The following is a 72,089-nucleotide window of genomic DNA, read 5'->3' as shown; positions in this document are numbered from 1 at the left end:
GTTCATCCTTCTTCTTCACATCCTCACGCAGGCTGTGGATGTCTTAGAAGACCGACTTCTCTAGAGCGCTGAGTCTGTTGATCAGGCGAAAACAGTTCCCACAATCCGTGGAAGTAGGCATCGATGCCGGCATAGTTAGCAAATTGCTAGGCTAACAGGCTAGCTAGCATTAGCGGAAAGCTAGCCAAGCCCTAGCCAAGCCGGAGTCCACGTTCCAAAATCCTAAAAGACAGTTCAGGCGAGGGTCAAAGCCAGGAAAGAGTAGAGGTATCACAGTGTAAATAATCCGAGATCCGTAATCCAAAATCAGGTAGTTTGGGAAGCTATTCAAAGAAGTAGCACAAACACAAAAGCCGTTACTGGAACTGGATGTGGTAGCTTTCACCAGAACCGGAAGTGCATAAGTTCCCGGGTGTTGTGAGCCAATAAGGTTTGAGCATCACTTCTGGGTTCCGTAGTCTGTAAACCTTCACTGGATTTCACCTTATTAGTCCATCAAAATCATTTCCTGAACAAATTTGAAGAAAGAAATAACCAATCCAGTTGCTGAATTTTCACTCATATTTGATCTACAAGGCTTAACTTAAAAGTTTGTTCCGACTTTCGTTGTCAATTGTGAGAAAAAATATATACAGTATATATAAATATACTATAACTATAACATACTACATATAACTATACTACTATAACTATAACTATAACATTACAGATTGAACTAATCATCGATAGCAAAACTCTATATGTGTATACTACAGTATACATTACATTAATGTATTTATGGACATTACTATCATTCATATTGTGAGTAATTATGAAATACAGTTTCATTGATCAGTCAGAGCCAAAATTAAAACATGTATACAGACACTGGGTGTAACTACGCAACCAGTTAGAAACCGGCACTGAAACGGTTAATCTGGCGATGAAAAGGGACGAGGAAAAAAAAGTTTTAGCGGACTCCTGGGTGAAATGTCTGCTAGATGAGACACGCAGATTAGGACTCACTACATCAACGTATAAAATGTATTTTCCTTTGGTAGATTCTCAAACCGTCCAATAAACTCTCCGTAGCTCAAAGTTCCAGTTTCATCGCATCATTCCGGATTTGGAAATTTTGAACACGACAAATTGGTGACCCCGACGTGATCCCATTACATCCCAAGACTGCAGAGAAGTTCCGAAAGCCTGAACGGTTGTGATACTTCTATGGGTACCCGCTAAAAGGTGAGCAGAGTCATTTCATGAAGTCTGCATAGATTAGATAGGAATATTTTAGGTGGAAGTGTTGTACTGTTTAAGGCTGGACGAACAACTTTGTGGTTTTAGGGATGTATTGTTGAATGATGCATGAATAATAATTGTTAAATATTGTGGAGAGGAGAAATTGGAAGGTTTGATGAGAATGGTAGTAAAGTAAGTTAAGAGAACGGGTTAGGAACCCCCTCTTCGAAGCGGCTGTGTGTTAACTTGCGTAGTAATTCCAGTGATGAGTGATGTCCGGCGATGAAAATGTTAAACTCCGGCTTCAGAAGGGTGGTCGATAGTCTGTAATTTCATTTAAGGGTGAAAGATTTATTTTGTTTTAGTAAAGAAAACCAAGCATTGAAGGGTGAAAGGCCCGGCATTCTTTTAATAGTAAAGAAGCCAAGCATTTAAGGGTGAAACGCCCGGCATTATTTTAATAGCAAAGAAGCTAGGCGTTTAAGGGTGAAAGGCCCGGCATTCTTTTAATAGTAAAGAAGCCAAGCATTCAAGGGTGAAAGGCCAGGCATTCTTTTTATAGTAAAGAGGCCAAGCATTTAATGGTGAAAGGCCCGACATTGTTTTCATAGTAAAGAAGCCAAGCATTTAGAGGTGGAAGGCCCGGTTCTTAGAGAAACCAAATATTAAAGAGTTAAAGGCCCAATTCACGTGACTAAGCATAAAATTGTATTGCCGGCTGTGTGAGTGAGAGTGTGCGTAACGAGAGGTACCACGTGTGGGTGTGAAGAGAGGTACCGCATGTGTGTGTAAAAGTACCGCATGTTTTATAAAAGTGGAATTATTTTGGAGTTTAAAAGTACGGACAACACAACAATATGTAGAGTCTATCAATTATGAGTCTCGGAAAATCTGAAATCTGAAAATCTGCCACCAACCTCAACGTATATCATCCCGTCATCAACTTCTTCTGTTGTAACAACAATGGACGTATCGTCGGTCTCCTCTGGTGGTTTTGAAAAATATTCTGTTTAATTGTCACATTAAGTTTGAAATCCGCTGTTTGAAATGCTGTCGAAGTCCGTATAATATCAGATTCAGCATCGCTGTCGTTCTCTGCGTCGCCATGGGAGAACTGACTATCATCGCGGAAAAATGAAGTCCAGTACGCGCTGCTAACACTGACTTGGATCTATCGCACTGGACAGGTTAAGGTCCAAAGTAAGATTCAGAGCTTCCGCCATCCACTTCGCCTCATCCATAACAATACTGAGAAGAAAGTTTTCACAGACATGTGAGACTGAAACACCCCCATGCTGCGCTTTAACCGTCTGTTTACAGAAGTGACGTAGGTGCGTGATGCAAAGGGTTTTTCTTCTTCGCGGTGTCACAACAATGGCTCTGTGTGTGTAAAAGTAGTACGATTTTAAGGTTGAATTCTATCAAAAAGGTTTCACATTGTGGCTTCACATCACATGGAATATGGAGGAATGATCTTCACCTGGAACCTCGCTTTAAAGGAAACGATGGATTGGCGTTATTCAGCGATGTTCCGTGTCCGGGTAAGTGAGCTGCGTTTCCCCATGTAATCTAACGGGAATATTTAACTCCACAAAATTTTTTTATACTATCCATAAATTAAACTCAGTTTTGAAAATACGTAGAGAGATTAAAAAAAACCACAATGGAACACAAATCTGGAAAAATCAAATTTTCCTTCAAGAAAGGTTTTTTCCAACATATTTGGCTGCTCCTGGCCATTTTCGAAATGCTCGAGATGACACGTTTTGCTGTGGTGGGACACATTTACCAAATACCTTTTTTCATAGAAAAAAACAATAAGAAATATTTTTTTAAATACTCACATTTCCCTCATCTACAGTTTTGGCTGACGGGTTTGTCATTTATTGTCTTTGTCTTTTTGACAATTCGTATTAATTTCTCTTTCTTTTAAAAGATTTGTGCTGGTCTTCCCAGTGGCGCTTGTTATTCTCTGTGTTATTTCTCTAGCCGTGGGTGGAGATACTCTCAAATGGAGGGCAGTTGTAATTCTTCTAAGGCCCCATGTGACGTAGGAAAGGGCTGCAAATCTGGATTGCGTGTTTCACCACATTTTCTGAAATACACAGCTCTCAAAAAACGGACTGAATTATCATATTTCACAGTTTGTGTGTCAGTAGGCCCATCAGAGACCCACATGTATGTGCACAAGCACATAGCACAAGTGAGTTTTGCATAATAGGTCCCGTTTAAATTGACTTTCATTTTGTACCTAAATGCTTCTTGAAGAGTTTTCCGTGGCAATGAGCATTGTAGTTTTTATACGTTTTTAAACGAGGAAATGTAACTTGAATGTAAATTAATTTCTTCCCCTCAAAATGCAAACGGTAGTTAAGAATTATTGCGCTACTGTGCGATATTTTTTAGAGCTTGGAGCTTATGTTGGAATGAATAAAACCAAAATATTTCAGGCCATAACAGCACAAGTTTTTTCCTACATATTCCTGTTCTGTTTGGAGGCTGGAATGTAGAGTAATTTGAGTTTTTCTGTATTGAGGAATGCAGCCTTTTGTTTTTATATGTTGCTGAATTATTCCTCTGACATTCACTACAGTCCCTTCTTTCGTTTCCAGTTTTGTGATTGATGAATAGGATCATAGAGTTAAAAGAAGACATGGAAAGGGAAGGTTTGGGAGTAGTGAGGAAGAGGTGAAAGTGAGAGAGAGAGGGAGGGGGCAGTAGAGAGACAAATGAAGACAGAGTTAAGACAGTGACAGAGAGAAGGGGAGGACGGACATTTGGTATGAGAAATAAATAAGACAAGCACCTGAGGCTCGTTGCTGTCTTCTGCTCTACCTCCCACCTCTTCACCTCGCCTCTCCTTCCCCATCAGTCTCTATGCTCTCTGCACAATGGAAACTTCTGAGGCGACCGAACTCTGCTTCCCGCAACTCTTCAACACCTCCTGCAGGAGGGCCCTGCGTTCCCCAGCTGAGGCCATGCTGCTCTGCACGGTTCTGTTATTGGTGGCACTGCTCACTGTGGCCCTCAACATGCTCGTCATCATCTCCATCACCCACTTCAGGCAACTCTACACCCCAACCAACCTGGTGCTGCTCTCCCTGGCCTGCTCTGACTTCTTTATAGGCCTGCTGATAATGCCCATCGAAGGCCTCCACTCCATCAGGGCTTGCTGGTTCTTTGGTTACCATGCATGCACCCTCTACTACAGTGTGAGCTTCATCCTGACCTCTGCCTCTGTGGGGAACATGTTGTTAATATCTGTCGACCGTTACGTTGCCATCTGCAACCCTATGCGCTACCCTGCCACAGTTACCCTCGGCAGGGTTAAAATCTCTGTCTGCCTCTGCTGGGTGTGCTCGATTCTTTTCAACTGCCTGGTTCTGAAAGAGAATCTCATAGCGCCGTGGAAGAACAGTTTGTGTCAGGGAGACTGTATTATAGTCATTGGGTACATTTCAGGGGCTGTTGACCTGACGATCACCTTTTTAATCCCTGTGACAGTCGTGGTTGTTCTCTACACAAGGGTGTTTGTGGTGGCTATTTCCCAGGCGCGCCACATTCTTTCTCAAACTGTGTCTACCCAGGGCACCGGGGGGACTGTGGTGGCAAGGAAATCAGAAAGGAAAGCTGCTAGAACCCTGGGCGTGGTTGTTGTTGTGTTTCTCATCTGTTTTTGTCCGTACTATTACCCAGCATTCTCGGGACAGAATACATCCAGCAATTCGTCAGCATCAGCATTTGTGGCCTGGTTGTTATACATTAACTCCTGTCTGAACCCACTGATCTATGCTTTCTTCTACCCCTGGTTTAGAAAAGCAATGAAACTCATCGTCACTCTACAGATATTAAAACCTGACTCCTGTGAGGCCAAGGTGCTTTAAGATATATTCAGATATTTTATTTCATTATCATTTGTGGTAATGCTGGGTGATGGGGTTGCTGGGTGAAGGGGTTTACATTTCTTCTTTCCAGAGATATCATTGAAATCATATACATTTCTGTTTCTGTCACAATGCCTCATCATAAATGTTGTTTATATATCAGATCATTTAGAATGGGGGCTGTTGTATTGCTGTTATACATACACAAATGTCATTTTCTCATTTCAATAAAGACACATACTGTAATAAAGTTTTGTATGACTTTCAAGGAATTTAACTAAATGGATTTTAGAAAGAAAAGTTAATGACATGCATTCAGCATGTCATGTTTGCACATATGATTTCTGAGAGATGGGCATATATTTAGAAACTAACAAAATAGTAAATTATAATGCTGAGACATTTCTACATGTGGTAAAAAACTTTCCGTGTCTTTGTCCTTAAATTTGATAGATCAGACCACTCTGTGTGGAGATAATGATGAATATAATCTGACCTCACCTGATTTAACAAAGCTGTGCTCCTAAGTTACTTCAAGCTCAGCGACCAGTTGCATCCAGTTTTCTACGAAAAACATATCCATGTTGTTGAAGTAGTGGTCATTTACAGGCACTATAGTCCTTCAGCAGAATATTATAAAACCCATTTGAGGTGAATATCGAGTGAGAGACAATAACATTGGAGAGTTGCTGTCGTGTTATTGTTTTCTCTCCATGCATGTATCAATTAAAATATAAAATCACTAACCCTCAAAGTGAACCTGAGAGTAACTGAGTTTTCTTCAACAATATGCTTTCTTGGACTATTCTCCCTCCAATATTACACAAATTTATTGTAAAATGTATAAATTATACAGCCATAGAGAGTAGGGAAAGTGGCATTTATATTCACTATATTGACATTTTTTCATGTGATATTAACAGGAGCATGGCAATAATATTGACAACAATTTGGTGATGTCTTTCACTTTATATACAAAAATCACATGTAAAGAACAGAACTCTGGAAGCAGAATAATGACTGAAATTAGAAAGTTTGACCGCACCACTCCAAATGGTTCCACTTTAAACTGGCTTCCAGTTCATTTCAGATGTCAAAAAAATATTTTGTGAAAAAACAAACCCCTAAAACATTTTAAATTTAAAACCTTTTTAACTGGGACATTTAAGGAAGCAGCAGTGTTTCCAATTAATGAATTACACTGTGGCATGCCTATGGTGGTCATTTCCATAACACCAAAAAGGAGGACACTGGGGGGGTGTAAGAGAGTGAGTGGCCCCGTTTGGTGCTTTTTTTTTTCTTTCGTTCCACAGATGGAAAGAGTTACTATGTAAATAAAACATAAAAAGAAGTGACCATACTGAACAGTCCTGTGTTGTCATGGAGACAAGGCTGCTCCACAGAAAGGAGCAGAGTTAGTGTCAATGACAATGTTGTATATGCAGAGACTTCAGATCAATCTGTAACTTGTCCTTACGTGACTTCAGACCTCAACCTTGACAAAAGTGACTTGTGAACAGTAGCCTTGAAAACAGCGTAGGAGGGAGGACCATCAAAGATGTTATTTCAATTTCATCAATTTCGGTTTTTGATTTTCATTATTTTATGAAATCTTTCAGAACCAGGGTTCATTCAAGCATTGCAAAATGAAATTCGAGAACTGTCAAGAACTTTTTAAAAACAATTTTTTTTCATTTTCAAGGAGTTCAAGCAAAACAAATACAGTATAATACACACAAATATCTATACACGATATATAAACACGACATATATATATATATATAAATGAATACATACACACCTATCCACCCACCTACCCACACACATACATACCTAAATATATATATATATATATATATATATATATATACACACACTGTCTCAATGTTTTTCTGAGCCATTTTCAGATAATAGTGCTTGCCATCCAATCATTAAATTGTCTGAATCACACAAATCTCCAATTTTCAAAATGTATTGATACTGCATCACAGCATCCTAAAGTGTTTTTTTGTTTATTCCTTAAGGTCTTAGCTTTCTGAAGGCGCTTGTATGTGGCACCAACTGTTGACCCCCGCCCCCATAAAACTCACGCCAACCCCTCCACCTCACTCGGAGCCCAAGAAAGGGGCTCGGGGCTTAAGACGTTAAGCGTCTTCAGAGATCTAGCCTATTTTCCTCTTAAAGTGCACCACATTGCATGTAAAGGTTAAATGCATGCCCCTGGAACACCTTAGGGGTTTGGAATCCCTCCACCATAGTTTCACAAAATAGGGGCCTACAAACAACCTTTTGCATAGGGCCCCTAAAAAGCTAGAGACGGCCATGTTTGAGAGGGCTTTGTGAGTTGGACGCTTGCTTTTTGTGACAAAAGCGCAGGTTCAGTGGCCAAAATGCAGCGCAATCCTTTTGGGAATCAGCCCATGAATGTTAGTGAATTGCAATCCAACATATCGCTCTCTTCAATGTTTACACAGAATGTTTTTTATCTTGGACTTAATTTCCAATGGGAACAAGGAGATCAAGGTTGTTCCTGTACACTATCTTGGGTCCATAACAGAATCCACTCATGCCCCCCCGATGGTTCCATGGAACAGTGCACAAAGGCAGTTGAGAGAGGAGAGATTCCTCAAGCCACATGGACCTCATGAAGTTCATGTCAGGAATAAGGCAGGTACAGTAAGGTGACCTTATCAACTGTCAGTTGTGTTATGTTTTCTATCCTTTTTTTCTGGCATCAATCTCAAAGGGGGCCTATTCTGCTCCGTTTTACAGCAGTTAACAAAGGTCTCTGAGGTCCCCAAAACAGGTCTTTGAAGTTTTTAACTGAAAACACCACTTAGATTATACATTCTAGCCATTCTAACATGCCTCTATATCCATCGTGTTCCTGACGCCGTTTAAGTGGGAGGAACCACCCTCCTGAGGACCCAGGTTCTGTGAGCTAAAAGAGTTTGAGCATAAGTTCCCGGGTGTTGTGAGCCAATAAGGTTTGAGCTTCACTTCCGGGTTCCGTAGTCTGTAAACCTTCACTGGATTTCACCTTATTAGTCCACTAAAATCATTTTCTGAACTAATTTGAAAAGAGAAATAACGAATCCAGTTGCTGAATCTTCTCTCATATTTGATCTACAGGGCTCAATTTAAGAGTTTGTTCCGACTTCCGTTGTCATGCTCCAAGCTTATAGGGGACAGGGACACTGCACCGCGACTCACCAGGACACCACACACAGGGATTTTTTTGTTTCCTGTAAAGGTCGCAAAATAAAATCAATAAAATAAATGCATCCACAATGAAATCTCAATTTTATTAGTTTTGTTTGGAGAAACGCACAGCGAATCGTGCGCCATAGCCTACCAACTATTTGTGACCCGCTGCGTACTTCAGGGTCATTTAGTGGTTTTCAAGATCTTTTTTTTTTCCGCATCATTTGAAAGTGGAGAATCAGAGCTTCCAAACAACGTGTCACTTGTGCAAATCAAGGAAATATTTTTAGAGCTATGACTTGTTAATGACAAGGTGTGGCAAACTGTGATTCTGAGATAATCACCTCCAAAGTTTTACCCAAACCAGGTTCATTCAGCCAGCTCCCAGGATGCAAATGGTGTTGGCGGACAAACAAAGCCACATGGCTACTTAACATACTGCTGAATGGGCCAATCACGAACAGCTCAACAACACAACTAATTTTGCTTTTTAAAAAAAAGTTGTTTTTTTTAAGAGTAAGAATATACATGTTTTATAAAAGTGGAATTATTTTGAGTTTAAAAGTAAGGACAACAGAACAATATGTAAAGTCTATTAAAATTATGAGTCTCAGAAAATCTGAAATCTGAAAATTCTGTCACCAACCTCAACGGACTTCATCACGTCATCAACTTCTTCCGTTGTAACAACAACGGACGTATCGTCCGGTCTCCTCCAGTGATTCTTGAAAATATTCAGTTTCATCGTCACATTAAGTTTGAAATCCGCTGTTTGAAATGTTCTCCAAGCCCGGAGTAACATGAGATTCAGCATCGCTGTCGTTCTCCGCGTCGCCGTGGGAGAACTGACTATCATCGCGGAAAATGAAGTAGAGTATGCGCTGCTAACACTGATTTGGATCTATCGCACTGGTCAGATTAAGATCCGAAATATGATTCAGAGCTTCCGCCACCCGCTTCGCCTCATCCATAATGATACGGAGAAGAAAGTTTTCACAGACAAGTGAGACCGAAACACCCCCATGCTGCGCTTTAACCGCCTGTTTACGGAAGTGACGTAGGTGGGTGACGTGAAGGGTTTTTCTTCTTCGCGGTTTCACAACAATGGCTCCGTGTGTGTAAAAGTAGTACGATTTAAAGGTTGAATTCTATCAAAACGGTTTCAAATTGTGACTTCATATCACATGGAATATGGATGAATGATATTCAACTGGACGCTCGCTTTAAAGGAAATGATCGATTAGAAATGCTCGAGATGACACGTTTTGCTGTGGTGGGACACATTTACCAAATACCCTTTTTCTTAGAAAAAAACAATAAGAAATATTTTTTTAAATACTCACATTTCCCTCATCTGCAGTTTTGTCTGACGGTTCTGTCATTTTTTGTCTTTGTCTTTTTGACAATTTGTATTAATTTCTCTTTTTTTTTTAAAGATTTGTGCTGGTCTTCCCAGTGGCGCTTGTTACTCTCTGTGTTATTTCTCTCGCGCTGGGTGGAGTTACTCCCAGATGGAGGGCAGTTGTAAGTCTTCTGAGGCCCCATGTGACATAGGAAAGGGCTGCAAATCTGGATGGCGTGTTTCACCACATTTTCTAAAATAGACAGCTCTCAAAAAACTGACTGAGTTGTCATATTTCACTGTTTGTGTGTCAGTAGGCCCATCAGAGACCCACATGTATGTGCACAAGCACATAGCACAAGTGACTTTTGACATAGCACAAGTGACCTCATTCGAACACTGTGAGCACCCGGTCTACCTAGGGGTAACCCTGGACAGATGCCTCTCTTTTAAGACCCACATTGAGAAGACCAAGTGTAAAGTGAGTGCAAGGAACAACATCATCCGCAAGCTCACTGGAACAACCTGGGGTGCTAACTCACAGACTCTGAAAGCAACCACAGTGGCTCTCTGCTACTCAGCTGCCGAGTATGCCTGCCCAGTATGGGAGCGAGCTGCCCATGCCAAGAAGTTGGACCCCGCCCTCAATGCTAGCTGCCGCCTTATCACTGGCTGCCTGAAACCAAAACCTACAGACCGGCTATACATCCTGGCAGGCATAGCCCCACCAGAGATACGACGAAATGCAGCAAGCAAGAAAGAGCGGCAACAACAGTCCAATGATCAAAGACATCCTCTCTTTGTCCATGTGCCAGCTAAAAGCCGCCTTAAATCCAGGAAAGGTTTCCTGAAGAGCGTCCCACCTCTCAGAACACCGAGCGCAAGCAGTGAAAGAGTCATTCGGTGGGAAGAAAGACTTGACAACCTCCCACCAGAAACAACAATGGAGCTAAAGGCGAGCGAGACACTGCCCCCTGGAGCAGACACCAACTACGCAGTGTGGAAATGCCTTAACAGACTAAGATCTGGTGTTGGACGTGCAAAAGCCACTCTTGCCAAATGGGGACACCTGAATGACGGGGACGCTGTGTGTGACTGTGGAGCTGGACCACAGGCCATGGAGCACCTCCTGATATGTCCGCTGCTGGAACAGCCCTGCACAGCATCGGACTTAGCAGAGTTTAATGAGAAGGGACAGCAATGTGTTAAACTGTGGCTGAACCACATCTAGCCAAGCCCTGTAACTGACTGTTTTGTGGACACGACAAGAAGAACTTTTGCATAATAGGTCCCCTTTAAATTGACTTTCATTTTGTACCTAAATGCTTCTTGAAGAGTTTTCCGTGGCAATGAGCATTGTAGTTTTTATACGTTTTTAAATGAGGAAATGTAACTTTAATGTAAATTAATTTCTTCCCCTCAAAATGCAAACGGTAGTTAAGAATTATTGCGCTACTGTGCAATATTTTTTAGAGCTTGGAGCTTATGTTTGAATTAATGAAACCAAAATATTTAAGGCCATAACAGCACAAGTTTTTTCCTACATATTCCTGTTCTGTTTGGAGGCTGGAATGTAGAGTAATTTGAGTTTTTCTGTATTGAGGAATGCAGCCTTTTGTTTTTATATGTTGCTGAATTATTCCTCTGACATTCACTACAGTCACTTCTTTCGTTTCCAGTTTTGTGATTACTGAATAGGATCATGGAGTTAAAAGAAGACATGGAAAGGGAAGGTTTGGGAGGAGTGAGGAAGAGGAGAAATCGTGAGAGAGAGGGAGGGGGCAGTAGAGGGACAAATGAAGACAGAGTTAAGACAGTCACAGAGAGAAGGGGAGGATGGACACTTGGCATGAGAAATAAATAAGACACTCACCTGAGGCTCGTTGCTGTCTTCTCCTCTACCTCCCACCTCTTCACCTCGCCTCTCCTTTCCCATCAGTCTCTGTGCTCTCTGCACAATGGAAACTTCTGAGGCGACCGAACTCTGCTTCCCGCAGCTCTTCAACACCTCCTGCAGGAGGGCCCTGCGTTCCCCAGCTGAGGCCATGCTGCTCTACACGGTTCTGTTATTGGTGGCACTGCTCACTGTGGCCCTCAACCTGCTCGTCATCATCTCCATCACCCACTTCAGGCAACTCTACACCCCAACCAACCTGGTGCTGCTCTCCCTGGCCTGCTCTGACTTCTTTATGGGCCTGCTGATAATGCCCATCGAAGGCCTCCAGTCTATCGGGGCTTGTTGGTTCCTAGGTTACCATGCGTGTGCCTTCTACCACAGTATGACCTTCATCCTGACCTCTGCCTCTGTGGGGAACATGTTGTTAATATCTGTTGACCGTTACGTGGCCATCTGCAACCCTCTGCGCTACCCTGCCACAGTTACCCCCGGCAGGGTTAAAATCTCCGTCTGCCTCTGCTGGGTGTGCTCGGTTATTTACAACTGTCTGATTCTGAAAGAGAAGCTCATAGCGCCGTGGAAGAACAGTTTGTGTCAGGGGGACTGTATAATAGTCATTGGGTACATTTCAGGGGCTGTTGACCTGACGATCACCTTTTTAATCCCTGTAACAGTGGTGGTTGTTCTCTACACGAGGGTGTTTGTGGTGGCTATTTCCCAGGCGCGCCACATTCTTTCTCAAACTGTGTCTACCCAGGGCACCGGGGGGACTGTGGTGGCAAGGAAATCAGAAAGGAAAGCTGCTAGAACCCTGGGCGTGGTTGTTGTTGTGTTTCTCATCTGTTTTTGTCCGTACTATTACCCAGCATTCTCGGGGCAGAATACATCCAGCAATACGTCAGCATCAGCATTTGTGGCCTGGTTGTTGTTCTTTAACTCCTGTCTGAATCCACTGATTTACGCTTTCTTCTACCCCTGGTTTAGAAAAGCAATGAAACTCATTGTCACTCTACAGATATTAAAACCTGACTCCTGTGAGGCCCAGATGTTTTAAGATATATTCAGATATTTCATTTCATTATCATTTGTGGTAATGCTGGGTGATGGGGTCGCTGGGTGAAGGGGTTAACATGAGTTCTTTCCAGGAATATCATTGAAATCATATACATTTCTGTTTCTGCCAAAAAGCCTCATCATAACTGTTGAAGTGCTTGTATATCAGGTCCTTTAGAATGGGAGCGGTTAATTGCTGTTATACATACACAAATGTCATGCTCTCATTTAAATAAAGACATCCTAAAATAACGTTTTGTATGATTTTCAAAGAATTCAACTAAATGGATTTCATATAGAAGAGTTTATGACATGCATTCAGCATGTCATGTTTGCAGATGAATTGTGAGAGATTTGCATATATTGAGTCACGTCTACATGTGGTGAAAAAAAACTTTCAGCATCTCTGTCCTTAAATTTGATAGATCAGACCACTGTGTGTGTAGATAATGACAAATATAATCTGACCTCACCTGATTTAACAAAGCTGTGCTCCTAAGTTACTTCAAGCTCAGGGACCAGCTGCATCCAGTTTTCTATGAAAAACATATCCATGTTGTTGAAGTAGTGGTCATTTACAGGCACTAAAGTCCTTCAGCAGAATATTATAAAACCCATTTGAGGTGAATATCTAGTGAGAGACAATTACATTGGAGAGTTGCTGTCGTGTTATTGTTTTCTCTCCATACATGTATCAATTAAAATATAAAATCACTAAACCTCAAAGTGAACCTGAGAGAAGACGGAGTTTTCTTCAACAATATGCTTTCTTGGATTATTCTCCCTCCAATATTACACAAATGTATTAGAAAATGTATAAATTATACAGCCATAGAGAGGAGGGAAAGTGGCATTTATATTCACTATATTGACATTTTTTCATGTGATATTAACAGGAGCATGGCAATAACATTGACAACAATTTGGTGATGTCCTTCACTTCATATACAAAAATCACATGTAAAGAACAGAACTCTGGAAGCAGAATAATGACTGAAACTAGAAAGTTTGACCGCACCACTCCGAATGGACCAGCCTCTTTAAACTGGCTTCCAGTTCATTCCAGATGTCAAGATGTCAAAAAAATATTTAGTGATAAGAAAATCCTGAAACGTTTTCAATAAAATACCTTTTTAACTGGGACTTTTAGAGAAGCAGCAGTGTTTCCAATTAATGAATTAGACTGTGGCGTGCCTACGGTGGTCCTTTCCATAACACCAAAAAGGAGGACACTGGGGGGGTGTAAGAGAGGGAGTGGCCCCGTTTGGTGCTGTTTTTTCTTTTGTTCAATAAGGAAATTGATTAAAATAAAACTTCAGTTTGATTTCAAATCATGATTTGATTCTAGCTCAGCTATGAATAACTATTCTTGTTTCTGTTGAGGTTGACTAGCCTTAAGTTGTTGTTTTGATGATGCACTGACAACACAGGAGTTGTTATGTTGACTAGCTGTTTAGTTGTTATTTGACATAATGCACTAATATGGAGAGAAAAAATACACTAATATAAAAAAATAATGACATTTTTTATTCTGATTAGTTACAGCATCTTGCACTTGTATCTGGTTGAATTTAGAAACAGGAGATCATGCACTGAAGTTTGATGTTGCTGCAATGGTTGATGTATATTTTTGATTGTTTCTAGCCTCTCATGCAAGTTGCTTTGGACAAGAGCGTCCGATAAATGAAGAAATTAAAATAAATGAATGAACAAATGAACCCAAAAACATTGCAGCGCCATTTTGCCAAAGGTGCTTGAAATTTTGTCTCGCCAAGGGAGGCAGCACTTCCAACCTTTCGAAGCATCAGTCCGACAACCACCCAGACCTTTTCAAAGACTTCAATTCATGACAAATGTGATAACAGATGACAAGTGTTATTTCAAAGAAGACAAAGGTTACTTTCAAAGTTATATACAATGGTTCAACAAATGATTTGATGTTCAAGAGACACTCAGTTATTATATAACTAGGTGACAAATCAATGTCACTATGTTCTAAGTTAGTTTGTTAATAAATATTTTTGAAAAGATATGTTAAGTTTTACATTTTAAATTTTTAATCTTTGGATATCAGTGATTTACCAAGGTTCCAAAGCTGGTTTCCGGTATATGTGCAAATTATTCATTAGTCATTAGTTGGAACAACTAATCAACATGAATTTGTTCATTTGTTTTTGTGGCGGCTGTTTATGAACAATAAAAAAACCTTGCGAACACACACACACACACACACACACACACACACACACACACACACACACACACACACACACACACACACACACACACACACACACACACACACACACACACACACACACACTACAAAAACCTATGAGACCATATTCCCCCATCCAAACGTTTCAAAACAAACACATCATTATGTCTAAAGACTGTGTTGTTTCTGTCCACCAGAGGAATCTGTTTACTCCTCCTTCAGTCGTCTGCTCACTGAGGTGTTAGAAAAACATGGTAATTAATTCATTAAACACATGATGTAGTCCTCTAAGCGCATGATGCAACCTTATCTGTGGCTGCATTAGTTGGCAGCGGTGAAATAATAATAAATTAATAGTTGGAAATAGTTACTTCAACTTACTGTACACAAAATGTAAAACAAGTGACCATACTGAACAGTCCTGTGTTGTCATGGAGACAAGGCTGCTCCTCAGAAAGAAGCACAGTTAGTGTCAATGACAATGTTGTATATGCAGAGAGTTCAGACCAATCTGTAACTTGTCCTTAGGTGACTTCAGACCTCAACCTTGACGAAAATGACCTGTGAACAATAGCATGGAAAACGGAGTACAGTGGTACCTCGACTTACGACTGTAATTCGTTCTATAAGAACGGTCGTATGTTAAAACAGTCGAATGTCGAAGCAATTTTTCCCATTTACGCCACACTCTTATTTTTCTATGATTTCCTTCTTAGTTTTAATGGGAGTCATTGCCTTTTTCTTTTTCCCACCATCATTCTTCTTAGGACTCATTATGAAGGGTGAAAATAAACAAAATACACAGCACAAACACAGTAAATATTTAAAAAATATCAATAAGCCACGAACTACTAGACACACGATGTAGGTCGCCCGCTGACTGACTGCTGACTGACTGCTGACTGACTGCTGACTGACTGCTGACTGGCCACCAATGCACCAACTGCAAATTTCCACCGTCGTATCTTGGAGCAGTCGGTCGCAAGTCAATACAAATTTTCGCAACTATTTCTACTCATATCTTGGAGTAGTTGTAAGTAGATGCAGTTGTAAGTCGAGGTACCACTGTAGATGGGAGAACCATCAAAGATGGTTTTTCAATTTCATCGATTTCGGTCTTTGATTTTTATTGTTTTCTTTATTTTTTCATAACTAGGGTTCACTCTAGCATTGTAAAATGAAATTCAAGTACTGTGAAGTACTTTTAAAAAACTTTTTTTTTTCATTTTCAAGGAGTTTAGGCAAAATAAATACGGTATAATACACACAAATATCTATACACAATATCAATACACAATATACAGTATACACACTATATAAATATAACCCCCCCCACCCCCCCTTGTTGTGTTTCTCATCTGTTTTTGTCCATCTGATTACCCAGCATTCTCGGGGCGGAATACATCCAACACTGCGTCAGCATCAGTATTTGTGGCCTGGTTGTTGTGCTTTAACTCCTGTCTGAACCCATTGATCTACGCTTTCTTCTACCCCTGGTTTAGAATGGCAACAAAACTCATAGTCACTCTACAGATATTAAAACCCGACTTCTGTGAGGCCAAGATGTTTTAAGATATATTCAGATATTTCATTTCATGAAATAATAATATATAAAATAATAATAATAAATAAAAATAAATAATAATAATAATTTCATTTTAATTTCTTGGTGATGGGGTCGCTGGGTGAAGGGGTTTACATTTCTTCTTTCCAGGGATATCATTGAAATCATATACATTTCTGTTTCTGCCAAATGCCTCATCATAACTGTTGCTCATGACATACACAAATGTCATTTTCTCATTTAAATAAAGACACATTCTGAAATAAAGTTTTGTATGACTTTCAAGGAATTTAACAAAATGGATTTCATAAAGAAAAGTTTATGACATGCATTCAGCATGTTATGTTTGCAGATGAATTGTTAGAGATTTGCATATATTGAGTCACGTCTACAAGTGGTAAAAAAAAAAAAACTTTCAGCATCTCGGTCCTTAAATTTGATAGATCAGACCACTCTGTGTGTAGATAATGACAAATATAATCCGACCCCACCTGATTTTACAAAGCTGTGATCAAAGCAATGAAAAGCAATGAAACTCATCCTCACTCTACAAATATTAAAACCTGACTCCTGTGAGGCCAAGGTGCTTTAAGATATATTCAGATATTTTATTTCATTATCATTTGTGGTCATGCTGGGTGATGGGGTTGCTGGGTGAAGGGGTTTACATTTCTTCTTTCCAGAGATATTGAAATCATAGACATTTCTGTTTCTGTCAAAATGCCTCATCATAAATGTTGTTTGTATATCAGATCATTTAGAATGGGGGCCGTTGTATTGCTGTTATACATAAACAAATGTCATTTTCTCATTTCAATAAAGACACATACTGTAATAAAGTTTTGTATGACTTTCAAGGAATTTAACTAAATGGATTTCAGAAAGAAAAGTTAATGACATGCATTCAGCATTTCATGTTTGCACATATGATTTCTGAGGGATGGGCATATATTTAGAAACTAACAAAATAGTAAATTATAATGCTGAGTGATTTCTACATGTGGTAAAAAAAACTTTCAGCGTCTTTGTCCTTAAATTTGATAGATCAGACCACTCTGTGTGGAGATAATGACGAATATAATCTGACCTCACCTGATTTAACAAAGCTGTGCTCCTAAGTTACTTCAAGCTCAGCGACCAGTTGCATCCATTTTTCTAGGAAAAACATATCCATGTTGTTGAAGTAGTGGTCATTTACATGCACTAAAGTCCTTCAGCAGAATATTATAAAACCCATTTGAGGTGAATATCGAGTGAGAGACAATTACATTGGAGAGTTGCTGTCGTGTTATTGTTTTCTCTCCATGCATGTATCAATTAAAATATAAAATCACTAAACCTCAAAGTGAACCTGAGAGTAGACTGAGTTTTCTTCAACAATATGCTTTCTTGGATTATTCTCCCTTCAACACTACACAAATTTATTGTAAAATGTATAAATAATACAACCATAGAGAGGAGGACTCGTATAGATGCCGCTCCCACCAAGCGCTATGAATAATTACATTATCGAAATAAAATGCTGCATGCGGACCCAGCACCAGGTCCATGAGTCTCTGAAAGGTCGCGAGGGCACCAAACAACCCAATCGGAAGCACTCGGAACTGGTAAAGGTCCTCACCGCCTTCACCTTGCAGGTAATCCATGCAGAACCGCACCGACCCATCAAGCTTACCCACGATGGGCTAGACCAGGGGTGGGCAAACTTTTTGGCTCGGGGGCCACATTGACTTTTAAAATTTGACAGACGGGCCGGGTCAGCACAAGATGCATACAAACTGTCTCAAACATAAACAGAAAAAAAGCATTACAGTGTTAATACACTTACCTTTTAGTGGGAACAGTGTTGTTGATCACACATTTTTGCCAGTGCGTCGAAGTCTGGTGTTAGTTTTGCTGTGGCAATTCTCAGAACAGATCTGAGGTGTTCATCACTCAACTGGGATCTGTGGGGTGCTTTGTTGGTGTTCATCACACTAAAAGTCTGTTCACACGCATACGTAGAGCCAAACAACACCCGCGTCCTCTGTGCCATCTTCTGGATGTTTGGAAATTTGGCTGCGCTTAATGAAGCATAAAACTCATCCAGTTAAAGAGAGTTGAACTTCTCCTTTAAGACGGTGTCACATAGGCGATCAATCAGTTCCAACTGCAACTCCTGTGGCGCCGTTTCAGGGTCTTGTGAGAAGGGACATGACACCAGCTGAAGCGACTTGTCGATTTTTCCAAAATCCAAGAACCAACGGCAAAATTCTTCATGCAGGTCGTCCAGTGATTTCTTGTATTTTTTCACATGTTGCGGGGCCTCTTTCAACGTAGCCAGTGTGGGGAAATGAGCGAATGACTTGTTTGGCATTTGCTTTGAGAATAAAGCTAGCTTGGTTTTGAAGGCTCTGACGTTTGTATGCATTTCATGCACAAACTGGTCTTTCCCTTGTAGCTTCACGTTCAGCTCATTCATGTGTGTCAGTACGTCCACAGCTAGAGCTAAATGACAAATCCAATCTGTGTCACTCAGCTCAGGAAACTTGTCAGCGTTCTCAAGTAGCTCCAAAAATGAGATCATCTCCTGTTTGAGCTCCCACACTCGTTGACATACTTTCCCCAAACTTAACCAGTGGACATTAGAACGGTAAAGCAAGTCCCTCTGATCAGCGTCAGTTTCTTTAAGAAACTTAATAAACTGACGATGGGGAAGTCTCCTCGCTCGAATAAAGTTAACAAGTTTTACAAATGGCTTCACCACGTGGTCAAGCTGCAATACGGATTTACACAGTGCTTCCTGGTGAATTATGCAGTCGAGGAAAATTACCTCCTGCTCAGGGTTTTCCTCTTTCACCCTCTCCTGGATTCTTTTGAGCAGTCCGACGTTTTTTCCCGTCAGATTTGGTGATCCATCTGTGGTAACGTTGACGAGCGTACTCCAAGGTAGCTTGTGCCTCCTGATGACCGCCGACACACTGTCGTACAAGTCCTCTCCCTGTGTTTTCCCTTTTAGGGATTCCATGGCCAAAAACTCCTCAGTTTTCTCAAAATTGTCATTAATCCCTCTGATAAAAATTAAAAGCTGAGCGGTGTCCTTTATGTCATAACTTTCGTCCAGTGCCAAAGAATATAATGTAAATGACTCCGCTTTTTTGTTTAGCTTGCTAGATAGGTCTTCGTCAATTAATTGAAGATGGCGAGTCACTGTCCTGCGTGATAAGCTAATTTTTTCAAATTTGTTCTTGCTCTCAGGACACAAGATACCTGCTGTCTCTACCATGCACTCTTTGAGAAACTCCCCTTCGGAGAAAGGCTTGCTGGCATTTGCTAATTTGAATGCCAGCAAATAACTTTCCTTTGTGCTTGATTCTTGGATGGCAGTTTGTCGGTAAAAGGTGTTTTGCTGAGCCTGCAAGCCAGCTGCCAACCTCTGAGCGGTAGCCGTCCGTTCTTGCGTTGATTGGTTGTTAGCGTGATTAGCATGCTTGGTAGAAAAGTGAGGGCTGATGTATTCCTTTAAAACCCCAATCGTTTCTTGGCAAATAAGACATACAGCCTTTGAACCAGACCTAGGTAAAAAAGTATTTAGTTGTCCATTCCTTATTAAACACTCGGCACTCACTGTCGACTTTTCTTTTCTTTGGCCCACTCATTGTTGCAGATGGGTTCAGAATAGTAGCAGAGTAATAACAGAGAGTAGCTCGGGCTCCGCAAAATCAAGTCACTGCGCCTAATGTGCCACCTGGTGAAACGCCAGGCATTACAGGTCAAGGTGAAATGAATGCAGTCATAATTAGGAATCTGTACCAATCTTCGACGAGCTGGATTAAAAAGACCAACGGGCCATAGTTTGCCCACCCCTGGGCTAGACCATTCGCTCATAGATTGCTCTATTACCCCCATGTCCAGCATGGCCTCTAATTCCGCCTGCACTATTTTCCGTTTGTTTTTGGGCAGGCGATACGGCCGAGAGGGCACTTTCACCACCGGGGACGTCTCCACATGTATGAGTATGAGGGGCTGGGCAGGAGGGAGAACATGTCGGCAAAGCGCTGCTGCAGCGCCGGGACGTCCGCACACTGGCCGGAAGACAAATGGTCACTTAAAAGGGCCGTGGTGCAATCTGCTGGCTTTTGGAACAGCCAAAAAGGTTTAGGTGGTCAATTTTGGCAGACCCCCCCCCCCCCCCCCACCCCACCGTGTGTAAATTCAACCTCATAATTGACCTCGCCCACACGTCATGTACGTAGGGAGTAGTACTAACACCTTGTCTCCCAGTGAGAATTGTCTTAACCGAGTCCCCCTGTCGTACAGATGGCGCTGACATCCCTGGGCCTGGAGCAAGTTCTTCCTCGAGTCCTGCCCTAACGCATGTAGTTTTGCTCCCAGGTCCAGGACGTACTGGACCTCGTTTTTACTGGTGCTGGGACCTTCCTGCCAGTTTTCCATAATCAGGTCAAGCACCCCCCGAGGTCTCCTGCCGAACAGTATCTCTAAGGGGGGAAAACCCAGTGGAGGACTGAGTAACCTCCCACACCGCGAACAAAATGTGGCGCCTGTGCCCCATTTTGGGCCGTAATACTGTGCAATAGCACTGCTTCAGGGTATCGGGTCATGTAGTTCACTAGGACTAACATGAATAAATAGCCCCGAGCACTGTGGTCTAATGGCATGATGAGATCCATAGCGATTCTCTCAAATAGAGTCTTGACTAAGGGGTTGGCGTGTTTATTGCGTAGTCTTTTAAAATCAAACGGTGGCTCGTGGGCCAAAAGGGAAAAACTCTGGGGCTCGCAGGCCAATACATAAAAAGTATATACGGATCACCGCTTTCTGATCTCCCGCTGTCTGTCCGGCAGCTTGCTTGTCGGGTTGAACTCGCCCTGTGCGATCGGTCTCGCAGATACGCCGATCCTCACTGGGGGGACAACTAAACAATTATTCCTTCTTGTTTTGTGATCAGACGAATCAGCGGAACCCCTCCGTTGATTCGCCTAATCCACAACAGATGAGCGGCCCCGGGATGGGAGCCTGCACCGCCTGTCTGCAGCGGCGGCTTGACCACGCCCCCTTGGTCCACCACAATGGGCAATAACATTTTGAACACCTCTAAAGTCTAGCCCCAAAAGACTCTAAACAGAGAGCATAAATTCACAGAGTAACTTCACTTTGAAGGGCAGAGACTGCTCCTGCCCAGATATAGGCTCAGTGACACCAACCTGGCAGTAGAAACAGGAAGACACAACCATGGCTGCCCAGAGAGGAGCAAATGTGTGGTCACTGCTGGACAGGAGAGGTAGAGACAGAGATGCGCTTGCTCCTCCACTGTAAGAAGTTCTCTTTGGTATGTTCTTTAGTTCAGAGACTTCCACTGCGGGGAAATAACCAATAAAATATCACATTCCCTAATGAGTGAAGGGAGGGCAGCTCCTCTGGCAGCATATGGATATGCCGGCCTAGGCCTAAGGGACACACAAGCACTATAAGGCTTTTTTAAACTGTATTAAAATGTATAACATGGCATTGTACTGACACCTATGTATTTAATATGTATATGCAATATGTCAGTTACATTAATTCTTTGTAAACTGCTTTGGCAATAACATGGTCTTTGTTCATACCAATAAAGCTTTTAGAATTCTAATAATGTTCTCTATTAATCAGTACCAACATTTTTACTGAGCTTTGTCTAAACCAAATTGACCTTCAAACACTGGACACTTTAATTTGCTACATTATTTTTCATATACTGTAAATCCTATTAATATGTTCAATAAATGTGCCAGCTTTTCACTTTTCTACTTTAGTCATTACTTTTTATTCTCCTTGACAAACTTATCCTATAAATACTGGTCCAGTTACTCCCTTACTGGAGCTATATCACCCAGCATACCAAAACTACTCCTCTCAGTATACTTTTAATTATTTGAAAATAATGGGAATATGAGAAAAATAATGAGATGATGTCTTTGAGCATCCTCAACAGGAGTTAAAAATAAACCACCCACCCAGGCAAAGTATTTCTGCTTAAATTTCTTTATTAAAAAAGGAGGCAGCTGAATAATGGTCATGAGCATATTACAAAGGATTTCAGGTGTGCGTGTGTGTGTGTGGTGGGGCCTTGAGGAGTTCATCATGCAAATCACAACACCCAAAAACTATGGCATCATGACATGCTGACCTTCACAAAACAAAAACCTGGGCTGGTATTTAACAGAATGAGTGTATTTGGCAATGAAAAAATGATATCTCCAGTAAAGTGAGCCAATCAAGGCAGTGTCTTGATTAAAACCATATAAACTTAAACCCCCTCATTTTAAATATGTTGTAGCTGTTATGAAATGCATCACATACGATATACTGTACACACATGCACACACATACACACACACACGCTTTGACTGTCACTCCTCTCACTCACACGCACACACACACACACATACATACACACACACAGAAGAGAGTACTTCTTCAGAAATAAACAGTTTTGGTTTGCACAGTCGATATACATTTTATTAAAACAAAACAAAAGTCTATCACTTTGGGATTGCCAAACAACACAAAGCTGCGATGTATATTAAAATCTTCTCTTCCCTTGTGAAGTGTGTGTGTGGAGTTGCTGTTCATTCTAGGATTACTTAATGCTAACTTTGCCTCATTAGTATCACTCTGTTATATTTCCTAAATGTTTTTCTATATCTCATACACAGATGCTAAAATGGCAAATAAGTGGGAAAAGTGCAAGACGGAACGGAAACGGCAGTTTGATTCGCTGGACGGACGGGACGTGACTTGCAAGGAGAATGCGGGGGGTTCGCGCTCAACGAGCACAAATGCACAAATTCTCCTCCTGCAGGGAATGTAGCAGACGCATCGCTGTGACACGTTATTTTTATATTTGCACGAAGCGTTAGGGCGAACGTGTAACTCGCGTCCAGTTGCGTCTTTCGCTGGGCGCATACACGCCACTGGCGCCCTCTGTTGGCCAAATAAGAACGCGTGCACATCTTTAAAAGAGACTCCCCGGAGATTTATATTTTCACCACTGCTCAAAAAACAAACAAACAAACAAACAAACAAACAAAAAGAGAATGTGAAAGACATGCAAACGCAAGTGCCACTATTTTCCCCTTTCGACTCCCTGTAATGCCGTATGAGCTGAACATGTGCCTGAGATAAGAATGACGGCTGCCAATGGACCAAGTTACAATGGCAGCGGCCATAGTCGCTTCTTTACTCCTTGTTGACAGGGACATTCTCCACCCAGTGCTGCCTGTCGTATAACACCTCCACCAAGTGTGAGCACTATTTACATCCCTGGCTAAACAGGAACTCTGAAACCCAAGTGGGGGTGAGTGGGGGCTGAGCGAGGGGTGATGAATGAGGGAAGTCGGCGCAAACGCAACGGTGGACTTTTTACAACCCCAAAAGAATTGCCGGGTTAGAATTGTAATACTGTAGTGGTCATTTTCTGTTCATGGAGTCAAGGCAGAAGCCGGCAGGGAAGAACTTTCAACTGCCCTTCTGCCGTTGTAAACCAAGCCGATTGAAAGTGAATCTTCGATTAAAAAAATAATAATAATAATTTAACCTTGTGCTATAGTCTCTCGTGACCACGAATTAGCTAGCTGTCCATTTAGGACAAGCCCTTGAAGCAGAAACACTCTGGATGCTTAATCTTTCTACCTTTTCTCTCTACCGTTCATCATCCTCTCTACACATGACCTACCTGGATCCTGCTTTTGAATTCACAACCATCTTAAACTCATCACCTTCAAAATCCTTAGATCCACCTGCGTTAAAGCCTTTTATTCTCCTCTACCTCTTGAATTTGAGCACCCAGAGTGTCACACTAGAAAAAAAATTAAACAAAAAGCAAAACAGAAAAAGAGGAGCAGGTTTCTCGGCAGGCTAAGGCCTCTTACGATCAGCATCACCGCGTACAAAAAGGCAGTTTGACAACATTGTGCTTTAAAAAATCAACCAATAAAGGAAAAAGAGGGATTGTTCTGGATCAGTCTCTCCTCCTTCTGTTTGGTTTGATGAGACTGGGAGGAGGAAGAAGAGGGGGAGTCTATGCCGGGGGAGTGGGGGCGTCTCCCACGGACCGCGTTAGTGTTTCCCGGAGCTGGACGACGGCTGGGAGAGGGAGGCGAGCCTCCCCCGGTGCCGCTGCTCCTTGGGGTCCCCCCATGGGGGTGGGGAGAGTGCGAGAGAGGTAGGGTGAGGAGGGGGAGGATGACAGGGATGAAGATGAGGAAGCAGTGGGGGGCGCGGCTGAGCGCCGATCATGGCGGGGAGGCTTTGGTTGCGCCGCAGGCCATCCAGCAGGCTACCGCTGCCGGCCCCCACGAACGTGGAGGAGTCCTGGCGCCGGGGCCCCTGAAGAACCTTGGCGAAGCCCAGTCGCCGCAGCCTCTCCACTAAGCCCTCGCTGAAGGGGTTGGCAGTGGGGGCCGCCGGCTTGGGCTCGGAGGGGCTGGGCAGGTCGGGGTGCACGGCACGGCCCACCGTCAGCCCATACATGTCCTGCAGGAAGAGCTCGGCCGGACGTGACGCCAGGAAGTTGTCTGCGGGTGCCGGGGGGCGGGACAGGAAGGGGACAGGAGAGGGGGTGGGGGAGTGTGAGGGGGAGTTGGGGGGAGTGCCAGGGAGCAGGCAGAGCAGAGGCTGTTTGGTGGTGGTGGGGTGGGGCACGACTGTGGGTCCGTCAGGGGAGACCTGCGTCGCCGAAATGCCCTTCTCTAGTACAAGCTTGGTGAGGCCACTGGGGGGCACCATAGGGCGGCGCGGGGGGAAAGAGTCCCCCAGACTGAGCCTGCAGGGGGTCACCGGGGTGCTGGGGCCAGTCCGCATGGAGCTGGGGGTGTTGGCCATGACCGATGACTGGAAGCTGCATCCAAGGAGAGCACAGGTCACCATGACAACATGATAACAGCCGTGATGTTAGCACTATGGTGCTGCCTGGTTAACCAATAGGATCATTTGTATCTTATTCAGAATGTGACCCACCGCAGCAAAACTAGCTATTCTTGCGCATTTCTAAAATCGCCAGGAGCAGCCAAATGAGTCGAAAAAATCTTTTAAGAAGGAAAATTTGATTTTTCCAGATTCGTGTTGCTTTGTGTTTTTTTGTTTGTTTTTTTTTATCTCTCAACGTATTTAAAAAACCGGGTTTGATTTATAAATAGAACAATGTTAAACCGTAGAGTTAAATATTCCTGGTAGATTACATGGAGAAACACAATTCACTTATCGAGACGCTGATCGATCGTTTCCGTTAAAGGACCATCCAGGTGACGATCATTCCTTCATAAACCATGTGATGTTAAGTCACAATGTGAAACCGTTTTGATAAGAGTGCAACCTTTAAAATCATACTACCTTTACACACACACATGGAGACATTATTCTGGAGGGGGCGTATACCAACATGTTCCAACGAAGAAGTCATGCTGACGTCGCTTCCGTAAACAAGAGGATCCAGTTTCACTTGTCTGAAAACTTTCATCTCCGTGTTATTGATTACGAGAAGTGGGTGGCGGAAGATCTAAATCATATCCCGGACCTTAATCTGACCAGTGCGATAGATCCAAGTCAGTGTAAGCAGTTTGACTAGAATTTATTTTCCGCGATGATAGTCAGTTCTCCGACAGCGATGATGAATCTGAAACCGGCGTTATCCCGGACTTGGGGAACATTTCCAACAGCGGATTTCAACCCGATTGTGGTTTTGAAACAAAATATTTTCAAGAACCACCGGAGCGAACTGACGATACGCCCGTTGTTGTTACGACGGAAGAAGTTGATGACGTGATGAAGTCCGTTGAGGTTGGTGATGCAGATTATGAACAAAAAGCAATGGACAAGATTCTCAAGTTTACCTGCAAATGCAGCCAGGGGCGAAAAGAAAATGAAAAGAGGCCCCAAACAGGCTTTCAGAGTGTAGCTGGGGTAGGGTTGGGGTTAGCCCACATAATAACTCCAACAACTTACAATATTCCACACTTTTATGCATCTAAATAATTCCACTTTTATAAAACATGTATATTCTTACTGTTAAATAAAAGCTTTTTTTTTTTTTTTAATAAAATATGTTTTGTGTCGATGACGCTGTTCAACATTCCCACAAAACACTAGAACTAGATTGCCCCATTCATCAGGGTGTCAAGTGGCCATGTGACCAGTGGCCATGCGGCTGTGTTGGTCCTCCAACCATTTGCATTCTGGAAGCTGGCTGAATGAAGCCAAGTTTTGGGAAAACTTTTAAAGGTGATTATCTCAGAAACACAGTTTAACACACCCTTGTCATTAACAAGTCATAGCTTTAAAAATATCTGCTTGATTTGAACAATTGACACCTTGTTTTGAAGCTCTGATTATTCACGTTCAAATGATGTGGAAAAAAAAGTCAAAAGCCACCAAATGTACCTTAAGTCTGCAGTGGGTCACATATATATAATATATAGCTGGAAAAGACCAGACCAGATTAAGAAGACAAATTATTTTCTAGATCAAACCAAATTGCCAAAATTGTATGGACAATTGCTTTCAAATAACTTTTCATAGGGACTGAAAATAAATCAGGTCAGACAGTGATTTTAAGCCTTTGAGCCACAAGAGGGGGCCAGAGAGAAATGAAAAAAGAAAGAGCAGCGTTACCTGGTGGTGACCTGGGTGACATCACTGGGGTGCAGAATGCGGCAGGTGGTGAAGGTATAGGTGGAAAAGGTGGAGCTCTGACACTTCCCAGGATTTTGGACTGGACAGACATACATAACACGGATATAAACAAAAAGGTATACAGATATTAATGAAAATCGACTACTCTTTTTACACATTTTAGATGCCTGAAATGCATTATGTGTCAATTATTGTCTTCAATTGACCCCAAACTGACAGTGTGAGTCTTTACTTGTTGGTAAAAGTGATTGAATCACTAATCTTGTTATTGGCAGTCAAGTTAAGGATTTAAAGTTGGCTACTGGTCCATCTCTGGTAATATTTTGGAAGTTTACCCGAGGACCAGGATGACGTTGTTGCCGTCAAAGTGCTAATCCTGACTTCTGATTGGACGGGAGTGGACGACGCCACAGGAAGGGGCTTGGCCAACAGGCTGATGGTGTCCTTGACAGGGTGGGGTGTGGTGGTGGTCGGGGTTGGGCCAGATTTGGCAGCGGGGATGGAGGAGGAGGCGACCTCCGGGGGACGACAGAGCTCCGGGCCTGGGGGTGTCCTCTCCTTCTTCTCCTCGGGCGTGGACGAGCAGCGCACCTTGAAAACGATGCCTCCGTCCTCCTCCTCTTCGTAGCCTCTGCCCTTCACCCTCCCCTCCTCGGCAGAGCCCTTTTCCAGGATGCCCTCGTCTCTCCGCCCCTCACATCCGTTGCCGGCACCACTGTCCTCGTCTTCCTCCAGGTCTTCTAGGTGGTAAACGGTGTCCTGGGGCAGCGGCCTGAAGCCCTTGGTCACCACGCCCGGATGGGGGTCCAGGACGGTGCCCAGGTGGGGCTTGGCCAGCTGCTGCCAGTGGTGAAGGGTCAGGGAGCCTGAGGAGGACAAAGCAAAACAAAGTATAATCTGATTTGTCCAATTCACGGTCTGACTCCTGGGAGAAGTAGGCAGACTTCACCAGTTAAATAAAGCTTCATGGAAATAAATACAATATCTCACCTTCCATGGGCTTGACGATCTGCAGCTTCTCAGGCAGGAAGGTCTTGAAGATGCCGGAGGAGACGGAGAGCTCTGACAGGTTGGAGAAGGAGGACAGTGCGCTTCCCATCGGGGAGTCGAAGGCGTCGGGGTCTTCCGCCGGCCCTGCCAGCCCCCGCAGCTTTCTTTCACGCTCCGCCCGGAAGAACTGCCGCTCGCACAGGAAGTTGTGCCGCCGCAGCGAGAGGCGGTGGATGGCATCGTTCAGGTCGTTCCCCCCTGGCGAGCCTGGCTGGCCGACCCGCGCTTCCTCCCTGGAGAAACAGACAGCAGTTCAGTTGTTAAGAATGTAAACAGGGTTTCAGTAAGAGAAATACTAGAAACAGAAGCAAATACAAGCAAATCTGCTGCTGCTTCAAATAATGAGCACAATTAAAATTAACATTAAACCTTGAAATGAAAACATAAACATAGAACCAAATAACAACATGTACATGGAAAAACATACACCGCATTCCAAATTATTATGCAAATGATATTTTTCTCAGATTTTCCTAAATAGTCGATGCAGATGACAGTCAGTATAATTTTCAAGTCATCAACCGTTAGGGTATAATTCGAATGTTATTGAACAAACCTCCCAATGATAACAGTATTTTTTCAAAAATAAAAAACTGAAAATGCACTGTTCCAAATTATTATGCACAACAGAGTTTCAAAACATTTTATAGGTTGTAAACAACTGAAAATGGTCATTTGTTGAACGTGCAGCATTAGGAGGTCCTATTTACTGAAATCAAAAGCTATTTCAATCAAAAACATCTTAACAGGCCAAGTTACATGTTAACATAGGAGCCCTTCTTTGATATCACCTTCACAATTCTTGCATCCATTGAACTTGTGAGTTTTTGGAGACATCAGAAAAGCCTCCCAGAGCTGCTGTTTTGATTGAACTGCCTCCCACCCTCATAGATCTTTTGCTTGAGGATGCTCCAAAGGTTCTATAAGGTTGAGGTAAGGGGAGGATGGGGGCCACACCATGAATTTCCTTTTATGCCCATAGCAGCCAATGACACAGAGGTATTCTTTGCAGTATGAGACGGTGCATTGTTATGCATGAAGATGATTTTGCTACAGAAGGCACGGTGGTTCTTTTTTGTACCATCGAAGAAAGTGGTCAGTCAGAAACTCCATATACTTTGCCGAGGTCATTTTCACACCTTCAGGGACCCTAAAGGGGCCTACCAGCTCTCGCCCCATGATTCCGGCCCAAAACATGACTGCCACCTCCTTGCTGAAGTCGCAGCCTTGTTGGGACATGGTGGCCATCCACCAACCATCCACTACTCCATCCATCTGGACCATCCAGGGTTGCACGGCACTCATCAGTCAACAACACTGTTTGAAAATTAGTCTTCATGTATTTCTGGGCCCACTGCAACCGTTTCTGCTTGTGAGCACTGCTTAGGGGTGGCCCAATAATAGGTTTATGCACAACTGCAAGTCTCTGGAGGATCCTATACCTTGAGGTTCGTGGGACTCCAGAAGCACCAGCAGCTTCAAATACCTGTTTGCTGCTCTGTAATAGCATTTTAGCAGCTGCTAAAATCTTCATCTGATGAATTTGTCTGGCAGAAACATTCCTCATTATGCCTTTATCTGCACAAACCTGTCTGTGCTCTGAATCAGCCACAAATCTCTTCACAGTACGATGATCACGCTTAAGTTTTTGTGAAATATCTAATGTTTTCATACCGTGTCCAAGGCATTGCACTATTTGAGGCTTTTCGGCAGCAGAGAGATCCTTTTTCTTTCCCATATTGCTTGAAACCTGTGGCCTGCTTAATAATGTGGAACGTCCTTCTTAAGTAGTTTTCATTTAATTGGGCTCACCTGGCAAACTAATTGTCACAGGTGTCTGAGATTGATTTCAGTGATCCAAAGAGCCCTGAGACACAATTGAAAAACAAAAAATTAAATGTTTATGACACTTAAATCCAATTTGCATAATAATTTGTAGAAACAAACAACAACATGTACATGGAAAAACCAACATCGGATGACAACATGTATCAAGTTAATAAGGTCCAGGAAAAATGGAACAGCAATTTGGCACGTGGCCTCTTCCTGTCATGTCAGAGAGGAATGTTACCAGGAGGGTGTTGGGTTGTGTTCAAAGCAGGTGCCGGTGGCATGAGTGTGTCTGTGATGAGACACACGTGGGTGAGCGCTCGGGGCTTGTGGCCGGGTAGGGCATCTAGCCGGTTGTAGTAAGGCGGGCCTCGCCTTTTCACAGTGCATTGGTGGGTGTGGGCGGTCCTGGCGCGGTATCTGTCTGTCAGTTGAGGGGCCTGGCTCCGGGCCTGGGTCAGGTGTGCGGCACCCGCGGCCCGGGTTCTTGCGGGTGCATCTCATGCCTGCACTTGGGGGTGGGTTGTATGTACGCGCCTCAGGGGTGCAGGGGTCACTTCATGCTCTCTGAGGTTTATGCTCCTCGGGGTCATGCATGGGTGTTTCTCCCCGCGGGCTCCCGGCTTCTCTGGGGGTTGGGGGGTGTTCTGTGGCTGTGGTGCATTGTGCTCAGAGCTCTCTGGAGGTCGTGGGGTGTCTATACGGCTGCGGGACTCGTGGGTGACTGCGAGGCCTTTTCTACTGCCTTTTCTGGAGGCGCTACAATATAGTTCTGATCCCATATACCAGAACCCATTGGGACAAGTCCTGTGCATTCACTGGTGGACACATCACTCATCACACACACACCATAGCTATCACAGGAAGAGGACATGTACCGTATTTGCTGCTCGAATTTTCATCTACTTAACGAATCATGTTTTGTCAAACACATGTTGTTTGTCACACACACAACACAATGTTGTTTGTCTCTATGTTTATCTGTCTCACCCGTGGTGATCCTTCTTCCCCCTTTTGGAGAAGTAATGATGGTAGAGGGGGATTGATGGCGGTCTTGTATAATAAAAAAGCTGTGCTGTAGTCTTCCCATGGGTCATCCACAGGACAGAGTTATTGCAAGCTGTTCTTGATGATTAATAGTGGCGTTGCAGGTTGAGAATTTGAACTCCACTTGCAGAAACTACACTTACTCTGTCTTGGATGCAATGGCACTCAAATACTCTGTGTTGTATGCCAAGCCTACTGACAGCACAGGTTAAAAAAATAATAATAATAAAAAATAAAAATAATAATAATTTAAAAAACACGATCGCTACATCGTTCCCTTGCAAGGCCATGTTTCCCTGGAACCCGATCGATCAAAATGCAATATAAGTTGACAGCATACCCCTTGGTGGACCGGTAGGGCTGAGCGGTCATCACCAGTGAGCTGAGGCCGGAGCCGGGGATGGGCGGCGTGGCTGAAGACGCCCGCGCCACACTGGAGTTGACAGAACGTACCGTCTGGAAGACCCGCTTCTGAGAGGTTCTAGAGGTTGGGGGGGTTAAGGCGAGGGGGAGGAGGGGAAGGAAGGAAGGAAGGGAGGAAAGAAAAAAGTTGTCAGAGTCCAATTTTGCCCGTGTTCTTTCTGCCCCCTTTCTACCGGCGTTAGCACACTGTTTAGCTCATCTCTCAGAAAGAAAATTTAAAAATAGATAAAAACCATGCACACCATGAAATGGAACTCTTTATTTTGTGTGTCACAGTGAGTACTCTGCATAGGGAAAGATGGAAGAGAGGGATGTGAATAGAGAGGGAGTGCAAGATGGCTGACCTTTGTTCCTGAAAGGTGGTTTCCTCCTCCACGCTCAGCTCCCTCCTCATGGTGCCCTCGATCTCTGCCGCCAAGGAGTCCTACACACACACACACACACGCGCACGCACGCACGCACGCACGCACGCACGCACGCACGCACGCACGCACGCACGCACGCACGCACAAAAATACACACACAGGTTCAATCACTGGGTTCAACTACACAAAAATGGCCACCAAAACAGAACTCAAAAGAACATCACAAGAACGAGATATTTTTCTCCCACTGGCATCTCCTTCCTGTAATAGTCAGTGATTGTAAACGTATCATGCCAGCTTAAACTGAGAATTGGGCTGAAAGAAGGGCGCGACACTCACCATGGGGTAGAGGCCATGCGACAGGTGTCTGCGCATCCCTGCCGAGGGAGTGCTCTTGTTGTGGAGATCCTTGATCTCCTCCTGTGATTCGTGGAGCATCTCCACACATTCTGCGTGGCGCTCCGCCAGTTCATTCAACTGCGGCGCACCCACACACACACACCCACAACACACACACACACACACACACGCACACACACACACACACACACACACACAATGTGATGAGATAAATAAATAAATACACACTTAATTCATCCCCGGAAGAAAATGACAATATGCAATAAAACAAAGTTGACGAGAAGATAGAAAAATGTACAATAAATCAAAAAATAATAATAAAATAGACCAAATTACCAAGTCAAACAAAATAGCCCAAATAATTACAATAAACCTAACTAGAAGATAGAGAAACTTTTGCCATGTAAAATAAACTGAAACAACTAACAATAAATTAAACTTAACAATAAACCAGAAAAAACAACCTAAAAACCTGAAAATTCAGTTAAAAAATTGTGATATAAAATAAACCCAATGATAAACAATAAATATAAAAATGACCTAAAAAGTAAACAAGAAAAAAGATCAACTTTGCAATACACAAGCTAGAAGTTAACTACAAAACAAAAAGAGGATAGAAATGAATTCATACGGGGAGTGGCATCGGGCGACTCACCTCGGCGGTGAGCTGCCTCTGAGCGTCCTTGGAGGCCTGGAGGTGGATCCTCAGCTCCTCCTTCTCCAGAGCCAGCTGCGGAGGGTAGGCCACATCAGCATGGGGGCTAAAGGTACAGAAACACCAATGTCCCTGCCTTCCCTCACCTTCCCCCATCTCTGCCTCTCGACACTACGCTACAGTGTTTCCCCTAGAATCTTTTTTTTTTTCGGGCCCGGTGGTACGCACTGAAAAAGCCCTGAACAGACGCACGGGATGGCATTTTGCCGTGGTCGGCTTTGGTCGGATGGTGCAGCAAGCGGATTGCAATTGTATTTACTTTCAAATTTTTCTTTGCTCTGTATATTCAAGACTTGAACAACACAAGAAGAGGATAACTTAATAAGCTGCATATATTGGATAAAAATAATATGTGTAACCAATGACCTTTGCAAAGCATTAGCACATCATGAACACAGTGTGCATGATTCATTGCTGCACTTTATCTTCCTTGGCTTGGAGAAAGATTTCACTATGGCATCAGGATATGGAAATGTTGCCGCAGGAGGCCCATTTATTGAAATCTTCATGCAGGCCCCCAAGTGCTCTCCTTGCAGCCTGTTCCTGAGATATGTTCTCATCTACCAAAAGTGAAGATTTTTCTTTATAAGGATAAGACTGCTATCAAAAGCAATCAATCAGTTCATGGTGGAGATATCACGTTGCACAGTAATTTAAAGGTGCAGTCTCTCTCTCTCACTCACTCACTCACTCACTCACTCACTCACTCACTCACCTCTTTGACACGGTGCTGGAGCTCCACGATCTGGGAGAGGAGCTGGGCGATCTCCTCCTGGTGGCGGACCAGTGCCTCGTTCTTCTGGGAAAGCTCGTCCGTCAGTGACACCATGTGGCTGTTTGACTCGCCTAGGGCATGTGGAGAGAACACATGTAGGTGTGTGTGTGTGTGTGTGTGTGTGTGTGTGTGTGTGTGTGTGTGTGTGTGTGTGTGTGTGTGTGTGTTCTCACTCACGGAGCTCCTTGACACAGTCGCTGACCAGCCTCTGCTCCTTCTCCTCGTATGTGATGGTCTCAGTCTTCAGGTGACACGCCTGCAGTGGGAGACACAACCACTGAGCTGATGTTTGTCCGGATCTCCTCTCACCACAACGTTCTCATGCCAATGAATTTTAGCCTTTTTTGTTGTTGCAAATGACTGTCTGGGGAGATTTGTGATTGAGATAGTTGACATATTCTTTATGGTAGGGTTGCCACTGTTATACGTGTTACCGGTGTTACACGGTGTTGGGGTGTACACCAATTACATTACTTGACCACTGTCGTTCCACTTTTTTTTTTTACATATAGAAATAAAACCCATTTAGTTCATTTTCAGCACCGACTTTAATCAAATGAAAAAAAAAAATCGAATTTTTAAAATACTAAGTGTGCTATCAATACTTAGTCGGACACTACAAAACTGGAGGTGAGAGTGACTGATGTGCGCGCACAGCAGAGTCTGTCGCAACACAGTCTGCTCATCATGGGAGGCGAGAAGATAAAGCTTAAGGATTCAAGATTCAAGAGGTTATTTGTCACATACATATATATACATATATGCAGTGAAATGTGATGACACCCGGTGATTACACACATAGGAGACTTTATATCAGGTATAGATTGGGACCGGTCTCCCTCCATGCGTAATCAGCAGCCGTGCATAACGGGGACCCGGTTACCCCGCTCTGCCAAGAAGTACTCTAAGGTCTTATGATAAAGAACTATTCGTTATTGCCCCGTCCTGAATTGAAGAGAGAGGTGATTGTGCCTTTGTCACTGTGGACTGTGGGACAGTCTAACTTTATAAGATTAACTTACTAACTGGGATATTGTATTGTTGCCTGTCTGGCTTACCCTTGAAAAATGCACCAATAATCTGTTTGGACAATCTATAGCTGATCTGAAACTTTCAACTCTGACCAATCATATTGGTTGATATAGAACTAAGTGGACAGGTTGCACTTGTAAACACAGTAGACACGGAGCAGAGATGGAGCCGCAGCGTATAGAACTCTGAGGAGAAGCAGAAAGATGATGTGTCGTAGGGACACATACATCCATAGTTTTTTGGGGATATTTAAGTTCCAACCTAAAGCAGACGGTAAATATTCATTGTGTAAAATATGTTGACGGGACGTCCGACGAAGTTGGACAACACCACAAACTTTATTTTTTATTTAGACCTACATGCTATATTTATTTTGTTTCTGATTTGATCAAAATTTTATTTTAGGGAAATGTTAATTAAAGCATCTGCACTTGTTACCAAGAAATTATTTGATTTCAAGTAGTAATATTCGTAATTTTTATTTATTTCTTTTTAAAATGGCGTTAACTGATGGGACTTATTTTAGTTTGAACATTCAATAAAAAATATTATACATCTCCATGCCTTGATGATTTCATTCTCTACATACAACGCTTATCAATTGTTTTAAAGCTCAATAAACACTGATAATATCTGACCGGAATCTCTCCCATTTGTCCGGGAAATTTAAATCTTCCAGGACACGTTCACCGGCAGCAATTTTTTCTCACAGAACTCTGATTTATGCAACCTCACCAAGATGAACTACCCTGGATTTTGATACAGGGAGTTTTAACTCTAGGTGGGCAGGACTTTGAATAAGTGGAAAAAATTCAAATGTAAGGATACGCAACATTTTACTTGCACCCTTGGGCACACAGGTGTGTGTACCTGTGTTTATACCAGTGGCGTATGGGAAGAAAAAACAAACCAAAAAAAACAAAGCAAGCCCATGGAATCTCTAATATGCAGGTTGAAGCCAGTTTTTGTCTAGTGGCTATCCTGTTATGAGTCAATACGGTTCCACATTGCTGGTGGAAGATCAATATATGGTATGACATACTTTACTAATCCTTGTATCTACATCTTCTGTATCTGTATCTTTTTATATTAAAAAAAAAAAAAAAAAAGAAAGTGCAATCCCTGATGTGCAATGTGTCAAGATATGTCCTAATACACTTAGTACTCTTGTTCCTATTTATGGGGATTTTTTTATTGTTTATGTTTCTATATATTTTATATTGTTAATAGTGTGCATTTGATGTGCTCTATTTTCTGCGGTCCCCTTTTTGCTGCTGGAACGATGTAAATTTCCCCGTTGTGGGACTAATTAAGGTTTATCTTGACTTATCTTATCATAAATTCACTGGACGGTGTGTGGAATGTGAGATTTGTTCTACACTTTAGGAGGGCGAAATTGTGACCATTATGACTCTTATTAAGGAATGCATCCACCCCACCCCGTACCTCAGACCTCAAGGACAGGTTCTCCTCCTCCAGCTCCTGCAGCTTGCCCTGCAGTGCCTCCAGCTGGCTGAGTGCGGCGGTGGCGCCGGCCACACCCCCTCCTGGCGGCCGAAGATGGCAAAGTGGCGTGGAGCAGCTGGAGTCGGTCTCGCTCTCCTCCGAGACGCTGGCAACCATGCGCAGTAGCTCGTCCTTCTTACTGAGATCATGCTGCAGCTGGTGAACCTGCACAGGAGGGTTTCAGAAGGAACGGGACGGTTGGTTCATTAAAAGTATTGGCACGCCTTTCTTAAGTTCTGATTTGTGGTTGTGTTATTGAGGCTGTTGTGAGTTTGATTCTATGTGTGAGTGTGTGTGTGTGCGCGAGGTTTTTGACAAATATGGAGGAGTAATTCATGAATAAATGATCCTCTGGTTAGAGCAAGTAGCAGATTATTGGTTAGGAAAGAGGTTGATTGATGGGTTTTATGTTATATCTGGTGTTGAGCGTGGTCGCTCAGGACCACCAAGTCTATTTTTGTCTTGGTCAGCCAACAAGTTTGTGGTCTTGAAGTGGTAATCCCACTGTTTTTTTTTTTAGACGTTATATTTTAAGAAACAGCCAGATAAGAGTTAATTGATCCCTGTAAAAATCAGGAAAACTAATGCATGTGGTCCTCTATACTGTTTCCATTGTATGCGGCGGGTCTGCCTTTCAGGCAAGAATGCAAAGATCAGTCAGACGTGAAGTCATGGCCTGCTCTCCGTGAAGTGAATTTTATAAAGCAGCCCCAATAAACCCAACCCAAAAAATGTAAACAATTCAAACGATCAGAGAAGGCAAACTTTGGAGAATATTATTTGACTGTCTTAAGGCTGCTTTATAGTTCTGCGTCAGCCACAGCTGTGTGTGGCTTGGGTATCAACGCCGGTGTTTGTATTCATGCTTCTGCATCGGTGATTACGCACGTAGACAACAGAAACACTAGATGGCAGTGTGGAGTCTATTTTGGCATGAAAAACAGATCACAGATATATCGCGCCGTAAAAATTTTGTGTCATTATATGTATATGTATAAATTGACATATTTTCAAACCTCCTCGGCCAGCCTCTCTTCGATCTGCTCCATTTTGTTTCTCACTGTTTGTGGAAATGAACCGTAAACATTGGAAACATGTAGTGGGGAAAAAGCAGACCAATCACCTTGCGGTCTCGCGCCACCTCGACGTGTAGTTACATTTCTGGAGAGGTGCGCGTAAGCTACGGCGGTGGCCTCTGAGGCTTCGTCAGTGACATAGGGACCTACAGTGGCTACTTGAACTATAAAGCAGCATTTAGAGCAGTGTAAACCACCCAACACAGACTATCTTAAAATAATATTAATATATAATAATAAAGAATACAATTTGGGTATGACCGCGTGTGTGAGAGTGCATTTCGGTGTGTGTGCGTTTCAGCTACCTGGTCGATGGCCTGTGTCAGCTGCTCCTCGATGGCCTCGTTGCGTTCTTGCAGCAGGTGGTTCCTCTGCAACAGCGACTGTCCAATACGAGCCGCAAGCTCCAGGTCCCTGTCCCGCTGTACAATCAGAACACAGGACACTGCTTAGTAAGCTCATGATGATGGCTACGACGGGCCATTAAAAAGAAAGAAAAAATAATAATAACACATCATCCCGAGTCATTATTCTAAAGATTAAGCACATTTGTCAGCTTCTCCACGGTGTATTTCCGGCCAACTGAGAAGCAGCAATATATCCAAATAACCAAAAATATAGTAAATACACCTTCTATGATTATTACTATGTAAATAGATATTCACAAGTCAGTATGGCAACTGAATGTATGTTTGTTTACCCCTGGTATGTGGGGTTGGGTGGGGATGTGCAGCCTACCTCTGCCAAAAGGTGTGTGACCACTTCGATGTCATTGTAGGTCTTGGTCATCTGCTCCATGCGCTCTGAACTGAGAACTGGCCACACAGAGGAAATTGACATTTAGGACGCATGGCAACACACAAGCCTACAGCACACCAATGTACCTGAAATTGAGATTGCTCAGCTGGCTCAGTAGGGGCTGGTTTACAATGCACACTTCCCTATGGACTATAAAATATAAAGAAGGTTTCGGAACAAGGTTGGGTGGGGGGGGGGGGGGGTGACCAGATAGAATGAACAAAATGTGTAAAGCCAACAAACCAGCTGGTCTTGCTTCAAAGTACAGCCACGCACTAGTCATGCAAACAAATCATATAAGTACAACAACAACAATGAAAAAATATGATTGTGCAGACAATCATAAGGTGTTTTTTTTGGTGGTAATGACCAGGGTGACCAAGAGCAATGTCTAGAGAGCAGACACAATAAGCAATAAGCAACTCTATTTGCGAGAGGTGAAGGTAGGCTTCGTCCGGCTTCATCAACATCTATGGGGTGCACAGTTGGTGGTGAGGCGTCGCAAGCGGGACTTAATTTCAGTTTAATGTGCAAGCTTGCAATGGAGCACCCCCTCCTGCCTCCTTACATGCACAGCAGAGCTACAAGAGGGGCAAACGCAGAAAGACAAGGGGGGGGTTACCTTTAGAAAGGTTCCGAGAGTCAGGAAGGGGATAGGAAGTAGGGTCCAGTGCAAGATACGCTGGAGAGAGAAACAGAGAAAACAGAAGTTTATAGATGCGGAGATGAGTGAGCGACAGGGGGCAAAGCAACAGAGAAGAGATGAAGAAACTAGATCAAAAGGTCTGCGAGTTAGAACTGTGATGAAGAGAAAGGGAGGAAAAACCTCAAAAGAGAATGAAGACCAACCACAGAAGTCCGTTTTAAAAAGCTGTGGCTAGAATGTTCCTGTTCCCTCTAACAGAAACATCATTCAGTCTAGGATCACTACGAGATACTGAGATGAGCTCTAGAGCATTTGGCGTTTGTTCTGTTCTTTGTATTTCTTTATGCACCTCAATGGCCACTGCCGATGATGAGAAGCTGCCGCCTCCTTCTGTTGAAAGACAAGGTGGCAACTGAAATCAGTGAGGTTAGAGATTTGAATACAGAAGAGCATTCAAAACAAGTCTGGGATATAATTACAGAGAAACACAGATGTGGGGGCCTGCACAAGACCATCTCAAAAAGGCGCTGCACGTACCTCAGCGCAGTCCATCAGACAGGTGGAAAAAAACATGAAACTACAGCCACACTGCCAAGGTCAGGCCTCCCCTCTAAACTGATTCACAGAACAAGAAAGACACCTTTTGCAGAGGCTACTGTGACTGAGTTGCAGAAGTCATTGGCTGAGATTGAACATGATGTGTGATGGCTCAACAATCTCCAAGACATTGCACAAAAAGAACGTTCATGGAAGAGTGGCTGAAGGTAGAGGGAGCCCAACATATTTGCTGGCATGGAATTTGCAAAACATCACTTGGAAGATACTGCAAAGATGTGACAGGAAATCCCCACCTAAACTGGGGAAGAAGTTTGTCTTTCCGCAGTACAACCACCCAAACCACACTGCCAGAGCAACGCTGGAGTAGCTTAAAATTAAGAAGACCATAACGCCACGCACATCTGTGGCAAGACCTCCAAACTGCTGTCCCCCATCGATCCCCGACTAACCTGGCACAGCTTGAACAATTTTGCAAGTAGGAATGGAAAATCTTGCTACATACTGGCAGCAATAGCTGTGAGAGATCACCAGGTACTGAACAAGAGGGATGAACACTCATGAATTGTTGACTCCTGTCAGAATGGTGGAATCGCAACCCATCTTTGGCAGAAGAGCCAAAGAGCCTCCACAGAGCTCAATGCTACCCACTTTTGAGCTCAACTGCTACCCACTTTTAGCCACCGCCCAACACCTGATCTGACTGTATGATTCTGCTGTTGGTAATCCAAGGCCCAAAGTCACCTCTGGCTGTGGACACAGTCACCCCCAACCCGACCTGTCTACCAAAGCGGTTGGATATAAATACATCTAGCTCTAGAGGGCTATCTTTGTCCAAACACACAGAGAGACAGACAGACTGAACAGTTTCATATGCACACATACATAATTAATGCAGGCTGCAGACTGCACAATTTCAGACTTGCATTCATGCATGTTCATGCACACTCAAACACTCATGAGTCAATTTACCTGCAGTAGGGAGAATACCATCACTGATGCATTCCAACGGCAATTCAGTCTCCGCAACAAAAGCCAGAACGATACATCTGTTTTACCGATAACTCGGCCATTATTTGAGTTTTTGACCCCATAGGGATGTGTCCCAAGTTTAAAATAAGTATTATAAACAAAAAAAACATTGATTATTTATCCTGTAATTGTCTGTTTTACACTACTTTTAAGTTATTCACCAAAATAAGCGCAAATCCATTCATGTTTGTTTACACTTGCTTTTAGACACGGACATGGCTTTCCAAGTAGGAACCGATGCTGCATTCATGGGAAACACGAACAACTAATTTGTTTTGGAAGCGAAGATGCGATCACTAGAACAAAAATAAGAAAATAAAATGAAAATGTCATCTTTTACCTTTTTTTAATCCAACAAAAAGTTATTTGTGTGTTTATTTTAGCTTATTTGTTTACTTTAACAAAATATATGTTTTTTAAATTGATTTGAAAATGTTGCACTTTTTGACAAAATATCGAACACCAAACATTACGTTATCTGATGCCAAAGCAAAGATTCCCTGTGAGCCAAGGTCAATAAAGACAATACCGAGTAGCTGGGCTGTCACTAACCGAAACGGTGAAATTGGCATCTTCTTGAGTAAATTGTCAACCACTTATCTAAGATTCTCATAGAGAGACGTCCGCTATGAAAAATATATGACATATCAGGCAAACTTTGATACCAATAAACATCAGCCTTTTGTTATTTTGCCAACAATCTTTTCTGGTGTCAAAACTGACAAAAAAAAAAAAAAAAAAAAAAAAAAGCAGCTTGACAACATTAACAAATTCAAGTCAAACAAACACAGAGGTAACGTAATTGAATTAAAAACAAAGTAACAAATTAAAAAGGAAGTCAATGGAAAAATGTGTGAGTACAAAGAAAATAGTGATTAAGTGGTTTCTATGAAGATGAACATGTCCTGATGATGGGGTCCAGTAAATGTTGACAGTCCAGTGAGCGGAGAGTGTTATTGTCTGGGAAGATTATAGCGTGTGACGGCATAGCGCTGTGGGTGGGTGAGTTGAGGTGCTCATTATGTTCATGTGGAGGGCATCAGGCATCCAGTATTTATAAAGGACTTTCCATTCCACGTCCATACAAAGTGGGGCAAATACCTTGCCAATGGGCTAACTGAGTGACACCCCACGCCCCATCCACCTCATCCTATTCCCCTATATTCAAAAGCGAGCTACTGAAGCCCTTTGAGAGGCATGTACAGCTCAGCCCATGACAAGGGCACTAGAATCAGGAATTTCTTTGTAGTCTACTTTTTAAACTGCGAGACAATGGGGAAAAAAATTGCATTCTTCCAAAGAAGAAGAATGCAAAAAGACTCACCCATAGTGAGTCACACTTTTAAATATAGACGCAAGTCCTTCGCTAAATTTCAGCCTTTCAAAGGTTTACATAAGCCAACACATTATAGAAGGTGAAAGGAAGCAATGTAAACATAAAGCTAAAGATAGCTGCAGGCAGCAATACACAGGGTCCAGTTTAGTCATGTTATGTATGTAGTAGGTATGTATTACAGGTTTTCGAGGTTCGAGATTATATACAGGGACGTTTGGAGCAGACTGAGGGATTGTCTCTGACCGTGTCAGACCAGATGTCACTGAAAATTTTGGATTCTTTCTTCGATCACTCTCCTTTTGGGTGCCCGCGCCGGGCTTGGGTTGGGAGGAGGTCGAGTTCAAGTTCAAATTGGCGTTTGAGGAGGACCTGCCACGTCAGCTCCGGGGGGGTCATCCTTCCCGCTGCATGCTGCTGGGAGGAGAGCACCGTGGTCGGGGAGAGCGCGGAGGAAGCACCAGCGCTCCTGCTTTAGGATTGGCTGTTGTGTCACATGGTTGTTTTTTCTGCTCTGTATGATTGGCTGTTCGGGTCACATGGTTGTTTCTCTTCTCCGTACACCTGGGGCTGTTCGTGTCACATGTTTTGCAAAACGCAGCACGAGTTACAGTTTCCCTTTAAACGCAGCACCGGGATCAAGTTTTCTGTCTAGGTGTCGTGCTTTTGCAAGTGGCTGGAGGGAAATGACTTCTGAAAGACGAAGCTTGGACTTGTATAACTTCGGATAATGATGTCCCAAAGCAAACTAATGAAACTAATGAAATTACGACAGTTATCATAATTTCTGCTCCAAATACAGATCGATATTGATCAAACTCAAACGACAAGATGTCTGCAACATCCCAGTTCTAATTATTCCTCAAACATGTCTGTGCATTCAGCCCTGTGCGCTGGACCCCTAAACATCAGTAAAATACAAAACTATGATACAAACAACTTGTATGTATCCCAACACAATGGAAACTGTAATAAAACAATAATGAATTGTGAAATAAGCAAATATTTCCTGTAGCCACAGGAACAATCCTAATCATTTCACATTCATGCTTCATTCATACTGTCGCTGTCAGCAGGGGAGGCACAGAAACTCTGCCCGTGCAATAGTTGTGTTTTTTTCTAACTGCCACAGAACATGGAAGTCCCTATATTTGGTTCATGTACTCCATGCTATTCTCGGGAGGGCCGTGAATACGTGTGAGTGGGAATGTCCCTGTTTGTTTGGAACGAGAATGCAAAACCTCTTCTTTCCGACTGGTGACGGGGACTGCATACCAGCGCTCGTTAGAGCTGAGAACGGCCCGTTTCCTGTCTGCTAGCGCTCGTGCTCACTGCTGGAAGCTTGCATACTGTACACACAATGATAATCACACGTACACACACACACACACACACACACACTTTGCACATTCTCCAACACGCACAGGGCCCCTAGCATTTTGAATGACCTTGCAGACATGACTGATACTCGCTTAGCACCAACGCTGGCATGCACACACATATGCTCACACAATGTAAACACACTGTACATAGACACTGTGCATAGACAGACACACAGCAGCATTTTAATCCATCAGCTCACCTTCCACAGTGAAATGATCGTAAAGTTCCTCATTGTGTGTGTTTAATACCGCCATTAGCTGGCTCTCGCTCCTGCACTCTATCTCTCTGCCTCTTCTGTTACCCTCACTTGTTTCTCTCTCAATCTTTCCCCCCCTCTCCCTGTCTCGTGACACTCACCCTGCAGTACTTAACACCAGCCGGATCGTTGGATTGCTCTGGCCTACGCATGGATAGGACACACACACACACACACACACACACACACACACACACACACACACACACACACACACACACACACACACACACACACACACACACACACACACACACACACACACACACACACACACACACACACACACACACACACACACACGACAGTCTGAACAATTTTGTTTCTTTTTAATTGTGTAGAAAAATGCAGAATAAAGTGAGATGGATAAGGCGCTGAGATCCAAGCACATCTGCTTTCATGCCCACATGTTCATCCCAGGACTTACATGCACACACAGACACATAATCTGCTGCTTTGATGTCACCGAAGGCATATCAAGTGAGAGAAATAAAGATACAAAGAGAGAGAGAGAGAGAGAGAGAGAGAGAGAGAGAGAGAGAGAGAGAGAGAGAGAGAGAGAGAGAGAGAGAGAGAGAGAGAGAGAGAGAGAGAGAGAGCAAGAGTGAGAGGGATCTCATTGCACCTGTACCCTCTCAATAATGCTCAAAACAAAAACAAAAATAACAAAAAATATAAATTTAAATGGACGATCAAAATTCAGTGACATCCAGACTGGGTACAGAATGAAGAATGTTTTCTTGCATAATTAATTGAAAACTACTACAAATACTTAGTCTAATTAGCTGTCTTTCTGCTAATTTTTACATACTATTTGAGCATACTAAATACTTATTTGGTGTGCCAAATAGAATGCTAGTACACTATTTGGGATGGAGCATAGGACTTTCTTATTGACATTTCAATGATTATACACCTACTGATTCAATACAAATTTCAGATGTTCTATTATCGTGATTCTGTATTGCATTTCAATATTAAAAGTTTCTTTTAAGCCCTTCAACACAAAAGGGGCTCTTTTCAAGGTATTGCAGTACTACTTTTTCCAGGTATTCAGGTACTTCAATTCACAGGACAGAATTCAAGCACTTCATGCAACGCAAGGACCTGGTAAGAACCCTGTAACACTAATATGCAGTAGTTTTTTAAAATGCTGAAGGTAGAGACACTTACTCATGTAGCGGAAGGTCTCCTGGGCCAGCGCGGGGGAGATGGCGCTATGGTGACCAGGGGCTTCGTCCGGGGAGCAACCGGGCGACACAGCCCAGTCCTGGCTGTCTGACAGGTAGACCGAACCTGAGCCCAGCGAGCCGGAGCCCAGCGAGCCGGAGCCCAGCGAGCCCGAGCCACATCGTTTCCCGCTGCTGCCCAGGCCCTCGTCTGGTGAGCGGGGACGACAAAGTTTAGTTCAGTTCTTATTTATTTCCCATGAGGTGTTTTGTCCGTAACATGCAGGAGCTAAATACTGGATATAGAAAAATATACAAGCTATGGATATTAAAAAATATACAAGCTATGCCCTATATAAGGTCCGGATGTCAAACCAGCAAATGCTGCAGTGAGGTTAAACATTTTCTGTATAGTGCTGTACTGTTCATTTTTCAGTGTGGAGACTGTGCTGTTCTTCGGGACAGAATGGATTTGTGTTATAAAACTAGGGGGTTGTGTGGGAGGACGATGACAGCATGCAAGAGTGGGCTGCAGTTGCATTTGTGTGTGTGTGGATATGTGTTTGAGGGCTCTCCCTTATTTCAGTCACTCTACGAGCAAATATGCTTCTAGTTGAGTGGACAAGTGGTTTACTAGGGCAGAAGGGACTAACTATAGCAAAGCCTGTTTTTTTCTTTTGCTGTAAACACCACTCCGATTATGCCTTCTAGCCATTTTAACATGCCTCTAACACATCCTGTTCCAGGACGGTCTGTTAAGTGGGTGGAGCCACCCCCCTGAGACCCCTAGCTCTGTGAGCCAATAGGGTTTGAGCACAGGTTCTGGGACGTCTCAGCTAATGACGTTTGAGCTTTACTTTCGGGTCTTGTTGTAGTCAGTCCATAGACTTTCACTGATTTCACCTCATCAGGGCACCCAAATCTGTTTCCGAACAAATTTGAGGAGAGAAATAAACAATCCGGTTGCCAAATTTTCACTGACATTAGAACTACAAGGCCTCATTTAAAAGTTTGTTCCAACTTTCGTTGCTGTGCTTCAAGCTTGTGGGGGCCACGGACACTGCACCGGGACTCAATGGAATATCACAAGCGGGGATTTTTTGTTTCATGTAAACATTAGAAAATGAAATAAAATGAATATATCTAGAATAAAAATACACTGCTTTTGTTTTGAGAAATGCACAGCGGATCATGCGCCGCCACAATCTATCTACCAAATACTTTTTTTTCTTTAGAAAGAATTATTTTTTTAATACTTACATTTCCATCATCTACAGTTTCTTCACTGACAGTTGGTATCAATTCCTCTTTCTTTTAAAAGATTTGTGCTGGTCTGTAAGCTAACAAAGCAGTTCCAAGCAGTGCTTGTTATACTGTTTTAACATCAAAAATTGGACCGTGTCATGATCTATTGTCATTGTGAACAAAAGAGTAGAAACAGCAACTTCAACAAAAAAAAAAGGACATAAAACTGCAAAACTTGGGAAAACAAAGTATTTTGAGCAGTTCAAAAGATTCTGAGCTTTGGCAAACACTACAGAAGTAGCATGGAGTATCCATGCTACTTACTTCCTTTGGCAGCGTGGACGCTCCTCCAGCTCTAAGATCGGTTTGGGACGGTGGTGGCGTGGCTCTGAGCCCAGCAGGTAGTGTGGGGTTCTCTGCAGCGCTCCCCACAGAGCCATCCCCACACCAAAAACATTTCATGACCCCCCAATGCAAGACAAGGCAATAACTTTGGATTTTGGATTCTAAATCGGATGTGAAATGATCGAATGATACACGAAAGTATCATTTAAATTCTGAATCCTGTCTATTTCTATCCCAGCGTCTGGGATTCCAACGGGTGGCGCAAGTGGCCAAAATTAGCGGGTCGACCCAGGTGTTCTGGTTACATCAGAGCTGATCGGAGGTGGAGCCAATTAAAAAAACAGGGTTTTTCCTTTCCCACTGATGACAAATGCCAGATGTTAGCGGGTTTTACCGGGTATTTGGTGCAGTGGAAAAGGGTTATTATTCTCCAGCCGTGGGTGGAGTTACTCAAATGGAGGGCAGTTCTAATTCTACTGAGGCCCTAAATGACGTAGCTGCAAATCTGAAAGGCTTGTTTCATGACATGTTTTCCCAAATAGACAGGGTTGTCTCATGTCAAAGTTTGTGCATTAGTGGGCCCATCAGAGGGCCATATGTATGTGCACAAGCACTGAAAAAGGGAGTTTTTCATAATAGTTCCCCTTTAATCTCAGTGAGAAGCTGCAGCAGAGAGCTCAATTTCTCAATCACTAAGTGTTCAGACAGTAATAAAACAGTAATAATATATGATGGGAACCAACATTTTAACAAGGCCTGGATCGAAAAATAGCCTATACTAGAGGTCTTATGAAGCTTATTTATTTAAATGGGGACTTTACAGCCTTTCCAGAGGTAGACATATTCCAGGATTGGTAAATGGATTTGACATTCACAAAAACACGTGCAAAGCCACTCTACCTGTTTCCGTGCTGGAGCCCTTCTTCTCTACTTTGGGTTTGACATCAAACATGTCCTGTCCGCAGAGTGGACTCCCCCCGTATGGCCACTAATGCACACACACTGCTGGACAGGAAATGGGAGCGGCTAGCTCTGTAGCATCACAGTCTGGTCATCTATCACGGATGGGGGCACCTTTACCTGCACTGAAGGAGAGAGGGAGAGAGGCTTTTGGTTCGGATACCCAAGAGGATAGACAAAAATATACTGACATATATACTGACATTCAGATGTTCTGCTTGTTGTGCAATAAATACAAATACACTTAAACCCAAAACTTGTTTTTCATGACTTTGCAGAGTCACATCAGAGAACTCGAATGTCTGCCCAAACTCACAAATAAATATTTTTGTGCTTTTTAATGTATAGCAGGCAGCAGTCTATAAACATTTCCTCAATACATTTTAAGCTGTTGTGAACACTTTTATGCAGTTAATGCACTTGTGTAGCAAATAATCATAGGGGCAATAACAACCTGTGATGTGAAACCCACATTCTGTAAAATGCTTTGTCCACTGACCACAAAGGAGCAGCGGTGGGAGCTGGTTATGTGATAGAATGTTTAGATACTTGGACAGTGTAGAAATCCAGTCAATACCAAGAAAAGTGTCAAGTTTGACACAGAGCCCTCTACCGAATGGGTTGGGTATGCAAGGGTTGCTCCAATACCAGATCTGGGATCTGTGGAGGAATGGGATTGACCTCTCACCCCCACATCCTGTTGTCCCATTCTCCACGGACAGCTTCCAGGCATAAGGAGGTGTCTGCTGACAGATGGTGAACACAGGATGTCGTTTCTTAAAGGGGAACACCTATTTAAGAAAAGTGGATGGGGGACAGGGGGGGGGGGTATAGGGTCTTGGTTGTATTACATTATAGGTAGATTTCCATAGGTTGGCCATGATGAGAACTTGGCAAAGTGATACTCAGGGAGTCGAGAGAGAGGGTTTCCTGGAAGGGAGTTCTATAGAGGATTAAGCTAGAAAAGTGACGCTTTGGAACGAGCTTGTGTCACATATTTACATACAATTTGCTCTCTTGATCTGTGTGTGTGTATGTGTGTGTGTGTGTGTGTGTGTGTGTGTGTGTGTGTGTTTGCTTGCATACACCAATGTCTGCGAAAAGGGATCTTCCTTTGGCAGCACCCAGCATCAGCTTATAAAACAGCGGTGCTGAAACTGGCTTGCAAAGAAGATAAAAAAAGAAATAAAAACATTGTGGTGTATGCAAAGCCACTGTACCAACAAATGTATTAAGAAAGCGAAAGAGAGATATAGCTCTGGAAATGACATGAGTGATCCTTTGCAGATCCTATGCAGAAACAATTTACACTCAGAACCTCATTTGACTGAGAGATAAACACATGAATATGCAACTATCACATTATATGCATACACTAGTGCAATTTATTAACAATGAATATTGAGTTTGATTCAAGCCAACTGATGAAAACGCACAACATCTCCAACATAGGCTTACAATTCCCCTTTAATTTGGATGGAAGCGTCTCATTGTGGAATCTTACGATAATATAAAACTATCAAATAATAAACTTTGACTAAAGGAAAGGTTCTTCCAGGTGCATAGGTCAGTGATTCTCAATCGTTTTGGCTTATGGTTTCACATTCGTTCTGAGTCAGTGAGTGTAACACTTAGAACATAGCCATTAATGACTGAAATTATGTCACACGTTAAGAACTGCGTGTCAACTGCATGTCTGACAATATTTCTGCCAGTATGATCTATAAACAACAAAAGCAACAAATTGAACTTTGTCAGAAACAAACATTCGAATAAAGCTTAATATCTATGTCTGTAAGTTTAACAGTTTCCAGCGTCAATTGCATTCATGGAGGGCCATTGTGTTTTCAATAGGCAATTGACTATTGACTATAATTGTCTATTGAGGCAATAGACAATTATTTTGCGCTTTGTTGACATTGTTGCCTACAGTGGGAGAGAGTTAGGGGGAAAAAGCTGGTTTGAATGCCAAGCCAGTTCAGATTTGGATAAGCCATTTTATACTGTAGCTACAAACAGTTTTAACGATTTCAAAAATCTGTGACCACAACGTCTGAGCACTGACAGCATCAAGCCTCATGTTCTCCCACAAGTTCCCACCTTAAGCCAGATAACATAAGGTTTGCGGATGCTCAAATGATTTATAGCCAATCCATTTTAATTCCATGTTAAAGCAACAAAGCTCCAGCCTTTTCATAAACAAACTAGGGCACAATCAAGAAACCTGATTAACTAACAAACATAGGGTTAAGGGTAATACAAAAAATATACTGGTGACAAGTAAACAGGCTAAAACACGATTTGACGCCAGCCAGTTCCTTTTACATTAGAATAACAACAGAACAATGCAATAACAATGGGGGGGGGGGGGGTAAAACCAGCATGGCTGGAGTTCTTGAAAAGGTGTTTAACCTTACTCAATCAGCAGACTTTATGTTATGTCTAGGACTTTTATGTTTCCAGGACTTAAATGTGACATAAAAACACAGTTCTCACATGCCTTAACCTGTAATAGAACATGAAGTCTTTCTTTCAGTCATTCAAAATGTAATGATTTCGGACAATGATTCCTCTTTGGACTTAGGGGTATGTTTTGTTGTGTAATACCATCTGACTGACCTAAATCCTGGCAGCGGAGGTTAACTTGACAAGGCAGGTGACCAAAAAAAAAACAACACACACACATCCCCATCACTGTGTTCCATCCAGTTTGGTCTAAATGTCACCAGAGGAAGGCAGGTTGCTGAAAGGGGTAGGAGGAGAGGCCTGGGGCCCAGGCAAGTTGCCTGTCCTTATCTTCCCTTCAGTGTTACATCATGTTACGGCTACATGCTATTCAGAGCACTCCGCCGTTGGATGCAGCCAGCCCAGCACCTTTTTGTGACTCATTTGATATCACCTTTTGAAAGGACTAAAATGGAGAGGCCCTCATAACCTGTTGTTAATGTGAGAAGAAAAGACCATTAGAAAGCACTCAGTCTCAGTCTCTCTCTCTGCATTGTATTATCCAGCTTATTATCACTAGGAGCCTTGTTCCAAATCAAGCTTCTCCTTGTGGGCTTTTTATTGTTTTAAATCCAAGCCTTAGATTTGTAGTCAGTTTTTCAGATGTCAAAATGTAGACAGAGCCCCTTGCCGCCCCCTCTGTCTCATTCCCATCACTCAGACATGAGGGAATGAGTCAAAGGGACACAGGCGGCAGCACGTGACACTTCAAGGGCTGCAGTGAAATCACAGCCTCTTTCAGCACTGAGGCCACCTCAATGTAAAGTCAAGAGGACATTCTAACATCATACAGACACTGTTAGAACTGCAGTTAAGCGGCGAAACAAGTGTCCCCTTTTGGAAATAAGGCACGTACCAAAGGTCTATGTGTTATTATCACTCTGGCACTTCAATCGTTTGTTACAATCAAGTTCCACAGCATCAACGTACAACTTCAATTTGAGGCCTTTGCATTATGATAGTTATGAGTTATAAAGTGGCCATCCATGAGATCATCTGTGTTGGGTGGCTTGAACTACAATCCTCTCTGAATTCCGGTCAAAACTGTAACATTTGTTTTTTGTTCTGGTTTCATCCTGGTTTAAGGCGTTCGCTATCTTTTCTGGAAAGTTTGCCTCCTTCTGATCGATTGATTTATGTATTTTATTCTCGGTCACTTAAGGTGGTGGGGATATATATATATTTTTTTTTGATCCCAAGGTGCTTGTTCTTTAGTGTGAGTGTTCATCCATATCGACATCACACTGACCGCAACTAGCTACGTTGCTCTATAAAATCCACAGTAGCTGCCGTGCGCTTCTTGCGCAAGCACGATCAATGCGCTGCTTCCGGGAAAAGCGGCTCTCGCCACCAACAGCGCAACCGGCACAGACGTGAGACACGAATTGAATAAAACCAAAAACGTCCAGAGAAATGAAAATGGAATAAATATCAAAATCGGATTGTTTTTCCCCACATGATAGTCTCACGGATTACCCCTTTAAGAACGGGTTAGCCACCTGGAACCGAAGCCAAACTGTAAACAAAACAATCGTAAGCTATATATGTATAACGTTAGCTGCCGCGACGAGTGAGGGACGCAATACAGCAGCTACTTGACGTTTACAGAAAAACAACCGAAACCAACACAACATTGTCCCGCGGAGGTGGCACCAGGTGGAGACGAAGCGGAATCGACGAGGATCCTGTGAAATCGAGGCGTTTTTTTTTGCCGGTGACGGCGAGGACGCGGAGGCGACAACCGCTGCTAAGCTAACGGCAAACGTAGCACGCACGCATTTCCGTTCGTATACGGTGCAAATGAAACGTGACGGATAACGTTGGTGGTGGTGGTGGTGGTGGTGGGGGGAGGAGGGAGAGTATGGCGAGGCTTACCCTTTCAGAACGTTATCAACCGCGGTGAAACATTTTAGCAGCGCATGTGTCTCTCGCCAGTTCCTCCCTGCAGCCCGAGACGGGGGGGGGGGGGGTGCCACAGGGGTGAACAGCAATGCCGTATTCCAAAACGGGCGGAAATCGGCCATTCCAAGTCCGTCGTTCGCCCTTCCCGAGCTAAGTGTCTTCCATTGTTCGGGGAACACACGGACGCCGACTGTAAGCGTCTGTTTGTTTGGTGAAAAAATAAAAATAAAAAAGATTGCGAAGGCTGAAGGGCGACAAAACTGTATGTTAGCGTGTAATAAAAACTCGGCGCCAGTTCGAAGTTCTACCAGATCGAAGTTAGATGTGTTCCCCCCCCCCAAAAAAAACAGTTAATTACCGTTAACTGTGTGTGAAACGATGCTGGTTTAAGGTCTGTTTCTATCGGTAAATTCGGACTCGGGCGATCTGGCTCGAGTTTGTCAAATAAGAAATTCCGACGGAAATCGTAGTTGCTTCTCCGAATAGAGAGTTGGATTTTCCGAGTTTTGCCTCCAGCGTAGAATGCCACACGGACGTATACGGTAAACTCGGGGTGACGTTAATCGTGTGCGCCAGAAATCTGTATCAAATTAAAAGTCCTTGTCAAACGGTGAGAGAAGGGTATTCTGAACGACACTGATACTTTGAACAATTTTTAAAATAAATTGGATCAAGAAATACATAAAAATAAATAAAAATAAATCCTAATTCAATGTGGAATTGTATTTCTAATCATATGTTCTCATTGTTTTTTCAAATTGATTTCTATTTGTTTGCAATTATAACATAGAAAAGATTCCTCTTTAGTTCAAGTTCAACCTATTTTGCCTTTCTAATTTCCACAAACTTATATATAACTAACTTCCTTGATTTCGCAAATGCCCATTAGTCTGGAATCGCTCTGTTAATTTTAGATTTACAAGGGGTGTTACCAACGGGCACAGACCAAAATATCTCTGGACACCATTAAATAGACCCACAACCAATCATAGCACCGGATTGACCTACAACCAATCATAGCACTGGATAGATCTACAACAAATCAGAGCACTGGATAGACCTACAACCAATCAGAGCACTCGATAGACCTACAACCAATCAGAGCACTGTAGAGGCCGACAACCAGTCAGAGCACTGGATAGACCTAAAGGGCATCATAACACTGGATAGACCTATAAGCAATCAGAGCACTGAATAGAGCTACAACCAATCAGCGGACTGGATAGACCTACAACCAGTCAGAGCACTGGATAGAGCTACAACCAGTCAGAGCGCTGGATAGAGCTACAGCCAGTCAGAGCACTGGAAAGAGCTACAACCAATCAGAGCACTGGATGGACCTGCAACCAATCAGAGCACAGGATGGACCTACAACCAATCGGAGCCCTGGATAGACATAAAACCAATCAGAGAAACGAAACGTATGACGTAGCGCTGAGCGTGTGAGTTGGTAAATGTGACTTTTACCAACTCCTGTCAGAAGTATGGGAAACACATCTTTCTTATCAACAAAAGCTTTTTAGAGAAAATATGCCATCCGGTTTGTTTTATACTGTCGCGATAGTGGATTCAAGAGACCGTTCCAAAATCAGCAGCAGCCATCTTGGTAAGGTGCCTCGTATCAAACCCGCCCCATATTAGATAAACGGTCGTGATTGGCCCAACCCCGGCCAGGTCGGGTGGAAATCTGTTTGAATGGGAGGGTGGCCAGACGTATTTTCCAGAGCAAATGAAACATGAGCTGCAGATTTGTGTGGTTCCCAGGCTAAAAGGTCTGTGATATATAAGCACAATTTTTCACCACACCGCTTCTCTATATTCTCTATATTTTTCTTCTCTTCTCTGTTGGCACCGTGCTCTGGCGGGTTATCTCCCAAATAGGGGACTTTCTGTGTGGAGTTTGCATGTTTTCCCCGTGCACATGGGGTTTCCTCCACCTAACATCTAGACGTTAGATGCCCTCAGAGAGTCAGACACCCCCCTCTCTGTGACCTGACCTCAAAACACGGACTTCCACTTCTGCACCTTCTTCTTTTTGCACACTTTAACTGCACATTTTACACTTTACCATGTGTATATAGATATGTTTATATATATATATATATTTATATATCAATATGTTTCTTAATAATTATTATATGTTGTATGTAAATATGTTGTGTGTAGATTTGGAGCTGTAACAAAAGTAATTTCCCCCTGGGATTATTCAAGTATTTCTGATTCTGATTCTGATTCTGATTCTGATTCTGAATGAAGTTTTACTTCTTGCCCAATGACACATTCACAAAAAAAAACAAACAACCTAAATTCTCAGTATTTATGGAAGAAATGGAACAACGCGCGTCAACGATTTCTTCCGCACAAAACAAGAAGCGTGAGAGCGCTGTGTGTGTGTGTGTGTGTGTGTGTGTGTGTGTGTGTGGTGTGTGTGTGTGTGTGTGTGTGTGTGTGTGAACTACGTTGACGACGGCGCCCGAAACGTTCAAATTCAACCCCCCCCCCCCCCCCCCCCCCCACTCGCTTAAAAAGAAAGCCCTTCCGCTGGGTAAGTGACGTCACGGTCACGAGGCAACGGTAATTCGACGCAAACTCCCAACGCGGTGTCGAAGCCGTGCGGAGCGGCACCGTTTCCAACCCCCCTCGAACGACCCCAATGCGGGACAGCGACTGAAGCCCAGGCCTCACCGAAGCCGGATTTGTATTCCTCAGCGTCGCCTTGCGTCCGAGGGGAGAAGGTAAAACTCGCGAAGTCGCGTCAACTGCGAATAAATCAGTGTTGTTTTTTTTTTTCCGGGGGGAGGCGAGGGGGGCGAGGGGGGCGGGGGGCTGTTTCCGAACTAAAAGGGTCGGTTGACGGGATTCGAAGGTGTTGTCATCTGGCCTGGTCTGGCTGAAGTTAAGTGGCAGAGCAGGAGTCTTTGCTTTTTGGTACTTTCTGGATTTTTTTTTTTTTTAAAGTTGAAGACACATAAATCGAGGTGTATCTATATGGCTAAGTTATTATCTATTTATTTATTTATTTGCTTACTTACTTTTATTAATTTAGATGATGTGTTATTCAAAATGTATTATCTTTTATAACTATTAACCGGAATTAAAGTCGATGAATAGGTTATTATTATTATTATTATATTGTTGTCATTATTATAGTTACACATCGTTATACGCTTGTACATTTAGTCGAACGACGTCATTGTCAGATTATCGAGCCCGGGTGATGACGTCGTGATGACGTGGCGCGGGGGCAGGTACGCGCAGGAGGAGGGACGCTGCCGCCGCACTCCGTGGAGGGGTAGCACCACCGGGGATGTCTCACGTCACGCCGTGTCTCCCATTTCTCCCTCCCCATCGCCAGATCTCTCCCCTCCTGCAGCCGTGGAGCGGATGAATGCCAACACCATCGCCAAAAGGACTCCATGTCTTTCTTGGTAAGGGTAATAATATTTTAATAAGCACAAGTTTCGTGCTGTTGTTGTTGTTGTTGTTGTTGTTGTTGATGATGGATGAAAAGTGTCCATAATAATAATAATAATAATAATAATAATAATAATTCTACCGAAGGATTGATATGACGATGTGTTGGCTGTGTTGTAAGGAATATTTCAGAACTGAGGACCGCTCAAATATCATTTAAACGGCTTGTGTCTTTTTTTGATGGAAATGTCGATGACATCACTGTCCCGCAGAGGACACAACAGTTTGTTTCCCGCTAGAGCGATTCAAAGCGGCGTCTTCCCCGTCTTGTGACCATTGCTTTGATTCTGTGCCCGCGACATGCATCAGCGGCGCGGCATGTCACCCCCCCCCCCCTCCCGTGCCAATGCCCGCCGGTGCTTGCCTCTCTATCCTCTATTGTTTAAATCCCTCCTTCCGTCCACCTCCCCCCTTCTCTCTCTCTCTCTCTCTCTCTCTCTCTCCACGAGGCTGCGTATCACACTGACCTCCCATCTCCTCTACCAGGAGCATGTCTGACATCTCCTCCCCCCTCACTCCTCCTCCACCTCCCTGTGTTCCCCCTCCCCCCCCCAGGACTGTTCCTGCATCTCCCACACTCAGGTCCAGCCTGTGGGCATAGAGGAGTGCTATGAGGACGCCAGCCACCAGTACCTGGTTAGTAAGCCGAGGCCGCCGCCAGGGGCTGTGGTTGTGGGGCTGGGGGAGATGTTTGCATTGTTTAGATAGATGGATGGATGGATAGATAGATTGATAGATAGATGGATGGTTAGATAGATGGGTGGATAGATATATGGGTGGATAGATAGATGGATGGATAGATGGGTGGATAGATAGATAGATAGATAGATAGATAGATGGATGGATGGTTAGATAGATAGATCAATGGATGGATAGACGGATGGATGTTGGATGGATGGATAGATGGATAGATAGATACAGCAGATAGATAGATCGATAGATACAGATACTTTATTCATCCGCGAACGGAAATTGCAGTTGTCTGAGCAGCTCACATCAAAACAAGATAAATGATAATTAAGCAATAATTGTATACTTAATGTAATGCAACGATAGCAGAAAAATATAAAAAGGGCAAAGCAATATATGCAAAGATTGTGAAAATATACAATAAACCCAACAGTTAAACTATACGGAATAAGATAAGGCAAATGACACAAAACCTAGTGATAAACAACAGACAGGGAAATGTACCTTTAATCCAGCATGGTTGGAAATATACACATTTAATAGTAGATGACTTAAGTAATTTCCCCCTGGGATTATTAAAGTATTTCTGATTCTGATTCTGATCTGATGACATTGAGGTTCATAATAGATATATAATAGATATACTCATATGAAAAATAGACAATGAGACTAAGATGATGTTATATTTTAATTAAGATCACACTGAAAACTGATTATATTTGTTTTGCGTAAAGTCCTTGAAAATGAAAAATTTGTGCTTACAGAGTACTTGAAAGTCCTTGAATTTCGTTTTGCACTGCCAGAAGGAACCCTACTTAACAGTAAACAAAATGTTGGCACAGTAGACATAAACATACACTTCTGTATTAACAAATTCATCCATTTCTGTATCGCCACGAGACGCCTCCCAGTCATAAGTTCGATCAGACGTTGCGCGGTACTTCTCTTGGCAAAGTGGAATCCCCTTCATATTGTTTTGGCGTCATCTGTGCGTTGGTTTGTTTACAACCAAGTGCCCTCTGGAGTGTGGCAGGGAAATACTGATCGACTTGATATGCCGACCACCGAAACTGGCAACCATTTCCATTAAAGTCACAATATCATCTTCGTGTTTGCAGCACAAACCTACTACAAAAGCTGCTGTACTGACTAACTCCGCCTCTCCATCACTGCCCCCCCAATCTGTCTCATCCCACCATCATCCTCCCTCTCTGTGCAGTGTGGTGTAACAGCGCCACCTGCGGGTAATCATTGGCATTGGCATTCTCACATCCCCAAATCCCCAATCCCAAAAGCAATGGAACGTTGACCTGAGAAAATGCATCACTTTCACTCAAATTCTCGTTGTCCTGTGTTGGCAGCACATTTCCAGCAGAGAAGGTGATGCTCTTGTTCTTGGGGGCACACTGTTCAGTGTGTGTGTGTGTGTGTGTGTGTGTGTGTGTGTGTGTGTGTGTGTGTGTGTGTGTGTGTGTGTGTGTGTGTGTGTGTGTGTGTGCGCGCGCGCATTTAAATTTATTGGGATTTAACAGTATGGAGTTTCCTGTATGCTCTCTGAATTCCGCATGTGGTGCGCTTGCGCGTCGCCCCAGCAGAGCTCAGAGGCCTCAGATTTCACTCTGCCGGGGGCGCATGGCAGCGATGACCTCAAGGGGCTGTCTCCTGAGCCCGGCCACTATCAGCTGCTGGCAGAGCTGGGTGAGAACTGATCTTACTGTAATGCCATATTACGACATACCACTTGCTACTAGTGCATCATTACATGTTGTTACTACACTGTAATTTACTTATGGAACCTAATTACATTTGACTTCAGCGTACCCACCTCCTGCCCATTTTGGCTTATACTGACTTGTTTCTTCACGTCTGTAAAACCTGAACATCCCCCACTGGGGTCAATAAAGTGTCATTTATCTGTAATGATCCAACGCCTCATTCACCAGCCTAATGCTCTTTTCACGAGCATATGTCGATATGAGAGTATGATCAATGGTTCATATATTTGACAAGAGTGGAGTTCAGTTCCTTTCTACAGTCTTTCAGTCTTTCCTCAGTCAAACTGACAGCAAATCATATTTGTGTCAGTTCCGCCCACCCCCCCGTGTGGCGTTTTCAGGGCCCGCCGACACAGAGACACAGGCAGAGATGTTGCAAACACACTCGTTTATTGTAGAGCGTGGGCAAGACGTAACAAGGGAGCAGATGGACACATATCGTGACAGAGGCTCTCCCCTTGTGTGTGTGTGTGTGGGGATGGGTGATTTACCGGTTCCTTGTTGATCGCTCTGACGAGCAACAGGCGTACAGCCACCTCTGACCCTGGACCCAATTACCTAGACCCAAGACAGTTGTGGCTGCTTAAACCACACCGCCCCCACACCCCAATATCTTTTTTACATATATTAAATGACACACTGCACATTCACACACATCATATACACCCGTTTGAAATGCTGTATGAGTGCATAGAGATCTGCGACTGATAGGGAGTCCGTTATAAATGAAGGAAGTGAAGTTTACTACATGGAACAAAGCACCGAGCAACAGCGTTCATATGGTTTGTCCCCAGGGAAAGGCTTCAATAACCTGAGCCAGGTGAGCATGGCGCGCCACACGCCCTCCGGGCAGCTGGTGGCGATCAAGCACACCAACCTGGACGAGTGCACAGAGGAGGAGCTCGTACAGCTGATGGTGAGCGGAAATTGTTGTTGCCATAAAATTGGAAAATCTTGAAATCCATCAGATTTCTTTTAGCCACACAGGCCATCCTGTGCATTTTAGTCTTTTCTTTTTCGTTAATTATTCACACCCTAATGACTATAGGATTTAGAACGGCAACATTTAAGCGGCAATCTATAAAATCTTCTGTGTGTTAGTAGATTACATTGCAAGTCCCAGAATTCCATTTGAAACATTTTTATTTCATCATCTACACTTTTCCCGGGAAAGACAGACCCCGCCACCAACAATGGAAACAACATATAGAGGAACACATGCAGAAAAGCAAATATGTTAAATGGCTTTTTCTTGAAAATGTACCAGATAAAAAAAGTATAAAAATTTGGGACTTTTTTTTACAAAATAATCTTATGGAATACGACTTTAATCTAACATGGCTACCTTTGCGTTTTTGCTTGCTCTTTTGCCTTTTTAGTTGCTAGCCAATGCTTTTAAGAGACGTTTCAGTCAAAATGCAAAAATTATTTGTATTTATTATCTTAGATATCATCAGTGGTATTACATCTCTGAATTATCATTGACGTTTCTGTTAAAGTATGTGTTAGTAAAGCTAAATTTGAATGATTAAAAAAATCGCCAAGTATATAAAATTAGGCTTCAAAATCATGAGAAAAAGGCGGTTGTGTGTGATTTGAGACCGTTTGTGTCTGTTGAAGACGCTGAAACCAAACCCAATCACATTAATCATGTTAAACGTTAAAATTGGAGTAAGTTCCATGTTTAAATCTTTCTTTGTTGAACCCAGTCCTGTGTGTCTTGTCGCTCACCTCAAAGCCTTGCTGTCTGGCTGTGAGACTTCCCCGCTCTCTGGCGCCCCCTGCTGGCTCCTCCACAGTCCGGGTCAGGCTCCGCGGCCTGCTAGCATGCAGCTAAATCTAACGTAACCAAACCCCGCAAGGTCAAACCAACGGGACAGTTCTTTTTGCTCACGGCCTCCCTGAAGACGTCTTTTAGACCAGGTGCTTATTCCCAAAACAGTGTTTTATCCCAAACTTCGGGCTGTTCATTATTTATTATTTATCTATTTCACCACAGATGCTCCGATTCTGACCTGGTGTTTTATAGTGTGAGGGGGAGGGTCCATGCCAAGTATGACCGCTCCATGTCATCGAATCATGATTAAGCCCCGCCCAAAAAATACGGAACAACATTTGTTAGATACAGTTTAACGGTCTAACTCCACAATTCAGCACCACATCGCTCAGTCTTTTCACGTGTTTTCAGCAATTACTTTCGAACATCTGTAATAGTGTTTAGAAACAAATCACTGAATTTACTTTGCAGGAACTTTAACAACACAAAAGTTGCTCCCCCAAATCAGACACAAACCGCATACCATGTCTATTCCTGCAGGTTAGTTAGGTGAGTGTAACGCCTTGTGTTCCTTCCCCTGACTCAGAGCGAGGTTCTTCTCTCCAGGCTGTTCCGTCACCCCAACCTGCTGACCTCCCGCCTGGTGTTCAGCTCCTGCTGTCAGCTCTGGGTCCTGACGCCCCTCATGGCCTACGGTCAGACAAACAGCCTCCTAGCCCCCGCACCACGTATTGTCTGTCTTTTATTTATTCTTAATATAGATTTATCATGGAATGCCTAAGCCTGACCACACCAAACTCCCTGCAACCCTAATTCTAAAAACCTACCCAATGTAACCCTAAACCTAACTCTAGCCCTGTAACCTAGTACCTAAACTTAACCATCCCTATCCTTTTACCTAAACTTAATTGTTTCTAACTTTATATCTAAAATTAAAGGGGACCTATTATGCTCATTTCCACTCTCTGTATTATTGTTCTTGGCCTACACTACCGTAGAGTCTGAGAGAGAGAGAGGGGCTTTGCATGATTCACAGTTCAAAAATACATTATTTATCTTATACTGGCCCTTTACGCAGCCCCTAAATTCATCCTCTGCTGACACAGGCTGTTGTAGCTCCTGTCTTTTTAAGGCCCCCCTCCCTAGAACATCACTTTCTTCTGATTGGCCAACTCCTGGGAGCGTGCCGAGGGCTGTACCCTCTGTAAACCTTCACTGATTTCACCTTATCAGTCCACCAAATTGTGTTTCTGTACACATTTGAGACGAGAAATAAGCAATTCGGTTGTTGAATGAGTTGTTGACTCATATGACATCGACAAGACGTCATTTAAAAGTTTTCTCTGACTTTCACCGCGGTGTCCACAGCAGCGCAGTGCTCGGAGCAGCGCGAGACGGAGCTGATCTTGCAGCTTTTTAGTTTTAGTAGGTTTTAGTAGGGTTTTTTTGTAGGTTTTGTCTGGGGAAATGCGGAGTGTATTGCGCACAGCAGCCTCCAGTAACCTAACTGGGACACACACACATTTTTTGGCGCTTTTGTCGGTTCAACCACTATGAACAGCAATACCTCCTCGGCACAAGCTCCGATTCCATGTGTGCAGCCATGTTTGCTGTCGAGCGCTCTTCTTCGTGTACTACTTCCTGCTTCACATGGTACTTTCTCTCTACTGCCGCCTGTGGTTTATAAGAATACTGCAGTGGAAAATGTGCCAGTTATAAACACCCGACGCTCTCTGCATGGGTGGCACGTAACACTGCGCCCCACCCGTGCAAAGGGATAGCCAGGGCTTTAGGCCAGGAAGCCGACCGGCCACCAGCCCACCCCGCTGGCCTATTATTCCTATGACTCTGAAGACAAGGGAATCTGCAAGTAGCCCTTTGTTAAATCCAGTGTCGTGAAAATTGAGCCGTGCCTAACCGGTCAAGCAGCTCACTGACCCGGGGCATCGGGTACGCGTCAAATTCTGACACCTTGTTCACCTTTCTGTAGTCTACACAGAACGGGACCGACCCATCGGGCTTACCTACCAGCACAATTTGGCTGCACCAGTCCCTCATAGGCTCCTCTATCACTATGTCCAGCATGGCCTTTATTTCTGCCTGCATGATTTTGCCCAGTCAGGCGGTACAGCCAGGAGCATGCCTTTACCCCTGGGATCGTTCCCACCTGCTGGTGTATGAGGGATGTGCGGCCTGGCAGGGGGGAAAAGAGAAGCGTTGCTGTAACGCGGCCATGTCCGCTTTCAGGCCGGGCGAGAGATGGTGACTGGAGAGGGCCTGGGTGGGATAGGTTTGCTTTTGGAACCTCTGCCCTGCGCCTGTCTGACCGCTCTACCTCATAATTAACCTCTCCAACCCACCGCGTGACCACGAAGCTGAGATGTAGGGAGCAACACTAACACCTTGTCTCCCGGTGCAAATTTCCTGAGTCGAGCTCCAGTCACTGGTAGCCCCTACTGGTGCTAGGACCTTCCTCCCAGTTTTCCTTAATTAGGTCAAGCACCCCCCTCTTCTCTTGCCGAATAACAGTTCAAAGAGAGAATCCCTTGGAGGCCTGAGGCACTTCCCACACCGCAAACAACAGAGGGTCCAACCATCTTTTCCAGTTACGGCTATCATCGTGCACAAACATACAAACGATGAATGTTGTTCAGTGTCTTATTGAACCACTCCACCAGGCCGTCGGTTGGGGCTGGTACACGCTAAGCGGCCCAATCTTGACTTGGGAGATAACCTGAAACAGTGCCCAAGGACCAACACAAAACGAAACCTGCGAGCACTGTGGTCTAATGGCCCGACGAGGTCCATAGCGGGTCTTTGGTGATGCCGAGGGATTGACTAATTGGCACTCGGGACATGCGGTGCACCACTCATGCACACCTGCACAAATGCCTGTCCAATATGAGCACCAATGAACTTATCCTCTGCAGTTTTATACCTATCGATATCGTTTTTGTATCTCCCTGCTCACTGCCTTGTGTATGACCCCCTTTACAGGTTCTGCTGACAACCTGCTAAGGTCCTTCTTCCCAGATGGAATGAGTGAATCCCTGATCGCCTACCTGCTGTACGGCGTACTGAAGGCCCTGAAGTACCTGCATCAGATGGGCTATGTCCACCGGTCAGTCAGCCTATGTGCTATATCTAATATATATAGAATGTAATATATGTAATACTGTGTATATTATATCGACAAGAGAGTTATATGGCAATGAAAATGATTTTCTCAAGAAACAAGGATGTTGAATCTGAGTTTGTGTTAAGTTACTCTGATGGTCTTGCAGTGGCTATTGTTTATCACTAGGGTTATTAGGTTGCGTCAAATCATTGCCAGTTTTATTTGGTCATTGTTTATTGTTAGGTTTATTTTTAAAGTTTATTGTATATTTCATTCATATTTCATTCATTTTTAGGGTTATTATATATTGCCAATTTAAATACATTTTTTATGGTTATTGCAAATTACCATTATCTTTTTTCTATTTTATTTCTCATCACTGTATTATTATTATGGCCTATTCTGTGACGTGAGCGGTTGTGACACTGCAGTTTTCTATTCCTAGTTTTATGTATTCCAATGCTGCTAATTTCTATTCTTTCTTTTTGGCTTCCTTTCTTTTGGCCTCCTCGCATTTTCTCTCGTTAATGTTCCCCCCTTTCTGTAATTCCATCATTTCTTCCTCTCCTCCTCCCTGCTTCCTGCCCCCAGGGGCGTGAAGGCCAGCCACATCCTCCTGTCGGGGGAGGGGAGCGTCTACCTGTCGGGGCTCCACAGCGTCTACAGCATGATGCGCGAAGGGAAGCGGGTGAGGGCGGTGTTCGACATGCCCCACCACAGCCCCGCCCTGCTTCCCTGGCTCAGCCCCGAACTGCTGCGACAGGTAAGAGAAAACGGGAATAGCTCTACCCAGCAGAGCTGCCGTGCCGATGTCACTTCTGTCTGGGACTTTTGGCGTTCCCCCGACTTCACTGGAGGGCCTATGATCCAAGGATTCTGCACACTTAGGCCCTCCTCTTGCAATTAAGAGAGGGGGCCATGTCAGATTTTGCCCAAATCCAACAGTGCCGCCAAAATACAATACGGCTGCCAAAATATCACTAATTTGAGGGGTTATGCACCCATAAATGGAAAATGTATAATATAGTGAGCTTTTGTTTTTCATAGGTACCTTCCCTTTGGTTATACAAAACATTTTCTATCCTTTCCTTCAATGCTGGATTCAATATGGCTGTGTAAATGCCTTTTTAAATGGAGATTTTGATGATAAAGTAAAGGATTTATTTAACTCAAAGCCTTCCCCGTGTCCATTATAAAACTTTTTGGCTCATGAGGCGTTATATGCAGTATATATACTGTACATATAGAAAGATATTGAAGCTGTTTCCTTGGCGAAGTTGCCATATTTCTCTACGTGGTTACTGAAAAGAATCAAACTCACAGATAACTTTAAGGATGTGCATGAAACTTTCATCGTCACTGCAACCAAACGATTTGCCGTACTGCGCTCAAGTGAGACGTAATGTGAGAAACCTACGTTCCATTTTTGTGGCAAGCAGAGAAGACTACTCACAACAGTACAATATGAGTGAACAACATAAACTCCTCATCCCGTCCCATCATCTAGGGATGGGATTAGTCATATTTTCATTTGTATATTTTCTATCACACTCAAAACATGCCTTCTCTGTCCAGGACCTTCACGGTTATGGGGTGAAGTCGGACATCTACAGCCTTGGCATCGTGGCCTGTGAGCTGGTCAGCGCCAGAGTGCCCTTCCAGGACATGCCTCCCACGCAGGTCAGTCAAAAAAAACGATCCTCACTAACACCTCGTAGAATAGGAGGTATTCCACGTCCAGCTTCGTCCCAAGCACAAATTTTACGTGTATTAAACACGATCTCCACCAGGGAGCAGTATAGGGCAAATGGGATTTGGGGTGTATTCCCTCAAGGTTGCTAGGTTCAGGCGGCCCAGCTTTCGATAACCCTCGATAGCTTAGCTTACGTAAGCGGTGACTAGCGGTCTGTGCTGAGCGATCGATAATTAAAGGATCCACCAATCAGCGGAGCGCAGTTCAATACAGGATCAATACAGAATGTTTCCTTCACATATACAGAGCAAGAATTACTGCTGGAACAATATTTGAACAGTATTCAAATATTTAAACCGGGGCTGTCAATTGATAAAAATATTTAGTCGTGATTAATCTCATAATTGTCCAAAGTAAATTGCGATTAATCGCAAATTAATCGCACATTTTTTATCTGTTCAAAATGTATCTTAAAGGGATATTTTTTAAGTGTTTAATACTCTTATCAACGCAGGAGTGGACAAATATGCTTGCTTTATGCAAATGTATGTCTATTGGAAATCAATTAACAACCCAAAACAATGACATGGACTCTGCAGTCGGGACGTGGAGCTGCCGACGGTGAGTCTCCCACCATATCACACGCCCTGGGAGTTCTCGCACGGCATTGTTGTTTGTGTGTACATGTCTCCACGGGCGCAGAGACGACGTGTGACGTCATCCACCCCACCATTGCGAGGCTACAAACACAACACATTTAAGGGCTCATGCTGCTTCACAAGGCTGCAATTGGCATGAAGAGTTTATTTTGAAAGGTTATTGTCCTTTCATAAAGAGGTTATTGTGGGACCCTATGGGTCTATTCTATGGAGAACGGCCAGTCACTTGCGTTTGCGTAAGTATTATATACTATATATATTATATATTATTATATTATATATAATATATATATATATTAAAAAAACCCATATCAATTATATTTATGTATATACATATATTGTTATTATTACTATGTATATATGAAATCTATGTAATATATATTCCTTATACAGGTACTCCTCACTCAACGACCTACCTGTTTAACGACCGTTCAGACTTACGACCAGCTCTCTGACCAGTCTGTATTGTACGCTGCTTACAATACCGTGGCCTCTCAGCGTCAAGCATCTCATCGCCGTCACCCTTTTATATACTATATATACTATATTCACTATATATACTGTATACACTATATATGCTATATATACTATATACACTGTATACATCTCAGTTCCCGCGTTCTGTCAGTATTCACTACACTAGCAATCGCATTTGCCACGCCCCTTACAGTGAGAAAGCACGGGTCCCCGCCTATCAACCGATTTGCTTAACGACCTGGTCCTAGGAATGGAACTCGGTCGTTAAGTGAGGAATACCTGTAATATATTAAAGATAAGTATGTTTCTTATACTGTAATAAGGTATAACAACAATGACAGCAGCGTATTTATTAATAATCAACCTTCTTCTTCTTATTTGGGCTGCTCCCGTTAGGGGTCGCCATAGCAGATCATCTGCCTCCAATACCTTCTGTTCTGCGCATCTTCCTCCCTTACACCAACCGCCTGCATGTCATCCCTCATGCAATACAATACAATACAATAATCAATAAAATAAAAAAATCATGAAATACAAAAATAATAATGAAAATAAACTTTCTATAGTCTGGGGATTCACCACCAGTCTCAGGGACAGTTCTCCAGTGGGTGGAATCTGGGGACATATCTGCCCCATGCCCTCGTACTGTTCTATGTTTGTTTCTGACTCCTTTGTGTTTTCCAGATGCTGCTCCAGAAGCTGCGCGGCTCTCACTGCTGCCTGCTGGACGTGGCCCCCTTCCCGCTGGGCGAGCTGGGGGGGCTGAAGGTGTCGCGCTCCGGGGTGGACTCGGGCATCGGGGAGAGCGTGGCCACCGGCAGCCTGACCCACGGCGCCCCCGCCCCGGCCGCCGACAGACCCCAGAGCCCCGGGCCAAAGAACCACTCGGCCACCCTGCACAACCTGGTGCAGCAGTGTCTGCAGCAGCAGCCCGAACGCAGGTAAAGAGCTTGAGGAAATAGAAAAAAAAAAAGGCATCCTGCACGACACCGGGCCTAATTAAATTGGTAACACCGAAGCTCTAAAGGAAGCCATAGGAACCACAGCTCCAAGTGTCATCTTAAATTGCATTAAAGTTCATTCATTCAACTTAAAAAGTAATGTATCCCTTTGCAAGTTGTTGTTTTTGGAAAATCCCATGGACTTCTGGAAGGTTTTATACAGCAGCAAGCCAAGGAAAAATGGTGCAGGTGAACTATATTTGCTATATTTTTCATCAGTTTTGATTTTTTTTTTTTCCCCTCACGTAGTCCCAAGTACCCTACAACTTTGACATACTGCAGCAGTGTTGCATTTATTGATATTTATCGATTGGTCTTTTGTACTGTAGAATTTGTTATGTGTCTGGGTAAGATATTTTAGTCTCATCAAGTTAAAAACATTTCGTTATCATCATCTATATCAAATGCCGGCCTATGGCCTTGTGTCAGCAGCAAACATTTGAACAATAATCATTGTTATGTCAGACTACATCTGGAAGGTTTTTAATTAAGTTTGGGTTATTTTTGAGTTAAAATGTGGCATTAACAAAAAGTAAAAAATGCCTTTTAAATTAGCTGCAAAACATTGGCCCATCTCGATTTCCTGGTTTCCACCGTATTTTAATTTGTAATTGAATATCCCTGCAGTGCACAAATCAAAACAAAGGCAAAATAATGAATGTGGTAAATGTAGTTATTATTCATCTGCTTTTTAAAAAAGGATTTTCAAAAGAGTCTAAAGAAGAGAGAATGGCTTTTTCCTGTAGCAATTTAATTTGTCAATACTGTTATGTGCCTCACTTTACTCAGGATGGATTAAAACATCAGCGTGACCTACTTCAGTGTTTGTTTTTGTGTTCCACAGACCGTCTGCGTCTGCGCTGCTGACCCACGCCTTCTTCAAACAGGTGGGTTTGATACTTGAACATGGTTCTACCCAAAAACTTGTATTGTGTAATACGACTAGATGTGTTTAAACCGCCAGCCACTTAGAAGCTACTTCATAAAAATTAAAAAAAACCTCCCTTTATGGATCATCAAAATCCACCACAATTCTATGGAGTTGAATAGTCAGTGGAAGTAGCGGAAGTCAATGGAGAGAAGGACAAAAAGAAATGTATGGATTTACAGTATATTGACATCAGGAACGGAGAGTCTAACTTTCTACAAAACTTCCTTATCCCTTCAAACATGAACAGCAAGGAATGTCTCAATAACGTTGGTTGCCATTTTTTCAGGCGGAATGCACAGAACATGATACAGATCTTACTTTTGATATGATGCTGCTAGACAGTCTGCTTCAGTCAGTCACTCCGCCCTTCATCACAGTAACACTTTACAGACTTTGCAGACTCACATTTGTGGTCCAATTTACAGTAGGGACATTGACAAAAAAAAAAGTTTTAATACATTTTCAATGTATTTAAAATAAAACAATTAATTGTATTCAGATTAAACAATAAATATGAAAAAAAGGTTAAATTGCGATATAAATAGCATTATGACCTAAGCTGCTATGTATGTACTTTTGAAATAAAACTTAAACTTTACATCCCCTGACTGCTTTTTAGCCCATTCATCCATTATGTCTCACAGGAGCCCAGGTGGACCTTGGGCCCCGAAACTCCTCCACAGAACTGACTGTTGTACTTAATTTCCAACTTGAGTTCCTACTATGCCTTAAGCTGTCTCCAGACAGCTCCACTGAATAAAGCTGAAAGCCCCTTGTTTCAAGGCTGCGCTCCCCCGCCTGCGGAGGTGGGAAGGACCTAAGCCGCTACGGAGAGGGGATTCGTGCTGCTGGACTGTCGGCTCGACCTCCAGTTTAAGCACGAAAAGGACATTCTGCTGTACCAATTTCCATGACAGAGAAAGCCAAGTCTTTATTTCCTCTCCCTCTCTCCATTGTGTTTATCGAGGCCCCCTCTCAGAAACATGAGCGTCATGGCCCAAAACGAAAAAATTTGCCTGAAGCCTCACGTGAGGCCGGACCATGTCTTCAAACACATAAACATGGGTGTGAGCCTCCCCGCCCAGATAATGTGGCCGGAGGCTCAATTTATGGGGGAATCCGCCCAGGTGTCATTGCTACCAGTAACCAGAGCATGCCTCTCCATTTGTGTGAGCGTATGGCGCATGCACGGTGCATGCACAGTTTTCTTCTCGCTCGAAAGGACGATTTTCAAGGGCTGCACAGTTCACCCGGAGTACACCAGTGTTCGCTGGAGTTACACAGACGGAAGTCTTGGACTCAACGTCATCCCTCCTGAAAGGGGAGATATGAAAGAAGAAACTGCAGCTTTTACAGCAGATGTTTCCTCAATCCAAAAAAAAGACAGCTGTTCTCTGAGACCAATTCTGGATCTGAGAATATCAAACAAAACATTGAGAAAGCTTTGAATGTTAACACACCGTCACCTGTTCAAATCAATCCGACGGGGAGACTGGTTCACGTCGGTGTATTTGAAAGATGCTTATTTTCACATACCAATTGTGGAAAGACATGGAATAATCGGAGGTTCGCCTTCAGGACAGAGCGTACGAGTATTGTGTTCTCTCGTTCCGTCTCTCTCTGGCCCTCAAAATATTTGCTATTTATGTGGAGGCAGCTATTGCCCCTCTGCACACCCAGGGAATGAAGATTCTGTCATATCTAGACGATCCTCTAATAATAGCGGAGTCCAACAACAAGGAGGTTGGCTGTTGCCACTGCAGCTCGCACGCTGTCCCTGTGCAAGATCACCAGGGCATGTTGGGTTGTGGTCCTGCTGGGCTTGATGGCGGCTGCCTCAGCCGCAGTCCCACTGGACAGACGAAAGGCCCCTGCAATGCTGGTTTATGAAACAGCGGGTGCATCCATCCAGGGACCTCTCCCGGGTACTGACCATTATGGAGAGTTGAGACGGCCTGAGGTTTTGGCTGATCCCCGGCAACGTCATAAAAAGGGTCCAGCTGGTTCCGGTGACACCGCAGGTGGTGATAAAAACGATGGCTCCCTGTACGGTTAGGGTGCTGTTTGCGAGGGCTGGAACTGGAACTGGTTCTGGTGGCACCTTGGTGGCCGACACAGACTTGGTTTTGCGCACCTGAGGTCCCTCATCCTGGGTTTGCCGTAGGTGCGGAGGGGGCATCTTTCATTCCGCCCCCCCCCCAACGGTGGAAACTGTGTGGCTGCCTCGTGGGCATTGTTACAAGGGGTTTCGGTCGAGAATGTTTGCGGTGCTGTTTCTTGGTCTACCCCACACGTGTTCACCAGATTCTACAGTCCGGACATGACTGCGTCAGCACTGGCTCAAGCTGTTTTGACAGCGGCCAGGTGTAAGTCTGCGTTCAGAGTTACCCTATGTGGTTGAGAGTGGTTACGGTCAGGAGATTCAAGCTCAGCTGTATGCGGAATCCCCACCCACGAGCATGGCGGTGCGTCTGGGGAGGGGTGATCATGTACTTTACCTCAGCACCCTGTGATTGGGTTCTTACATGCTGAAATTGGGGTCGAGGTCACATCTGCCAGTCGGTCCTTGGAAAGGACTACCCGGACCCGGGGGTCTATGTCTCTGCCTTTGGAGGCTTGCATAGGATGCATTGGTTCTGACCTCATGGTCAGTGAGGGTGGTGGGTACACAATATGGCATAGTAAGAACTTGAGTACGAAATTAATTACAAATGAAGAACGAGAGTTCTTACCGGTGGCTTCACTGACCGGCTTGATCAAGAGCTGAATAATATGTCAGAGGAAGTATGACCCAGTATATATACTGGGAGGCGGGCCATATGATGGGTGTCCAAGTGGCCCAATCACAGCCTGTCAGGGCCATGTTGAGACTTGGTTGGTTTAAAGGGGCTTTCAGCTTTATTCAGTGGAGCTGTCTGGAGACAGCTTAAGGCGTAGTAATAACTCTCGTTCTTCATTCGTAAAAGCAGTGTTGTAGCACAACCCAAACATTTATTGTGGTGTTCATGTGACAGGTGAAGAGACACACCCGGGACTCCTTCCTCAGCCTCATGTACCCCGCAGTGCCCCTCACCAGCCCCGAGGAGGCCCCCGTCTCCTGCCCCCCGGCCCCGTCCTGCCACGCGCTGGCCTCCCCCACCAGCGACCTGGCCTGGGACTTCTAACACCACCCCCCTTCCAACCTCCAAGCCAAACTCGAAGACAATCCAAGGCCAAATTTTACTGTGCTTTTCTTTCGTCCCCATTGGGCTGAGCATATTTTTTTATGTAGAAATACTTTATATTTTTATATATAGATATATAAATATATATATCTATATAAACACAACCAGCCACAACATTAAAACCCACCACTAATATTATGTAGATCCCCCTTGTGCCGCCAAAACAGCTCTGACCCGTCCAGCCATGGACTCCACAAGACCTCTGAGGGTATCCTGTGGTATCTGGCACCAAGACATTAGCAGCAGATCCTTTAAGTCCTGTAAATTGTGAGGTGGGGCCCCCATGGAATCAAGCTTGTTGTTCCAGCACTTCCCACAGATGCTCGATCAGATCGGACCCTAACCCCGCCATCCACATTATGTAGAAGAAAACGTGATTCATCAGACCAAGCCACCTTCTTCCATGTCTCCATTGTCCAGTTCTGCAGTCACGTGCATATTGTAGGAGCTTTCGGCGGTGGACAGGGGTCAGCAGGTGCCTTCTGACCGGTCTGCGGCTACGCAGCCCCATACAAAGCAAGCCCCATAAGACCTGCCGTTTTGGAGATGCTCTGACCCAGGCGTCTAGCATCACTATTTGGCCCTTGTCAAAGTTGCTCAGATCCTTACGCTTGCCCATTTTTCCTGCTTCCAACACATCAACTTCAAGAACTGACTGTTCACTTGCTGCCTAATACATCCCACCCCTTGACAGGTGCCATTGGAACGAGATGAACAATGTTATTCACTTCACCTGTCAGTGGTTTTAATGTTGTGGCTGATCGGTGTATATCAAGACGGCTGTGAACAAGGTGCAGGATTCAGAGATGCTGCTGGGGAGATGATTTGTGGCCGATGCATCAGAGTAATGGATTATAAACCAGGAGAAAGACGGGCCGAGCGCTGGAGGAACTGGCAATCCAATTCATCTGTGGTTTAAAAAAACAATGGCTGATCTCGTTCTCCCGTATTTAGACTGTGAAGTGTGATTTAAAATTTGTACAAGTACAAATCGCATACATGAACAAAAAATATCAATACTGACACATTTTAAAAATGCCTGTGTGTGTGTGTGTGTGTGTGTGTGTGTGTGTGTGTGTGTGTGTGTGTGTGTGCGTGCGCGTGCGCGCGGGGGGGGGGGTATTGTTAGGTGCATGTGTGTGTACTATATACCATCAAATGTTAGTTGGTTTTTTTTTTTAACCAAAACTATATTTAGAAAATAACTCTAAATACAGATGTCAAGATGTCTTGTTTTGGCCATTTTTTTAATGGTATATTATGAGTTTTCATCAGTTACCTGAGTGACTATTAGTGCAATATATTACTCTACACCATAATAGTTCATAGTCGTCAAAGATTTGACATTTTGACGAACAAATAAACAAAACCTTATTTTTAATATTTAAATATGTATTTTGGAAAGATGTATCTTTTCTTTGTGTGCATACATCATAAGTCGCAGAACGACTGGACCCTGATCTCCTGTGACCTCCACTCACCCAACACTGCCTTTGTGTTCCACAGTATGTTAAACCTCTTTGCAGTTTAAGGGAACGCTCCGATGACCTGTAATTGTACCTTGTATGTGTGTGAAAGTGTGAGTGATTCAAGGTGTGTATACAAAAAAAGATCATAGCTAAATGAGCCTTTTATGGATGTGTTATAATGAATAAAGGAACCTGATTTCTATATTTTGTCATGGTTCATTTGCAAGATCAGTATAGGGGTGTGTGTGTGTGAGACTCACATTCGAGCTGCCATTTTGCACCATTTGAGTTTATGAGATCCTTGTTATTTCACATTTAATTCATCAGACTTTAATATGTTATGACACATAGCCCGACCACTCGAATCAAGGTTACGGCTGTTATCCCAAATTTACAGCACGAAAGCTTTTATTCTAAGGCGTTGACCTTGCCCGGATGAATA

General features: G+C 43.5%; 4 protein-coding genes across 9 annotated transcripts; 3 read left to right on the top strand and 1 right to left on the bottom strand.

The window, feature by feature from the left end:
• Positions 1-4,112: 4,112 nt before the first annotated feature.
• Positions 4,113-5,105, top strand: LOC307247747 (trace amine-associated receptor 13c-like; the record flags this gene model as incomplete). Its single annotated transcript, XM_080023869.1, has 1 exon — positions 4,113-5,105. The coding sequence occupies one exon, from the start codon at positions 4,113-4,115 to the stop codon at positions 5,103-5,105; it is 993 nt and encodes a 330-aa protein (XP_079879995.1).
• A 6,504-nt stretch (positions 5,106-11,609) lies between these two features.
• LOC307247746 (trace amine-associated receptor 13c-like) lies at positions 11,610-12,602 on the top strand (the record flags this gene model as incomplete). The annotated part of the gene is made up of 1 exon (XM_080023868.1): positions 11,610-12,602. One exon carries the CDS (start codon positions 11,610-11,612, stop codon positions 12,600-12,602), a length of 993 nt encoding a protein of 330 aa, XP_079879994.1.
• A 9,792-nt stretch (positions 12,603-22,394) lies between these two features.
• trak2 (trafficking protein, kinesin binding 2) lies at positions 22,395-51,847 on the bottom strand. 4 transcript variants are annotated; one of them, XM_080019173.1, is made up of 17 exons: positions 51,718-51,847; positions 46,893-47,077; positions 44,407-44,613; positions 38,651-38,710; positions 37,969-38,045; positions 37,536-37,652; positions 36,095-36,319; positions 33,794-33,872; positions 33,557-33,687; positions 32,782-32,856; positions 32,106-32,243; positions 31,746-31,825; positions 31,319-31,459; positions 28,042-28,334; positions 27,387-27,917; positions 27,031-27,130; positions 22,395-25,261 (listed from the first exon to the last, which is right to left on the bottom strand). In XM_080019173.1, the coding sequence occupies exons 2-17, from the start codon at positions 46,942-46,944 to the stop codon at positions 24,481-24,483; spliced, it is 3,087 nt and encodes a 1,028-aa protein (XP_079875299.1). In that variant the 5' UTR covers positions 46,945-47,077; positions 51,718-51,847; the 3' UTR covers positions 22,395-24,480. The 4 variants fall into 4 exon arrangements, with proteins under 4 accessions (XP_079875299.1, XP_079875300.1, XP_079875298.1 ...); XM_080019174.1 differs by lacking the exon at positions 51,718-51,847 and adding an exon at positions 51,333-51,363 and having other exon boundaries at positions 46,893-47,072; XM_080019172.1 differs by lacking the exon at positions 51,718-51,847 and adding an exon at positions 47,641-47,728.
• Positions 51,848-53,932: 2,085 nt separating this feature from the next.
• Positions 53,933-71,838, top strand: stradb (STE20 related adaptor beta). Of its 3 annotated transcripts, none has more exons than XM_080024199.1 (12): positions 53,933-54,094; positions 54,715-54,787; positions 55,389-55,469; positions 57,119-57,221; positions 58,093-58,214; positions 59,662-59,770; positions 62,073-62,196; positions 62,785-62,956; positions 63,769-63,873; positions 65,707-65,963; positions 66,868-66,910; positions 69,969-71,838. In XM_080024199.1, exons 2-12 carry the CDS (start codon positions 54,776-54,778, stop codon positions 70,116-70,118), a joined length of 1,278 nt encoding a protein of 425 aa, XP_079880325.1. In that variant the 5' UTR covers positions 53,933-54,094; positions 54,715-54,775; the 3' UTR covers positions 70,119-71,838. The 3 variants fall into 3 exon arrangements, with proteins under 3 accessions (XP_079880325.1, XP_079880324.1, XP_079880323.1); XM_080024198.1 differs by having other exon boundaries at positions 57,116-57,221; XM_080024197.1 differs by having other exon boundaries at positions 57,056-57,221.
• The last annotated feature ends 251 nt before the right edge of the window (positions 71,839-72,089 follow it).

Source organism: Zeus faber (assembly GCF_960531495.2).
Source record: "Zeus faber genome assembly, chromosome: 2".
NCBI classification, from domain to species: Eukaryota; Metazoa; Chordata; class Actinopteri; order Zeiformes; family Zeidae; genus Zeus; species Zeus faber.
The sequence above is the reverse complement of the archived record's forward strand: the minus strand, read 5'-3'. Positions and strand labels throughout refer to the sequence as shown.

Coding starts and splice junctions, on each gene's coding strand:
- trak2 (XM_080019173.1), bottom strand. CDS start 46,944: ATGTTTGATGTCAAACCCAAAGTAGAGAAGAAGGGCTCCAGCACGGAA. Junction 44,614..46,892: donor GGGCTCCAGCACGGAAACAG/GTAGAGTGGCTT, acceptor CCCGCTCACCAG/ACGAGGGCCTGGGCAGCAGC. Junction 37,653..37,968: donor TCACACACCTTTTGGCAGAG/GTAGGCTGCACA, acceptor CTGATTGTACAG/CGGGACAGGGACCTGGAGCT.
- stradb (XM_080024197.1), top strand. Junction 57,222..58,092: donor TCAGCTGCTGGCAGAGCTGG/GTGAGAACTGAT, acceptor GTTTGTCCCCAG/GGAAAGGCTTCAATAACCTG. Junction 59,771..62,072: donor GACGCCCCTCATGGCCTACG/GTCAGACAAACA, acceptor CCCCCTTTACAG/GTTCTGCTGACAACCTGCTA.